The following is a 72,089-nucleotide window of genomic DNA, read 5'->3' on the forward strand; positions in this document are numbered from 1 at the left end:
GTTTAATGCAATGACTATTATATAGAAGATATTTAAGAAATATTTGTTGACTGATTAATTGATTAAATGCTTTTGATTAATTGATTAAATGCTTTGATTTTATTAAAAAAAGAATTGTTATAGTGGAAAGGATGAGGAATTTGCTATTAAGAATCTAGTTTCCAAATCCTGCCACCATTGCATTTTATTTTGTGGACATGGGCTACTCTGGCCCCCCATTATTCTTATCTGTAAAATAGTGGGTTTAGATTAGATAATTTGTATAGTCTTTCTCAAGATATTAAATTATGATTTAAGTAGATATCGTATCTCCTAAGAAAAATTCAATTGGTATGATCAAAGAATGATTTTTAAAAACTGTGTTTGTACCCTCAGTGATTAATATATTGTCTTACATGTAACAATAGATACCTAATGGATGCTTGAGAATATTGAATGTTGACACTACAATATTGAATTTGAAATAAACCTAAAAATTGAATGTGTATATTTTAATATTCATATGAAATCCTATTTTTGTTTGGGGATATGTCCATATTTGCAAGTGTTTATTAAGCTTATTTTAGAACAAAAAAGATTTAGAAATGTTATTTTGAACTTAATTGAATGAATACTTCTGGCTTAGGAGGAGACAGTTTATTTGATAATATTTAGGGGGACACTGAATAAAGAGCCAAAGCGTCAAGTAGGTATGCATTTGGTATCTATTTAACTTGATTGGAGTAATACAAGTTCACTCAGTTTAATAATATGGTGGAGCTTATTGCATTACAATTGAGGAAGACAATATACAAAAGGATACTGGGAAAAGGGAAAGGAGAAAATGACACTTCATCTCTCAGAAACTGATGGGAACCAGGAATACTAACCTAGATTCTGATGGAAAAGAAGTATGTCCTCTTTCTGAGGATAATTGACATAATAGTGGTATTTGTATAAATTATTATGGTTTATATAAAACAACCAATCATATGGTTGTTATAAAAAGCAAATTTTCAAAGGAATTTTGTAAACCATAGATTGTTATATAAGTACATAGACACATGCACACACATATTGGGATCTCATGGCATTTGAAATGTAACCTTAGAGTGAAATGGAACTCAGGTCATTCAGGTTAAATCAAAAGGTAGGCTTCTTGGTATTATTGTATACTAGGATACTTAATTGTGTACAAACTTATGATGAGAATTGCTAAGAAAAAAGACATAGTCCATCCTTATGAGTTTATCTTTTCAGGGATCCTATGGAATTTCCCTACCTATGAGCCTAACATATATACCAATGATGCAACCAATGATGTCAGCTTTGTAGGATTGCACAAAAAATAATTTCATAGGAGAATCTAGGAATCTTAGCATCATTATTTTATGATGCTTGCCATGGCTTGCCAATAGCTTGCCAAACATGTGACAATCATGCCTTAGAAACATTTAGATCCTGTTTTCTGGTCAGACTCTCAACCAAACAGTTTCATGGTTCAGCTATGAGTATCAGCCAGAAGAAATCTATGTAGGAGAGCTGACAAACAGGCAAAATTTGAGCAGTAGATATTGAAAATTGTTGCTTGGACAAATACTTCTAATAGTTAGTACAATTTCTGGGATTGGAGGTAGGTAGTGGAGAGGATGCACAGAGTTCTGGGGATAGGGAGCAATAATACAGAGTTTAACAACTACTTAAATGTTTAGAGGATGATGCTATCCTGTTTTGGAAGAAGCTTAGTTTGTGTCTCCTGAGAAACATAGGGTTTATAAGAAAGCAAACAAAAGACACATTTTGGAAGTTCTATGAGATACTGCACCAGCCATTCATGGTTAGCCCTATTAAGCAAATAAACATGCACACAGGGAGAAAGAGGATCAGGTTGATGCAAATTAAGTGCTGTAATATCCTTTTTGGATGTCTTTTCTTTGCCATGGCTTGGCAAATCTTCTTTTTTTAACTACTAGATGTCATAAAAATACTTCATTTCATTTAATTTCATTTCAATATTGACCCCAAACTGATAAAAGACAGACTTGATTCAGGACCACACATCAAATGAGCAAAGGAAACCATGAAGAGATGATGCAAGGGCAAAGTCCTTAATTTGTGAAACTGGAAATGAAATCTGACTTGATCACATTCAATTACTGGTATATAGACCTTCATGAGCACTGCTTATATCTTCTGCTGATTCAGCCCAGTGGCATTTGTGTCACAATTAGTACAAACTTGGAAAATTTACTCAATGTTTCCTTTTTTAAGTCTCAAGAAGCTATATTCCCCTGAAGTCCTATAATTAGTGTTGAGAAAATATTATTTACTTCCAACAATCCTAGATTAATGACAGTAGTGGAAACAATGATATTGTTTCAATGCTTGAAAAGGTAAGACTAGTAAAATGATATCTTGTAAGCATTTGAGAAAGCCAGAAAGATAAGAATATTATCATGCCACCTTTTTTAAAAAAAAATACAACTTTTAATTTTCAAGACATATACATAGATGGTTTTCAACATTCGCCCTTGCAAAATCTTGTGTTCCAATTTTTTTTCTCCCTTCCTTCTCCCTAGCTCCTCTTCTAGGCAACAAATAATCCAACATAGGTTAAACATGCAATTCTTTTGAACATATTTCCACATTTATCAAACTGCAAAAGAAAAATCAGATCAAAAAGAGAAAAATATGAGGAAAAAACAAAATACAAGCAAACAACAAAAAAAGTGAAAATACAATGTTGTGTTCCATACTCAGTCCTCACAGTCCTCTCTCTGGGTATAGATGGCTCTCTCCATCACAAAACCATTAGAACTGGCCTGAATCATCTTGCTGTTGAAGAGCGTCATATCGATCAGAACTGATCATTGATCATATAATTGAACTCTGGGAGGTAGGTGCTATTATTATGCTCATTTTCACATGAGGAAACTGAGGCAAAGATTATTTGACTTGTCCAAGATCACACAGATAATATAATAACAAATTGTTGTTGCAATGTTTGCTTGATTCTACCCACTTCACTAAATAAAAATTCTTGTAAGTCTTTCCAGGTCTTTCTGAAATCATTCTGCTTATTGTTTCTCATAGAACAATAATATTCTAGGAGATTCATATATCATAACTTACACAGCCATTCTCCAACCGATGGGCATCCACTCAGTTTCCAGTTTCTTTCTTTCTTTCTTTTTTTTTTTTTTTTAACTATAGCTTTTTATTTAAAAGATATATGCATGGATTTTTCAGCATTGACAATTGCAAAACCTTTTGTTCCAATTTCCTCCTCCTTCCTCCTATCCTCCCCCTAGATGGCAGGTAGATCAATACATGTTAAATATGTTAAAGTACATGTTAAATACAATATATGCATACATATCCATAGTTATTTTCATGCCACCTTTTTGATTGCCTTTGGAGGTTAAGCTTTTAGGGAAAGTGTGCTTATCCTTTGTTATAAATCTTCTTTGGCAAGTCTGGGATAACCCATAGGTCCTTTCCCAAAACAAGGTTTTTAAAAGCATAAAATAAAATATAATTCTGCAAAGAAAGCCATATTATAATATAGTTATTAAATATTAAAAAACCAAATCTGTAGAACCAAGGTAAAGAATTCCTAAACTGAATTTGCTACAGTATAAAAATCCTTGTGAAATTAATTGAATATAGGTATGTTCATCTTGTGTATTAGGAAGTTTCATGACTCTGACAAGGGAATAAGGCTCTATAGATCCCTCAGTATACTAATCCAAAGGAAAGTAACTATAGGGAAATATTTTGTTTTCCTTATTTTTGGGTGCCATGTGTCATGCCTGCAAACAGTACTCCCATTTTTTCAATTTACAGTCATAATCACAAAATAGAATTTTGTCTCATTATTAGCCCCAGCAGGAAATAGTGACATATATCCCCCATACCTAAATATTAGATATATCATATATACAAATATGTGTATAACATATGTGGAAAATGAACATATCTCTATGTGTATTTATTTGTATACACACACACGTACTAATATCGGTAACACTTGTTCCAGAACCTATTACTATGAGACTTTCTCTGCATTTGTGGTGATGAATATCTTGCCCTGTATGATGGGCTCTAGCCTTCCTCAGTTCTCTTCAAATTTCAAATAATTTTTCAAGCTTCCTTAGGTATAAAGGCTCTTTGGGTATTTCTGATTTCCAGCTTTGGATTATAGATTCACAAATATAGATATAACAATTTAATGATTTATTGCAATATATGTATATACATATACTGCATTAAGTTTTCTTCACAAATATTTTCACCACTGGATTAAGAAACATTAGCCTTTTACACTAACCAATTGTCTTATCCAGGTTTTGTATCCTCAGAATTTGAATTTGACTGGGATGTGGATAATAATGACTTAGAACCAGATTTGCTTTGAAAATTGTAAAATGGCAAATCAGTGGGAATCTTGCTCATCTCTTTTTTACTTCTTTTTTAATTTCAAGATTCAAATTTCAGATTCCCTAGTTATATTCTTCATGGCAGTCATGAAAATATACACTGATATATATATACCCTTAAATAAAGTAAGCTAAAGCATGTCTAAAAGGTTGTACACTAGAGAAAACTATTAGAGTAGAGATAAACTAGCTCTACCCATATCTAGTAAATTAGAGTAATATTTAACCCAGCTGCTTATGGACTAGATTCATCCTTGTCAGACCAGCACAACTTTTCAAGTAGATGACAGTAATGCTCTATGGATATATGACTCAGGTTTTAATGATGGAGAATTTCTTCCTCCTGTTTGCTTTTTTGGTGGTATTGTATGCGACTCCAAAGACAGCAATGTATCAAGGTTTTATGTCACGCATATTTGCTTTTCTGGGGATCTTTTGTGATCTACTGTTAAAGTCCTGCATGGTTGATATAAAAAAGAGCATATTAATAGGTAAATTTGAACAATGATTTTGTTTTCTGTAAACTGCCTTAGATTAATGTTAGGGATCCTTCTTGTCTGAATTCAATTTTTATCACTGAGAAAACTTTCTCAGATATGGGCAGACCAAATCATAAACAAAGCAGAAAGTGATTACATATTGTTAAAATGTGGTTAAGATTTATCAGCATTGTAGATACCATTAGAGAATCATTTGGTTACCAAGGAAAACTCAGATGAAGTAATTGCAAATCCTTTATTCTAAAAGTTGATTGATATTAGTATAGTTACAGAAAAGATCATAATGACAAAGTAGGGAGTATGCATTAGAATTAATTCTTCATCCTGGAGAGGAGCAACTTGCATTAGAAACTGATAAACTCTTTTTTGATTTTCTTCTTTGAAAATAGAGCTTTCATAATTAGTCAGGACCAGAGTGGTTGTGATCTCAGGAACTTAAAGTGATGCATATTGCTGAATTGTACATATATTTTCAATCCATTGGTTTTTATAAAGAACATCATTACAAAAAAAATTAAAAGAATTTTCATAGTTTTTAAAGCTGGGCAACAAAAACTGTTCTTTAATATTTTTATGAGGCAATTTAAAACATCATTTTATAAGACATATGCAAACCCTAGATGGTTTGCTAAAAAGAAACTAATGTACAAGATCAAATGATATATTAATTTCTGAAACTAAAAAAGAGTGTATTTTGGATTTACAGCAAATATTTTATAATTTAAAAAATCATTAGTGGTGATATTGTGTTCCAATTATTCCTACTGATGGAAGCACGTTTCCAATGAGAAGTTTAATAGATTTTGTTGGTGCACTGACAGGAAGCCTTACAATGTTTGTGGACGATTGGATGTTGACAGGTAACTTGTTTTTTCAAATCATCACAGTTCCCATAATCATTGCTGTATTTACATGGATTGTCTGAAATTAAAACAAACATTAAAATTTTTTCAGTTTCATTCTCCTCAATACAGGTTATGACTACCCCATCTTATAATAATGCAATGCCAAAGAAACTGAGGCAGGAGAGAGATTAGAGAGTTTTTAATATTTTATTAATGGGAGAGTAAAATTGACTGGACAGGACTCTTATCTCAAATTATAGATAAAGAGAGATAAAGATATACTGGGACCAAGGAATCCATATTGGTCCCAGAGCTGGAGGAGACTGTTATCTCAAAGAATCCAGCATCTAGCCACCAGCCTCCAGCAATGAATGGGAGAATCTCAAACCTTTAAGTACCTTTTGGAGACAAAGAAGAGGGAAAGCACGGGAAAGCCTCTGTCAGGATAGAAGAGGCCATAAACCCAAAAAAACCCAGAGACAGGATGTCAATACACAGAGATAAAGATGTCAGTGAAATATCTTGAAATATTTTTAGAGGGATATTGTAAATTCTTGAGGACAGAAAAGAGTCAGGAGGTCTACTCTCTTGTTTATCTTGGCCTAACAATTTATAACCTTAGAGTAATTGGTCCTCAGTAATGGACCAGAGGAGGGTTTTTACAACTTAGGGGATTGACACAGAACAGTTAAAAAAACTGAGACAAGGGAAACTAGTGCAGGGAAACTGAGTCACAAAGAGAACTGTGGCATAACAATACAAGATAATCACTTCACCAAGAAAAAAGTTAACAGAAAATTTGGTGTTGTAATGTATAGAATATTCCAACAATGTCTAGAAGGTCACATGCATTTTTCTTCAGTTCCATATGGAGCCTTTGAATCAAATATGTAGCAGATAAATGCCTTTATACCAGGTATTGATGCTGCTATTAAAGGTAATATATTAACCCTTGCAGAATTTGAAGAAACACAATTACCTAGAGACATATAAGATTTTGATTTTCTTTCATATAATATATGAACTAGAAATATATAATTTAACATTTTCTTATGGGCCATGATCATGAACATAAATATTAGCTAATAATCTGATTTTGAAAATATCCAGAACCTGATTGTCACTATGAATCAATTCATGTGATATAAGATTATTATTTTTCATCATAGTCTGATCAAGGTATAGATACAGTGAACTGAAATATCACTTAGAGTTGTGTGACTCATCAGTTCAAATTAATTATCTATAATTGATTTCAACATTCAGAGCTTATATTGGTCTAATTAGCCACAGGCAGACACATTGTTACTTCACTCTCACAAAGTTATAGCATTTTGGTCCTCTTCAAGAATGAAGGACAACAAATAACCCTTCCAAAATAAAAGTTAAAATTATTTTTGAATTCCTATGATAAATTAATTCCTTTATACTTACTGCACAAATTGTTGCTACAGGAATCTGGGCACTTGGAACATGGTGTTCCTATTTCATAAGGGGAATTTTGTTTAGGAAGAACATTTCCACTAGAATAAAAAAACAACAACATAAGATTGTTAAATCATTTTTTGATCATATTCTCAAATATTTTCTTTTACAATATGCTACCACAATAACATTGACTATCAATTTTTTTAGCTCTTTAATTAACTTTTCTAAAAAGTTATTTTTAAGGTGACCTGATTTTGGCAATGACTAACAGAACAGAGAAATTTAAGGAAAGAGATTGACTTTCATCCTTGCAGGGATTCTGGAAAAGAGAAAATAAAAACTGCCAAAAGAATAAGACACCAGAGACTCCATCTTTTCAATTGGATGGGTTTTGGGGGAGTCAGATAGATTTGCCCAAATGGAAACCAGCCTTACAGTGTCTCCCTCCACCTTGAGGTTGTTGGCAATTTGTTGTTTTAGATATTGAAGAGGGCGAGGATTGGTGTTATAAAGAAACTATGTGGCTTTTTCCATCTAGTAGTTAAAGTCCCTAGTTCTGAAATTAAGCAAAGGATAAATCTCTTTCCTGACTATCGAGGTATATGTATTTATGGGTTTGTATCAGATAGTTTGAGTTGACATCTAAATCAATGGAGACACCATTCAAATTGATGTAATTGTAGATTTATTTTTGTATTATAGTTATATAAGTTATCCTTCTAATTCTGTTTCTGTAAAAACAGAGCTCTTATCTGTTCTAAACTTTGTAGCTCCTCTTACCATTAAACAATGAGTATTGCACACAGTTGGTTTATAGTACTGTCATCATAAAACATTATGCCATTCTATCTAAAAACTCCCACAGGGTAGGGGATGTGGCTGCATGATGTCTAGGTTCTTTTTTTTTTTATCATAGTTCTCAGGAAGTCCAATAATTTTAAAAATGATCTCTTCTGGATCTATTTTTAAAGTCATTGTTTTCCAATGAGATATTTCATGTCTTTTATATTTTTTCTTTGTTTTAGTTTCTTGATGTCTCACAAAATCAGTACCTTCCATATGTTCAATTATAATTCTTAAGGAATTATTTTCTTCAGTGAGCTTTTGAACCTACTTTTTCATTTGACTAATTTTACTTTTGAAGGAGGAGTTTTTTTTTTTTTCTTTAGTGAATTGTTATACTTTTTTTTTTTTCCTGTTTGGCCACTTCTTTTTAAGGCATTCTTCATAATCTCTAAGTAATCTGCAGTCTCTTCTCATCTACTGACTACTTCCCTATTTTCCACAAAAATAACTTTGTGATCTTATCAATGTCCATGATTCCAATGATCATAGCTAGGCAAGATTTACTTCTGTAGCCCTAATGTCTCTTCCAATGTCTAGTCTCACATCTTCAAGTGTATATTGGTGTCCAGTGATTTCAGTTATATCTGACTCTTCCTGACATTATTTGGGTTTTCTCAGCAGAGAAGTCAGTGTTTTGCCATTTCCTTCTCCAGCTCATTTTATAGAAGAGGAACTGAAGTGAATAGGGTTAAGTGACTTGGCCAGAGTCATACAGCAAGAAAATATCTGAGCCCAGATTTTAACTCAGGAAGATGTCTTCTTGATTGCAGGTCTGGCACTCAACCCAATGTACCATTTAGCTGCCTCTAAGTGTAATATATATATATTATATATATATATATATATATATATATATATACATACACTTATATATATATATAACATATATTATGTATATGTGATCATATAATACAATATATAATTATAGTATTATATAATATATAATATTATTATGTCCAATAGACATATCAAACTGTATGTTCCCTTAGACATGTTAAAATCAACATGTCCCAAACTAAACTCATTATTTTTCCCTCCAATTTTTTCACTATTCTTAGCTTCCATATATTCTTTTTAATTAATTTAATTGAATCTTATCTTCAATTTTGAATTTTATCCTTTTCTCAGAATTGTGAGTGCAAGAAATAAAAAAAATCAATAATACATATGAAATCATACAAAATAAATTTCAGCATTAGTTAAGTTCTGGGGAAAAAAAGCAAGAAAAAGAACGAAGAAAACTATGATTCAGTATGTATACTGAGTTTATCAGTTCACTAACTGAAAGTAGTGAACTTTTCATTATATGTCCTATGGAATCATGATGGTTCATCTGTGTGTTTATCAGAGTTATGAAGTCAACCAGTCATTCAATAAATATTTATTAGTGCATTGTGACAGTCTCTACCAACAAGCTTATAATCTAAAGTGTTATGCCACAGTTCTCTTTAACTGTCCTGACTCAGTCTCCCTGCACTAGTTTCTCTTGTCTCAGTTTGTTTAACTGTTCTGGTCAGTCCCCTAAGTTGTAAACCACCCTCCCTCTGGTCCATTACTGAGGACCAATTACTCTAAGGTTATAAATTGTTAGCCCAAGCAAGATAAACAAGAGAGTAGATCTCCTGACTTTTTTCTGTCCTCAAGAATTTACAATATCCCTCTAAAATATTCCAAGATATTTCACTGACATCTTTATCTCTGTGTATTCAGATATCCTGTCTCTGGTTGTTTTTTTTTTTTTTTTTTTTTGGGGGGGGGGGTTTGGCCTCTTCCATCCTGACAGTTTTTCCTCGCTTCTCACCCCTTCCTTTGTTCAGAGAAAAGGTATTTAAGAAGTTGGGGTTCCTCTATTCATGGCTGGAGGCTGGCAGCTGGAGGATGGCGGCTGGCGGCTGGATGCTGGATGCTGGATTCTTTGAGATGACAGTCTCCTCCAGCCCATGGAACAATATGGATCCCTTAGTCCCAGTATACTTATCTCTGTCTGACTGGATAATTTGAGATGAGAGCCCTGTCCAATCAATCTTATTCTCCCATTAATAAAATATTAAAAACTCTCTAATCTCTCTCCTGTCTCAGTTTCTCCAGCATTATAAAAGGAAGAAAAAATGTACAAACAAATTTATGCAAACTAAGCAACATAAACAGGACAAATAGGAAATAATTAAGAGGAGAATTACTAAAATTAAGAAGGACTGAGGAAGATTATTTGTAGCAAGTATGATTTTTGGTGGAATTTAAAGAAAACCAGGTAGGTCAATAGTGAGACTAGCTGCTAAATAATCCTACTGTAGTAGGATTATCCTACTTAACTCATTATGCCATTCTCCACAATGCTCTGCTAAGCATTTTCATCCCTCCTCAAGACCATGTCCAAGTCTTCCTCTTCCTGTGATCTTTCAGTTGAAAATTTGATTTCATATTTTATAGGAAAAAATGAGACCATTCATAATACTTCCTCTTTTTTCCTCTTCCTCATCTCTTATCACTTAAGTGCCTTCTGCTACTGTCTCCCTTGCCCTTGTCTCACATGATATGGAGGTCTTATTTCTTACCAAGACTAACCTCTTTATTTGATGAAATGATCCCATTTCTGCTTATATTTTTCAACAGATCATGGTGGTTGTCATCTCCATTCTTTCATTTTTTGTCTCTCTATCTCTGCTGATTCATTTTCTACTACTTACAAAAATGCTTATGTCCCCCCTATCAATCATTTATGCATTCAATAAATATTTTGTACTTATTTGTTGGGAATAAGATGTTTGTATGTTTTAGGATTAAGGTATTAAAAGACAAAAGGTAAGTGGAGGCTAAATTGTAAAGGATTTTGAATGACAAACAGATAATTTTGTTTTTGCTCCTGGAAGCAATAGGGAACTGCTGGAAATTATTGAATAGACAAGTAACATTAGTGGACTTGCATTTTAGGAAAATCACTCTATTGGCTAAAAAGAAAATAGAATGGAATAAAGAGAGATTTGGGGCAGGCAGACTCACCACAGGAAATTATAGTAAACAGTGCATGAGGTAATCAAGGTCTGCACAAGAGTGGTGGCTGTGTTAGAAGAGGGGATGTGAGATTACTATTTGAGAGATGTTGCAAAGGTTAAATCTATGGGCCTTGGCAACAACTTGTGTATGAAAGTATGTGAAAAATAGTGAGGAATCCTTGATAACCCTAGTTTGCAAATCTGAGGGATTGTAAAAGGATGATTAGAGAAATTAGGAGGGGGGAATAACTGAATATTTCATTAAACCACTAAAGTGATTTTCCTAAAATACAGATGATCATTATTCCTTTCCCCAGATTTCTTTTCCCTGGAATAATTGTTACTATTGAATCTAGGAATAAATACAAAGTATTCAGTTTGGTGTTCAAAGCCCTTCATAATCTAGTATATCTAACATCTCTAATGGTCTTATACTTTACTCCCCAAAATATAATCTTTTATCCAGTGATACTGGCCTCCTAGCTACTTCATGACAAAGACACTGTCTTGGCTCTGGATATTTTTTTCCCTGGCTATCCTCCAGACCACAAGATAATTCTTCCTTGGCTCCAGTTAATGACTTCTCTGACTTTCTTTAAGTCGCACCTAAAATCATAACTGTTACAGGAAATCCCTCTAAATTCCAGTGATTATGTTTTGCCTCTTATTTGTGTGTGTCTACAGCACGGCTTAGCATAGTACCTAGTGATGAGGTCTTCAATGTTAAGTGTGGTTAGCAAATAAATGAATAAAAATTATTCCCTGAGTCTGGAAGAAAGAGGCTCTGATAATGGACACCAATTTAGTTCCTTGTTCCCACCCTCTAAAAAGCAATCCAGTTAGAAACCCAAGTTATGTTAAGAAGGCTAAAATTCCCCTATAAAACAACTTATGGCCCATGGCTTTGCTGCTACCTTCCTTTGGGTCAACCCACCAGGATACTTTGCCTTGTGGTGTCTTTCCCCTTCCTCTTCCATTTCCCACATGCCACGTGGTGTCTCCCCCTAACTCCACTATGCTTCCCAACCCCACTTCTCCTCCTTATAGTTAACTAACTCATTTAGGGTGCTAAGTCCCTTTCAAGATTTAGCCTGCCAGCTTAGGAGTGCTCCCTTTCTACAGGTAATTGTGAGTTCCACTGAGGAACTTGTCTTTCATGTGCTCTCCCACTCTATTTCCTATTTAATCACTGCTGGTGTCTTTTGCATCCCTTCATTTTGTCTGTAACTTCTTCCCTAAATAAATCTATCTTCTGCCAAAGAGAATGACCATTGTGAATTCTTCACATGACTGAATGCTAACTTTTGGTGCCTGTCATCATTTGGTCACAAAACTTGGCACCTATTTGGTGCTTAATAAATGTTTATTGATTGATTGCCTGATTGACTTCTTTGGTTATATGTATTTTCCTCTCATTTATTATAGTCTAGTAGAGTTTTCTGAACAGATTCAAGAATTTCACACACTGTTGTTAGTTATTTTTTTCTACATCCACTGTTTTTACTTACGCAGGGCAGTAATGGCAAACAAAAAAGTACTTGAAATAACTGTTAGGACACTTAGCAACTCCACATCCAACTTGATAAGAATTATACCACATCACCTAGATCATAAAAAGAAAATTACATGAGAATATTTCTAAAAGTATAAACTCTCTTATGCTAAACAATATTTCCAGTGTTTCAAGAATCCATAATTTCTCTTCCCTCCACCTCCTTTTTGGGAGTGATAAGTAAATTGGAGTGGAGGCAATGACTTCTCCTGACATAAATAACTATTTCTTTACTTCATAGATTGCTTCACTTCTGTCAGGGGATAAAAACAAAATGAAGCAAGACAAAACAAAACAAAAAATCCATCAACTAGAGATCATCCTTCTGGTGGGTCTTTCAACACAAAGTAAAAATGGTCCCTAGACAACAGATTATCATAGAGCCTGAAAAAGAAAATAACAAGCTCATATTTTTCTACAGGAGATCCCTAAAAACAATCTCACAGATGGAAAGCCTGTACAGCTAATATGCAAAAATATTCTTGTATATCCATGGCATACTATTAATCACTTGGATGAGTCCCTACTGTGAAACAGAATTCTCTTGAGGAGTTACTCTCTCAACCTGCCACTGGAGATTGAACCCACAGGATGGTAACCATTTCAAATTTAAATTATTCTCTGCTTCTACATTCTTAAAACTATAGCTTGTGAACCTCCATAGATATGATTACCTGTCATGATCAAGCGGTAGACACAATTAATGCAAAACAAAGGCATTTATTGAGAAAAGAATTGTGTCTATAAAATATTAACTCATAAATGGGAAATATACTTCCCCACAAGTATACATAGTGTGGACAGAAAGAATAGGTAAACACGTGAGAAAGCCTATATTTATGAAATGCACATGACCAAGCCAATTCACATTTCCAATACTACTTGCCCATGGTTTATCTCCTAACAGACTGATATTTTTTCTCATTCTCCATTGTAAATCCATCATCTATACCTGTAGGTATATGCCACAGTTCTGTCTAAGGTTCTCTCACTCTTTTTTTTTTTTTCTTATGCACTCTTTTTGTTGATAATATTAGATCACAAAGATTAACTACCACTTCCATGCAGATGACTATATATATATATATATATATATATATCAGGCCAGGTTTTCTTTTAAGTTTTAGTCCTATTTCAGTTCAAAGCCTCAGACAAACTGATCCCTGGAAAAAACCTTAGCTTTAAAAAATATATATAGTTTATTTTTCCCAGTTACATATAAAATTTTTTTTACAGTATTTTTAAAACTTGAAGTTACAGATTCTCTCCCTTCCATCCTCCCCATCCCAATGAAAAATTACATGTGAAATTGTGCAAAACAGTTTTATAAAAAGCCATGTTGTGAAAGAAAACATAGAACCCCTCCCCCCAAAAAAAATTCCTCAAGAAAAATAAAATTAAAAAAAATTATATTCAGTCTATAGTCACATATAATCAGTTCTTTCTCTGCATACACATAGCATTTTTCATAATAAATCCTTCAGAAAAGCCACGGATCATTATATTGCTAAGAATAACAGAATCATTCACAGCCGATTATATAACAATAACATTGTTATTACTTTGTATACAGTATATTTCATTTTGCATGAGGTAATTTTTCTAGTTTTCCACTTTTTTTTTCTGAGAGCATATCTATCTATAGTTATTTTATTGCATTTTTTTGTGATTATTATAAATAGAATTTCTCTTTCTATTTTCTTGTTAGGTGTTATTGATACTATATAGACATGCTATGATTTGTATGGTCTTATTTTACATCTTACTACTTTTCTAAAGTTATTGATTGTTTTGACTTTCCAGGGTTCTTTAATGATACTAATATATCATCTGTTAAAAATAAGTGATAGTTTTGCTTCTTCATTGGTTGTACTTATTCCTTGAATTTTTTCTAGTAAATTCTATATTTAATATTGCTATCATAATATTATATAATAATGATGGTAATGGTAATCTTTTCTTTTCCTTTGCTCTTTTTGGAAAGACTTCAAGTTTATTTCCACTACAGCTAATGCTTATTCTTGGTTTTAGATACATACTACTTATTATTTTAGTAAAGGCTTCATTTATTTTGTCAAAAGCTATATCTACATCTACTAATATAATCATATGAATTTTGTTGTTTTTATTATTAATATAGTCAATCATGCTAATAGTTTTCCTTACATTAAACTAGGTCCTGCATTTCTGTTATGAATCCAGCCTGGTCACAATAAATGAGAATGATAATAAATTAATGTAATCTTCTTAGCATTTTATTTTCAGTTTTCATTATTATATAATATTGGTCTATAATTGTCTTTCTCTCTGTTCTCCTTGATTTAGGTATCAAATAATACTGATTACATAAAAAGAATAGTATTAGAATTAAATGTTCTTTAGAGGTTTGGTTGAATTTGCATGAAAATTCATGTCTCTCCTTCACCTCCCATCTTTTACTTATTTATGATTTTTCATATTTCTTTTTCTAAGATAGACATTTATTTCCTTTTCTGTTAACTCATTCTTTAGGATTATGTTGTTTCCAATTAATTTTTAACCTATGCTCCCCAGGCATTTTATGAAACCAATGCCATGTAACATTAAAATAATCACTTTTTTTTTTAGCCAACCATCTGTTTTCTAAACCCATCAATTTTTATCTGATAATTTTGTTGACTGATCATTTATTGCAATTTGATTTCCAAAGGATGCATTTGATATTTATACTTTTCTATATTTGTTTACAAGTTTTATTATGCACAAATATATGGTATTTTTTGGTGAAAGTGTCATGCATAAATGAGCAATAAGTATACTTGTTTCATTTTTATTTCATATTCTCCAAAAAATTATAATTTTTTTGCTGAAATTCTAAACATTTTAATTCTTTTTCTTTTATTATATGGTTAAATTCATCTAGGTTTGAGAAAGATAAATTGAAGTTCCCAAGTAGTCTAATTTTACTGTCTATTTCCTCCTATACTTCATTCCATTTTTCCTTCATGAATTTCATTGCTATTCCATTTGGTACACATATTTTCAGTACTGATATTAATTAATTGTCTGTTTTTAGAAAATATAATTTAGGTGCATTTTTTACTTTAGCTTTGTTTGAAATCATGGTTACCACCCATCATTTTTTTTAAAACTTTGGCTGAAGCATAACTTTTGCTTTTGAATGTTATTTTAACCCTGTATGTGTCTTATTTAAGCCAATTGTACTTCTTATAAACAATATTCTAACCCATTCTGCTATCACTTCCTTTTTAATGGGTCAGTTCCTCTTAGATTCACAATTATGACTGCTAATCATATATTTCTCTCTATTCTATTATCATCTATTTATCCTTCTCTTTTTATCTTCTGTCCCTCCTTAAAAGTCTGATTCTATCTTACCACATCCTCCCTTAATATAGTCTGCTTTTTATCCTCCTTTTTACCTATTTCCTATGAAATTCAAATCTCTGTCTCTCTCTCCCTCCCTCTGGATCAGTTCAGATGAGAGTGAAGTTGCCATTTCCCCTCCATTATATAAAGTCTTCCTTGTGTTCCTGTGTTTTATGAAATAACTTTCCTATTTCTCTCCTTCTTTTTTTGCTCAGGGCATATCTCTTTTGTATTTTTTTCTTATTATTTTGAGATCAGCCCCCAAATAATTGACTTACATGTGCTCTCTGTCCAAGTAGATTCCTTCTATCATCTGCCCCAATGATGATAAAGTTCTTAGAGATTATATGTATTCTCTTTCTATGTTGGAATGTCAGCTATTTAATCTTGTGAAGACCCTTATGATTTCTCATTCAGATTTTTCTTTTTTATGCTTCTCTTGAATTTTGGATTTGAATGTGACCTTTGGTCTTTTCATCGAAGATGTTTGAAGACCCTCAATTTCACTAAGTGCTTTTGTCCTCCACTTCTCTGGGAAGATTATTCTAAAGTTCACTGGATGGATTAGTTTTGGTTATAGTCTTTGCTTCTTTGCTTTCTAGAACATCATATTCCAAGTTTTTCATCCTTTATCATGGTCACTACTAAATTTTGTGCAATCCTGACTATGACTCCACAACATTTCAATTATTTCTTTTTAACCTACTTAAAATATTTTGTTCTGGACCTAGGAAATCTGAGTTTTGATTATAATATTTCTAGGAGTTTTCTTTCTATAGTTTTTAAAGGAAATGATTGATGGAGTCATTCAATTTCTAGTTTGCCTTCTAGTTCTAGGATATCTGGAAAACTTTTTATAATTTCTAGAATTTTATATTTAGGCTTCTTTTAAATGATAGGTTTTGTATTATCCAACAATTTTTAAGTTATCTTTCATTAATATATTTTCATTTCCTCCCCCCCCCAAATTGATTTTATTTTATTTTTTTTCTTGATTTCTCATAAAATTGTCAACTTTCATTGGACAATTCTATTTTTTAAAGAACATTTTTTTTCCAGTGAGAATTTGTATCATTTTAACCATTTGTCTAATTCTTATTTTTACGAAATTATTTTCTTCATTACTTTTCTATATCTTTTAAAATTCATAAATTTTCTTTTTATAATTAAAAAAAATTCCCATTTCTTTTCTCACTTTTCCTTCTACTGTTCTTGTTCTATTTTAAAATCTTTTTTTTTTTTAATTTTAATCTCTTCTAGGAATTTTTGTGCAATTGTCCAAGCTGTATTTTTTGGGGGAAGGTTGGGTTATAGATATTTTCAAGTCACTTTCCTGTTCAAAGTTTGTGCTTTGAGGTCCTTGTTATCATTTCTTGTTGTTTAGTCATTTTCAGCTGTCTCTTACTCTTTGTGATTCCATTTAGATTTTCTTGGCAGAGATACTGAATTGTTTTACCATTTCCTTATTCAGCTTATTTAACAAATGAGGAACTGAGGCAAATAGGGTTAAGTGACTTTCAAAGATCACATAACTAGTCATTATTTGAGGTCAGATTTGAACTCAGAAAGATGAGTCTTCCTCACTGCAGGCCTGGAGCTTTATTAACTGCTCTACATAGCTGTTCTTTTTATGTCCCCATAGAATCTTTTTATGGTTAAATACTATTTTTGGTTATAATTGTTCTAGCCTATTTTTGACTGTGGACTTTATTTGAATATTATTTTTTATTTGGACTTGACATTAGGTTGAGTTCTATTCTTTTCAGGGTGGGGAAATATTTGGCCTGAGCTTCTGATTTTTATATCCTTTTGCTGCTTTTACAACTCACTGAGAGGTTTCCAAAGTGCTAGGGAATCTAGGGAAAGGTCTCCTTCAAACTCTTGAGCTATACTCCTTACCCATGTAGGGGCAATTCACTCACAATCATATCCATGCCCTTTCTTGTCCTGGAACTGCCAACTGGAAATAAGTAATGGACATCAGAGCTGCCAGATTGTACCTCGTTTCTGCTATAAGTGCTAGTATAAGTTTTCTCAGGGATCTTGATCTCATCAAATATTAAGTCACCTTATTGTCCTCTGGTACAGGTTTGCTCTCTGATGTAGACACTACCTCCACAACTATATTGCCATCACCATTAGTACTACTTCTGTCTTTCAGTGCACTCTTAGGCAAGCCTTACTTCAGGATTGCAGACTATTCTCTTTGTTTTCCTTCACTTCCCTCAACTGGAATAATGACTCACTGTGACTTTAAATTGACTTTCTACACAGAATTTAATTTGATGCACTTTTTTTCTTATGGAAAGGGTATATTGAGATAATTGGTAAAATACTGGTTTCATTCTGCCATCTTAATTCTATCCCTTATGCCTCATTTTTAAAGGGCCATTAGGAAAATGTTCTGGTGATTTATTGTTGGTGTTCATTGTTTGTTCATTTCTTTTTCTTTCTTTTCTTTTCTTTTTCTTTCTTTCTTTCTTTCTTTTTTTTTTTTGGTTCTGAATTTGATCAATTCTGATTCCATTAATTTTTATCTAAGAATTTCTTTATATCTTATAAAAAATCCTTTGCCTCTTGCCTTACTATTGCTCTTTTTTCATGAAACTTTAATTCTGCTTTGCTATCTTATCTCCTCTTCCATAGAACTCCTCAAAAAGCTTTTCTGTGTATACTTGAATTCTGTTAAATGTCACTAAAAAGTCACAAAGTTATACTGATTGAAGTAATAAATACAGAAAAACTGTGATTCAAGTTCAGCTAGCTCTCCATTGCTTCTAAGTGTTCCTTCAACTTTTTCATGATTGACTCTCACATTCCACAGAGTAAATACTCTAAATCTTCTTTTCTGTATTCAATATCATTCCTTGCCTTTATTCAGACCTTGACTCATATGTAAAAAAAAAAAAAAAAAAAAAAAAAAAAAAAAAAAAAAAAAGCACTAGACATTCATTACTAATCTCTCCATCCCCACCACAGACTACAATTCACACCCTAACTCAAGACACATCACTAATTTTCTCATTGTTTACTCCATCTCATATTCATATATAGATATATATACATATATAATTTCATCTTCTTCTATATCTTCAGGTATTTTGCCATTTTAGTCATTTTATCTCTTTATATCTCTTTCAACTGCATCTTGACTTTATTCACCAAAAAATGTTTAGTATTCCTTCCATCCTTAAAGAATATTCCTTTGATAAATTTATTGCTCTCAAGTCATTATTGCAAATCTCTAATTCCTTTCATAACCAAAACAAAAAAATAGAGAAAGAAAAAAAAGAGAAAGAAACCAACATCTTTGCTGTCATTTACTCATCTTCCACTCAATGTGGCATCCTTTGAAATAAGATTTCCAATAGATTAACAGACCTATACTGAAAGTGATCTTAAAACAAGTCTAGTTTAATCCACTAATTTTTACAAGTGAAGAAATTAATACCTATAGAGGTTAATTAGTTCAGCTAGAATTGAGACTCAAATTTTAAATCTCATTAACTCTAAGTTGGAAATTTTCCACTGTACCATTGTAACCTACTGGAAATAATCAATCTTCAGAATTATTTCTGTTCCTTACCTGAGTATAGTGTCCAACTGCTTCACCTGAAGTGGATCCTTTTTCAAACTTAAAATGTAAAACCTCATCATACCATGATTGGATAGCACCTGACCATGTTGTGGGAGCAGTTGACATGTAGAGATTTTCACCACACACGGACTCTAAGAAGAAAATGATCCATCCATGAGAGGATAATATTTGTAACCACAGTTTGAATAGCTTTTCAGAAATCTATGTATCTATCTGTCCTGTATCTATGAATCAATATGATGTTGAGAAATTGAAATTTTAATTGATATTCTAGAGAGACAATTTATTTTAAATTGTAGGCTTAAAAAGAATAGACAGAAATTGGATGATGAGATTGAAATCTTGAGAGAAATATTTTGCTTTTATAATGATGAGAAATATGAAAGAATTTTGGGGGAAAAGATTTTCAGAAAACTGAAAAGTAGGATTATGTTGTCAAAAAACAATACTAATAATGATAGATAGAAGTGATTTTTTCTCACAATGAAGACTTTGTAAATATGTTTTTTTTAAATACACTGCTAAAAGTATAGTTAATATCATTGATGTTTATTCAAACCTAAGTGATTGGATGCTAAATTGACTTTGTTATAATTTGTCTCCATCTCTTTGTTTCTAACAAATACACATATGAACATACATATATATGTATGCTAAATATATGATATATGCATATATTATATGAACTGCATTTGTGTTATATAATAATTTTTATGAGACAATTTATCTCATTCCCAAATAAAATATCATCATCTACAGCTTCTCAACCCTTATTACTTCTAGTGCCTTTAATCTGTTCATTATTTCCTATCTATCTTGTATATAGCTTGCTTTGTATGTATTTGTATAGATTGTAAGCTCACTGAGGGTAGGGTTGTCTTTTGCTTCTTCTTTTTTTAGTATCCCCAAAACTTACCATAGTGCCTAGCACATAGCAGACATTTAATATATATTTATTAATTGATATCTATATTGAAATTCTTGAGGATGATGGCTATGATCTGGGACAAATTAGGAACTGAGTTTGCTCCTAAATTCACTGAGAAAGTTAGCTACTCATGTTTTTCTTAATTTTTTTTTTTTTTTGGTCTCATTTATTCTGCTGTTCTTTAGCGCAATATGCTAATGGATATTCCGTTAGATATAACTGCTGAAGTTTGTACATAGGAATAAATCAATTAATTCTCAAGGGAAAAGTAGGAAAAAGCATGAGACATAATTTACGTTAACTAGTTTAATAACTAATCAAAAGAAGTGATGAATTATCATGAGAAAGGAGACTAACATGAGTGTCACATATTAATGTAACTAAATTATCTATGTTATTCTTTTACTTTTTCTATTCAGTGTAAAGCCAGTATTTGGGCATGTAAAATGTAATCATAAATAATAATGGTCTCAAACACTGAACCTTTCTTCAATGACAAGAAATCAATTCATTTATTTTTAAACCTTTATTATTTGTATTTATTATTGTATAATTTCCAAAGAGATATATTTGTTCTGTTTCCCCATATAGACTGTCAGTTGTTTAAGATTAAGGGTCTTGTCATTTACTTTGTATATTTCCTAGTAATCCAGTAAAGAATAAACTCTGAAATTTTAGAAAATAAGTACATATTTACTGAAAATACTGTGTGCAATGCATAATTCTTGGCTCTGGGAAGGTGTATTATTATTATTTTTTTTTGATGTTCATGATTTTAAAAATGACTATTTTGTCTCAAATAGAGACAGTGTGGCATAGTGGAGAGAGGCAGAGAGAAAGATTACCCCAGAGTCAGGATTCATGTTTTGCTTCTGATATATACTGACTGTATTATGAGCCCGTAATACAATTATATCCATTACTACTCCAAACAAATAGTAAAGAAAGTACAATTTGCAATTAAGTCCTGATATCAATTGTTATTCCTATAATAAAGAAATTAGTCTAATTCCTATTCCTATCTTTCTAAAATACTATTTAACCAACCCATAAATATTTCTGTCCAACACTGTACTAGGTACTATAGGAAATTTGCCTTTTAGCTGGAGAAAGACTGAAAAAATTATGGTATATAAAATATTGAAATATGAATGTAGTATAAGAAAGATGAAGAACATGTTTGTAAAGAAGCTTAGGAAGACATATATGATGCAGAGGGGAGTGAACAGCAGCAGATGGAGGATTTATACAAATAAAATAATATAGTAAAGACAAACAAATTTGAAAGAAACAAAAATTTTAACCAGTGTAATGACCAACAGCAATTTCAGAAGAATGAATAATAATTCAAAAGAATAATAATAATGACCAACAGCAATTTCAGAGAAGAGAATGAGATAATGTAAGTATCCATCCATATACATACATACAAATACACACATAAAAAATTTGTTTTGCTTAACTATACCCATTTTTAACAGTCTTTTTTTTTCTTCTCAGTAGGAGGGAGTAGAGTTTTACTATTTACATGTGTACACATATGTATCCATCTATATACAATACATATATGTATATATGTATTTATCTATATATGCATGCATATATGTGTGTATATATAATATACAATATGTAATATATAGTAAACATGTATATAATATACCTGTGTATATCACACACACACACACACACACACACACACACACACACACACATTAAATTTAAAGCTGCAAAAAACCTTGGAGAGGTCCAAATCTGCCTATTTTTAGACATGAAGACATTGAAACCAAATAAATTAACTTGATAATTGACTTAAGAACACAAGGAAGGTAACTGTTTAAACTGGGTTTAAAACTATATCCTCCGATGAAAAAGCTAGAGTAGTACAATATGTGAGGATAAATAGATATGATGTTCAGGAAGGAGGCTTGCACAGCAGTGAGGTCACAAATGTTTCAAAGTGTCACATCATAATAAATTCAGTCACCAATTCATAAATTGCCCTTTTATTATTATTATTTTTTATTTACCAATTGTTCTGTCCTTTTGGTCACTGTGTTTAAAAGAACATGTTTCTGCCCAGATCTGAGCTGTTTTTTGTGCTTCTTGGAGCCATTCCTAAAATAAAAAGATATATATATATATATATACATCTTGATTGAAAATTTAATCCAAAGTTTTATTAAAGCACTTCATTTATCAATTATCTGTATAATGAGAAAAATTGTTTTATTCAACACTTATGTAAGTACACAAAAAATTAAATTAGGTATTATATCTGTCATTGTGGAGATTATAATTTACTGAAGGGACAAGATACAAAAAAGGCATAACAATAATATATTATTTGCTCAATAATTATTCTTGTAGTGATCAAATATTCAATAACAATGACATAATTTGTGACATTTTGCTATTTACAAGAAATTTTCTTCATAGTAATCTCATGAATCAAAAGTAAATTTTATTTTTTCTTAAAAATATTTCTGAGAGCCTAATAGAATTTTTAAAATTTATATAGCTAGAAAATGTTAGAAGATTCAAATTCACTTCTCTAACAAAACACAGATAAGTTATAATTATAGAATGAAAAGACAGTGTGGCACAAAAAAACTTTTGTCTCCAACATTTATATATGTTACTATAGGGAATCACTTAATTTCTTTGATTTCTAGGCTATTTTCTAAGAGGGAAAGAAAAAAAATAGGCATTGACACTGAACTAAGGTATTAATGAGTATTATTTCATTTGAGATAACAAAATAGAGAAGTAGGGATTATTATTCTCCCCATTTTATCCTTGAAGAAATTGAGAAAAAAAGAGCTTGTGATTTATAAATGACTAGCATATAGTCTCATAGCTGGTAAGTGTACGAGACTAACTTTGAACTCAGGTCTAATTGATTCTAGTTCTAGATCTTCAACCACTCTACAATATAGTTGCATCTAACATTTTCTGTTAAATGATAGGTTCATCGCTATTAGCCTCATCATCAGTGAAATCATAAGCCCTAGAACATTTTGAGAGTAAAAAAAAAATATGTCATTGACCTATCAAAAGTTAGGCATTCACTGACTTTTTTTTTTCTTTCTTTGTAACAGGTTACACTGAGTCATGCTCATTCTCTTACTCATCACCAATGACCTGTGTTTGGAAAATACTTAGCTATTAGGACTTATGACTAAGGAGTAATATTGTTTTTTGACAGGAGAAAGTATGTGTATGAAGCACCATAAAACAAAAACACTGTATCAGTCCTGAGAAGGACTAACTTCTAGTTCCATCTCAGTCCCTTGCTCATTGTTTAATGTTAATTCCTAGTCTCTCTTAGACTTCTTTTGATGGTACTAAGACAAACAGAGTGGTCAAGAGAAGACAAATATAGCAGGGTTTAATGATTACCCTTCTCATACTTTAGCCTTTCTGTAGTCAATTCAGATTCTTGCTCTTCAGTGACATGAGCTACTCATAGCGTGCTAAGAAGAAGCCTGAGTGTGCTTGGCATAACACCCTGTGTCAACTTTATTTCAATACATTTAAAATTTTTAAATTTTATTGAGTTGAATTGAGTTGTTAGAAGACTTTGAGTTTTGTAACTAATACTTGCATGTTCTGGGGCAGATTATATAGCCTTTCAAAAAATTTTCTCCTTTTCTATTTAGTAGGTAGGGGAGAAAAGGTTAATAATTCCTGTTTTGTCTATCTCAAAGGATTGTAAGAATCACTTGAAAGCCTCTTGGAAAACTAAAAACTACCATATAAATGACACTCCTGTCATGATTCCACTTTTTCCTAGCAACTTCCTCTTTGGGCTATCCAAAGAATTTGGATTTTTATCATGTATTTGTGATATATTCTATTGCAGTTATTTGTGTTTGTGTTGTTCTCCTCCTAGAGCCTAAGCTTCAAAAGAGAAAGGATTGCATTTTCTTTCAACTTTGTATTGCTCCTAGGCTTTGTAGCACAACATATTTTTTAATATTTATGTTGGAATGACACAGAAGAACTGCCATTATATAATTATGAATTATATAATAAAATTATAAATATATAATTATTGCTGATGATATAATTAAATTTTAACTAAGACATCATCATTATATCATGATCCATATTCTATTCTCCTCACCCTGAATTGAAACTTACCATCTTTAGCATGTTGGAGGCAGGTGGGGAGGCTTGTGCTCTCAGGCCATTGTGCTTGTCCACTATTTCCTGTTGGTTTTTTTCATCTTCAGTTGATAAAGATTCAAAGTCTATAGTCTATGTATGAGGAAAAAAAATTAGAGGTATTTTACCAAGATGAATTCTCAAACCTGAATATCCTTTCCAGTCCAAATCATCAAAATATTTTAAGAAATTATTAATTTATTATGTCATTAACTCAGGATATTTCTTTTATTTTTCATTGTAGAAAACTTGTAAAATAGGAAAATACTATTTAAACCTCAAAGATGTTATTAACTCCAAGTCAGGATAGGATAAACAGATTAAAAAGAAAATCATACCATCCTAGACCTAGAAGAAATATCCTTAATTCATGTAAACAACTCCTAAGCTACAGATAATCCTAGCTGAAATAAATTCAAAAAGACAAATATCTACTATATTCTTAACATTTTTCACCACATGAGTTCTTGACTGGAATGTTTTAGATAAGAGATTCCACTATTTCTGCTTAATAGTATGCATGCTTAGCTTGTACTGCAACTTATTTTCAATATATGGTTCTATCAAGTTCAAAGGCAGAGGTTAAGTAGCAAATTACAAAATAACTACTATGAATTTATTGAAAGAAGCAATATGTGGTAATGGAAGGAGAACTTCTCTTATGGGAAAGGATTATGAGGATTCAAGCCTTGCTTCTAACATTTTTACTTGCTTCATGATCTTGGCCAATTCATCTACACTCTAAAGACTAAGGTGAGATCAGGTGTTCACCTGAATTGGTAGGTGGAGTTTACTCACAGTTGTTTCCATTTTAAATGGATTCATAGATCTGATCTCTATCTCTAAGATATTATGTTGATATAGTGATTTAAAACCATTAACATCATAAAGAGTGAATATAAATAACATGTCCTTCTGGCATTGATAGGAGATTATCCTAGGATAGAGTATGACCTTTTCTCTGTACAGTCTGTCCTAACCTAACTCCACTGATGAAATAGATGGCCAGTGACCAAATTTGTGTCTCAGGTAAGGTAAATTAATTCCATAAAAGATCATCAATAGGTCAAGAGAGATGGGAAAAAACTGAGGGTGGAGGACTTCTGAATATTGGAGAAAATCTAGGGATAATAAAAGAGATATAGGGAGATGGGATTTTATAGGGGAATTTTTTATTTACAGAGCAACAAAAATGATTCTGGGATTGGGACTGTCTTTATTTGCTTATATCACTTAATCTTATCATTGTTCCCAAGGCAATGATAATTTACTATATACAACTAAATTCCTGTTAGGACAAATAATGCATCCTGTGAAATGATTTAATTATTAAGTATATTAATTATATTATTATTGGTCTATAACTAACAATCATATTTTTATATAAATAAAACTTCAAGTAGTTATTACAATACACTCAATTATTTCAGGTCTCTTATTACTCAAACTAATCAAGACCAGCTGTATCTCAAATGAATTCACATAGAATCATTAAATATAGGATAGTGAAAATAATATAATATATTGAATACAAAATTGAAGTAATTAGAAAATGCTATTGTTATCATATAAATACTAATGTGAATCTAGAAAAAGAAGAACCTCTGTCTGCCTTGTTTTCCTCATCTACAGACTAAAAATAATGCCTTCATCTGTGTCCTAAAATTGTTATGAAAATAAAATGATACATACACAATTAATTTGTTATGGAATCATTTGATTACATGTGACCCCATTTGGGATCTTCTTGGCAAAGATACTGAAATGGTTTGCCATTTCCTTCTCCAGCTCATTTTACAGATGAGAAAATGGAGGCAAATAGGAATAAGTGACTTGCCTAGGGTCTCATAACTAGCATATAAGGCTGGATATGAACTTGTGGAGATTAGCCTTCCTGATTTCAAGCCCAGAGCTTTATCTACTGTGCAATGTAGTTACCAGTTATATGCAAAGCATTTTGAAAACCTTAAAGTGCTCTTTAAATGTTAATGATAAGCAATTACTTCAGTCCCTAGACTAATTTGGGTCCATTAGACCTAGAACTGAGCAAATGAAAGGTGAGAAAAATACTATAACAAGTGAATGAATGATGCAGTTAGCATTTACTATATGAAAAGCATTTGCTGAGTAGTGATTATAGAGATGTAAATCCACTTTTGAGTTTGTAGACATTTATACAGAAGACAAGATAAATACTATTGTCACTGACTCCAATCAATAATCTTTATCTGCAGATATTCAAACAATAGCTTTTAAGGAAGAGACTTAAGACATTAGAAAAGGTGATAAATGTAGAATTATAAAGGAACTAAGAAGATATATGGAGGGATAATGAAAGGAATCATTGGCATCTAATTTTGTGTCTATCCATAAAATCATAAGAATGCTTGCTCTATGGATTAATTAGTGTTACACTGAGAGTGGGCTTAGATATGAAAGCTTAGGCTGTATTATGTAGAAATGGTTCATTTAACCAGGCATGGACAAATGTAGAGTATGCTTGAAGGAAGTTATTGAACCATAATCATACCTTTGCATCACCACAAAATAGAAGCAGTATGGAAGCTAAGGAAAGCAGCCCAGGTAGTAAAGTCATTGCTGAAAAAAAAAAAAAAAACAGAAAACATGTAAAATTTTGCCCTTGCCATCATCCTCATCCTCATCCTCATCCTCATTCTTATCTTCATCATCAACATCACAAAAGTTAGTATTTAAGCAGATTGGCAAGCAAATTGTGGAAAAATGTTTGACCTGAATTCTTCATGAATTCTTCATGAATAGTTCTTCATGAACTAAATTAAAATCAGGTTCAGACACTTAGTAGTAGTATGATCCTGGACAATTCTCTTAACTTCAGTCACAACCATCATCATCATCATGATTATTACTACCACTTCCACAGAATTTTGTAATTATTCAGCTAAATAGCAAGCATAGTAGAGAGTATGTTTTACTTTAGAATCTATGAGGCAGCTAAGTGGTGAAGTTGATGGAGTTCTAGGCTTGGAGTGAATAAAACCTGAATTCAAATCCAGACTCAGACACTTCCTGGTAGTGTAACTCTGGACAAGTCATTTAACTTCTGTCTATTTCAGTTTGCTCATCTATAAATTGAAGATAATAATAGCACTATTTCCTAAAGTTGTAATAAGAATAAAATGGGATATTTTAAACCATTTAAAAAAACAAAAAATGTTATGTATATTATACCGTCTGGACTAGCTCTCTGGAGGATCTTGGGACTAATCTGAGTCCTTGGTCTTAGTGAAGGAGTGGTGAAGGCAGGAGACTCATGAGGATGATCAAATATAGATTCCATTTATTTGAAGTCCTCTCCACCCTTAATACCTTAGTATAATTACATCACTACAGCACATTGAGCATGTGCCAACTATAGAACCATTACATCGCCACACACTAAATATGTGTTAACTATAAGCACCATGCTGTAGATATGTAAATGCCTCTTACTGTAAATATCAAGTAGAACACAGATGGTCAAAACCTCCTTGACTTCTCAGGAAGGGTGAGAATCACCATAGGGAAATAGGGAGCCAAACTAGACACTGTCAGCAGATTCCCTCTGGGCTGAAAGGTCTTATACCTTACCCAGAGTTCCCCCACTATCTGTGGCCCTCTACAGTACATGCTCTCTATTGTTATTGTTAGAAGGCATTTTCATATCCATCTTCTCATTTCAATCGCTATGACAATTCTTTAAGGGCAATAATAGCAGGAATATGTATTCTCTTTTTATAGATAAAGAAACTAAGGTCCTAAGTAGTATGACCCAGTAAGAGAAAGGGCAGAATTCCATTCTTCTGACTAGATCACTCAGCATCTCTCTACTAAGAAGGCTTGTACACAGGGTGATGAATTTGCATATATTATAGTGAATGCAAATATATTTCTGGAGCTGGGCAGTCACATAATCAATTAGTATTTATTTAATACTTATAATATGATAGACATTGTGTGAGTTTCTAGGGAGAGAATATAAAATTACAAACAAACAAAACAAAACAAAAAATAAAAACAAAACAAAGCCCAAACCCTAACAGGGAGCTTATATTCTATTGGAATGACATGTAATTAAAGAAGATACACATATATATGAGGATTTTTAAAAAAAATTATTAAGCATTTAATGCATATTAGGCCCCATGATAATTGTTTGGGCATAAAACATCAAGCAAGAAACACAGTCTCTTAAGGAGCTAATATTTTAATAGAGAATAACAATAGAAATGGAGACCTAGAAAATCATTTGGTAGAACACTGCTTACACTATGGAGGCCTGCTTCTGGGCAAAGAAAAAAAAAAAGAATCTTTACCTCTCAAAGCCCAGATATTCTAATTTATTTATCCTAAAACACATCATATATAAAATACACACACATATATATACTCTATGTAAATATTATATGTGTATGTACATATGTATTTCAGTGAGTGGTGACCTTAATCTTTCCCTTTTTTATAATATATATATATATATATATATGTAATCTTTCCACTTTTGTTATCATTTAAATGGCAGCATGTAGGATGTAATATCCTAAATAAATGTAAGGTAGTAGAATCAGGAGGAAGAGAATAGCATTTATGGGAAATATCACTAGAGAAAAATTTTTAAGGAAACAGATTGAGGTAAATCAGGATTATATTCTAAGCAAGGTGGACAGCTGATTCAAAGGTTCAAATTGAGTTTAATTATCATAGGTATTAATAATTGAAAGCATCAAACTGCTACTACATTGAGCTAGACTCATGGCCCATCCAAGCTTGGTATTCTTTCTTTATGATATGCTCCTTCTACTTTTTAAAAAATCAGTATGGAGAATTCTAATCCCACTTTCCCTGTCACAAACACATGGACACACAGAGACAAATAGAAACGCACACACATACAAAACAACAACTATAATACACATCTAGAGAGACAGACAAAAAGATAGACAAAGAGAGGCAGGCAGAAAGAGACAGACAGATACGTACACAGACAGAGATAGAGGCAGAGAGAGGAGTTCCTACTCCAGTAGGAACTGAGATTTTTTTTCAGACATATTAGTGGTAAGGATCCTTTTTCTAAATTTATATTAGTCTGGAACAGACTACTTAGGATTGCCCAAAATTTTAGACAAGGAGAGTAGCCAAGACAGATGGTTATTTAAAAAAATTGATAATCAGACAAACAAGTTTCTTCCTTATCTGCCTGCAAAAAATAAAGTCAAAATGCACAGGATTTGGACAAATCCTAATCCTAGCCTGGTATTCACTTGGACTGAAATGTGAAAAGAGACCTCCCAATTTAAGATAATAAAATTATTTTGCTTTGTTTTTGCATTTTTCTTTGCTTTCAATTCCTGAATGGCAACACCATGTTGATTAGAAAAATGAAGGCAACCAACATGTTTATGCCTTTAAAGTCTAATCTTTAATATATAATAGATTAGTCAGGTACAAGAGATAGAAAATACTGACACTATAGAACACTAACCTGTCAATATAGAATAATAACCCACATTTTCCAAATAGTATTGATCAGTCTTTTTCTTTTTTCCCTAGAAATCTCTCTAGGAAAATTTTTTCATTGTGCATGCTAGAGGTTTCTGGACTAGAAAACTTGATCTTGACCCAATTTAGTCTTTGTCTTTTGTGTGTGCAAAGTTAACCTTTAATCTTAAATATTTAAATTTTGCTTGACCTTTGGGTATTTGCACATTTAGCCTGCAGGAAATGATGACTGCACTAGTAATTATACAAGGGTTGAAAATCTAAGATGATATCAACCCATTTTCTCACAGTACTGGTACTATCTGCATTTTTTTGCCCTTGGATCAAAGATTTTTATTCCTGGCCTCACTTCAACTGCTTGTTGACTTGGTGTCACATTAAAATACTTGTGCTTTTCTTTTTCTGAATTTGCTTCATTGACTAGGGTAAGGCCTAATCCAAAAAAAAATTTTAATATGTTTCTTGTTGTTATTCATTTTAGTTATGTGCAACTCTTCATAATCCTACTTGGATTATTTCTGGCAAAGATACTAGAATGGTTTGTCAAATTCTTTTTCAACTTATTTTATAGAAGAATTGAGGCAAACAGGATTAAATGACTAACCCATGGTTACACAGCTAACAAATGTCTAAACATAGATTTGAACTCACAAAGATGTGTCTTCCTGACTTCAGGACTATCACTCTATCCATTCTCTAGGTGCTCCATTTAATGTGTAACCACCAGTAATTGTAATTAATGTTATCAAAGATCTTTTGATAGGTGCTAAAAGTGTATTATAGAACATAAACATTACTGTACACAAAAATTAGTGAGCCCTCAGTAGCAGTTTTTACAATCTTATGTTTTAGTTACATAAGCAGGATGAATAAATGGAATTTCAAAAAATAAATAAAGGAAAATGATGATTTTTATAACTCCTACCATTTTTTTTAAATAAAAAAATATCTTTTTAATAAAATAAGAATAAATGGTAGATCTATGTCAGGTAAAAATCAGTAAACACTGTAGTTTTTAGCTAATAATATCAAGCTAGAATTTGTAAAAAAAAAAAATAATAATAACAAAACACTCATTTGCTAACAGAGAGGCTGTAGTTGATTTTCCAGCTTAATTTTGCAATCTCTGGCTAGTTATATGACCTGTTCATCGTAAGTAAATGATGGCAAAAAGTTGAGTTATCATAATTTCATCATGTTCCTCCCCTTGGAAATGCTGTCCTCTTCCTCCTTTCTGCTTATCCAATCATCCTTCAAGGCTTATCTTTGATTGTTCCTAGTCTTGGAAGTCCTCAAGTATTTAGATTAGCTATTGCTTATTTTGGCTCTTCATACTACTTGGTTTAGTCTTTACATAACCAGTCTTAAAGTCAAAAAGACTTCCTGAGTTCAAATCTGGCTTCAGACTCTCACTAGCTGTGTGATTCTAAGCAAGTCACTTAACTCTACTTGCTTCAGTTTTCTCAAGGAAAGAAACAACTACTTCAATATCTTTGCCAAGAAAACCCCAAAAGGGATAATGACATGACTGAAAAACAGACGTGACTGAAAAACAATTGAACAACGAGAAGGAAAGGAATATATTCTAGAATAAGAACCCTGATGATTTATAGTTAGACGAATTCCTGCTCATGAATTCCCACTGCTCCTGGAAGAACTTGGCTGATTAAAAACAAAACAAAACAAAAACAAAAAATAAAAAAAAAGTTTTCCTCACATACACTCCTATTGAACATACTAGGCACTCATTAAATATTAATTAATGAGGCTTTTAAAATATTTTTGATGTTTAGTTTTATTGACTCGACACTTTAGTTTGTGTAGTTCCTCTGGCATTTGGTCAATTAAGGCTGGATGGAGGCATATTAGTAGGAAGAAAATGGCTTTCCTAAATTCAGTCACCTAATAGATGAAGGGAACAAAAGTATCTACTGCATGCAAAGGAAGGTATTGTTAAGAGGATCAGGATTTAAGTTCCACCTAAGAAACTTAGTTGTATGATCTTGGACAAGTAATTTATCTTCCCTGAAATTAAAAAAAAAAAGACATATTTTGCCATTTTTTGTTTCCTTTGTGATTCTATGTACTTTTTAAGGAGTCTAGAGGCTTCACCACATTGCCAAAAAGACTTAAGGCATGCATACATACACACCCACCCACACCCCACACCCCCATATAATTTAATAACTACTGAATCCCTGAAATATATTAAAAAAAAACTTTACAATCTTTATTCTATTTTTTCAGTTGTGTCTGAGTCTATCTGGAGTTTTCTTGGCAAAGATACTGGAGTGGCTTGGCATTTCCTTCTTCATCCAGCTCATTTTACAGATAAGGAAACTGAGGAAAACAGGGTTAAGTGATTTGCACAGGACTACATATCTAGTATTTGAGGCCAAATACTCTAACTATGGTTACTCTAACATGGTTAAGTATTTCTTCTAAACTTAGAAAGTTATTTATGGTACCAATAGTTTCCTTGATATGTTAAGGGACATCTTGACTATATGTTTCAGAGGTGGGATTTAAAACCTGGGTCTTTTTGGTTCCAGGGCTTACAGTGTATCTACCATTTAGCTCTCAAAATATTGTTATTATTTTAAATAATTTTTAAAATATAAGAAGTTCCTGAATTTTAAATTATAAATAATAAAATTATAGTTAAAAGATAAAAATTTTAAAGACTATAACATCTTTGTCTCAAATTGTTAAAAGTCTTCACATATTTGAGATTGGCAACATGTTTTAGTGAGAGATCCTCAGACTTCAAATAAGAAGACTTGGGTTTGAGATTTTTTACTCAAGGTCAAAACATGTGATTCTTTGAAAGTGACACTATTCTTCTGAGCCCCAGCTTTCCCATCTTTAAGTTGAGTATATTGATACTAATGCTATCTGTCTTCTTAGGTTGATATCAAGTCTTTGATAAACCTTTAAATAATAAATACATTAATGTATTATTTCTCATGAGGCAGTATATACATCCCAAAGCCAAGAGAAACTAGATTCAGGTTTTCTGACATATACTGGTTATGTGATCTCAGGGCAAGTTATTTAATTTCTCAATGTTCTCAATAGCCCTAAGAGTATAAGTTGCAGAGATACTATAAAGCTGGATTGATAGAGGAAGTTTCTTTACTTGAGAGTTCCTGATAACAGTGTAATCTGTTCCTAACTCTGTTCTATCTATTATCTCATACTTAGAGACAGAAAGCAGATAATATATTTATCTATAAAATAATAGTAAAAATTATAAATTTTATATAATTATATAAATCATGTGCAATTTATACAATTAAATCAATGAATTACACAAAAATGATATTTATTATACATAATACATAAATTATGTAAGTATAATTATAAATAATATAATTTATAAAATTATAAAATATATACAAGTGATATATTTGACCAAATGCTTCATATAGTGATTCAATCTAGAATAACTTTCTAAAAAAAGTCCAAAAGATTAGGCTTATCTCAGGGATTTTCTGTCTAACACTTTTCCACAAAGGTGAGCTTCTTTTTTTCTCCCATACATATGGGAGTGCATAGCAAAGTAATAATCAAGAATTTTAACAAGAGACAAGTGTACAAAAATTCCCCTGAGATGTGGATACTGGAGCAAAATGAGGAGTATACAATGATACTGGGTTATTGACATGTAGCTAAAAAGGAAAGGGAAGAAGTCAATCTAGGTGACATTTGGTAGTTTCCTATTTTAACCAATTATTTTTGCTATGAAGATGCTAAATTCTTTTCCCCCCTAGGTGCTGAAGAAATGCAAATGCTGTTAGCATCTTCTAAATTTGGGTCCCTAAAATAAAGTCCTTATTTTTCCATACTAGTTAGCTCTCTGCTGGCAGCTTTCTCAGGGCAGCTAGATGGCATAGTGGATGCCGTGCTGAACCTGGAATCAGGAAAATCTGAATTTAAATGTGACCTCAGATACTTATTAACTATATGACTTTAGGGAAGTCATTTAGCTTTGTTTGCTTTACTTCCTCATGTGTAAAATTTGTTAAAGAAGGAAGTGGCAAACCACTCCAATATCTTTGCCAAAAAAAACTCAACTTAAGTCACAAATGTCAGACATGACTGAAATGAATTAACAACATTGATGAATAATGTCACTAGTGTTTTTGGTTTTTTCTTTTCTTTTCCTTTTTTTTTTTTTTTTTTGGTCTATATGTGATTATTCTATCTGATTGAGAATCATACCTAAGACATTACACAGAATGACACAATATCATAATTAGTAAGGATATTATGGATCATCTGGTCCAAACTATTCATTTTACAAATGAAAAAATGAATCCCAGGGAAGGGAATTGATAAGTTCATGGTCCCATAGGTAAATATAGGCTGAGAGCCCAAGCCTTCTGATTCTGTGTTCCCACGGAGTATAATATGCCACTGACTAAACTGTTCAGGCTCTTTGATTTAGCTATCTTGGTATTAAGGGTCAAGCATTTTATCCTTATGATATAAGTGGAAAGTGAGAAAAATAGCAATAACAAAAAGGACAATTTCCTAACCTATAGTCATCTATTATATGGTTTCAAAGTTTCAGTCCCAAGCATATTAAAAAGGTATGAGATAACCCAATGAGACATATCTCTATCTCTATACACACATATTATATGTGTGTGTGTGTGTGTATGTGTGTGTGTGTGTGTGTGTGTGTGTGTATCCCCCATTGGTTTATCACCTCATAGATGCTTATTAAGTTTTGGATGAATTTACTTGAGTTGTTTGATAAGCTTTACAGAATATATCCCCAAAATTCTTTACCAAGGATAATTGAGTTTTTATTTTCATTTTTGAAGAATGTATTTTTTTTTATTGGAAAGAGTGAGGACAGGGAAATCTAGCAAAAGTATTAAAACATAAAATTCATAATCCTATTTAAAAATCCTTCTAGCTTTTTACTTTTATTACTTTTCCTTGCTTGTAGCTTAGTCTCAACCTTCACAAATTGGCCTCTATTTCTCTTCAACTTATATTTCTCTCATGATAACTTCAGTGGAGAGGTCTTGAACAGTCTAGAAACATGATTAAAATTTTATTCTTTTATGATTATCCTTCAGGAGTTCAATCCCACAATCAGATTTTCTAAATATGACTCTTAATAATCACCCTGGGGCTAGGTCTTCTTTTCTTTGGGAGATGGTAAACCACAAGTATAAAGAGTATTCAAGCAAGGTAAGGTGAATTATTTAAATCTATGAAAATAAAATACTTCCTTGAGAGAAAAACATGATATTTGGCTTTCTAAAAATACTCAATATGATAATATGTTCTTGATGTATAAAAATTACCTCCTTCTAATAGGTAAACAAAATAAATACCTTTTGTATGTTTTTGTCCCCTCTCCTCTCCTGTCCCCTCTCCTCCTCACTTCCTTCCTCTTTGTCCTTCCCCCCATGTCTGTCTGTCTATCTGTCTTTCTCTCTCTGTATATCTCTGTCTCTGTCTCTCTCTCAATCTGAACTGAATTTGGATGGAATTTGGGATGGAATCCCAAATATCTACAAAAGTCAAATGTTTGAGAATACAATACAGCTCATTTTAATATTCTTCAAGTTCAATGTAGACATTTTATATACAATAATTCTGGTATTTTTATTAGTAGTAGAAATTAGTAGAAAATTTAGTAGAAAAAGTGGACTAAGAGTTTAAACATCAACTTCAGTGCTATTATTTAGGCTTGGTAAGTTTGATAAGCAGCTTCTCATTTTTAAAAAATCTCTATCATTGATGAGTAACCAATGAAATTACAATAAAAGAAAATATGATTACACACATATATTCTCAATCAAATCCCTTTTAAGATCACTTACTCAAAAGCTACCTTTGAATTTTCTGTCAGATATAGATCAAGAAAATTTATTGTTAGGGACTACAAACAGAGAATCTAATCACATTGGTCTTCCTAGTAAAATTTAAATTATTACTATTGAAATAATATTACATCAGAAATGAAAAGATTAAATTTTCTATTCTTATCTTAAAAAGAAAAAATGGAATCTTTCTGTTAATTATAAATTAGCAAGGACATGTTCCTTTTTTTGTGATTATGAGAGTTTATTTAATCTGTCATTTTACTAGCTTGTGTAATCAGAAAATATATGAGAATAGTGAAGTTTTCATATGGAGATTAAAAAGGTTATCACATACCAATAATTTTCAGAGCAAGATGAGCACCTGTTAAATCTTCAGGAAGACCTCAGGTGAGTGTAGTTAGGGATCTTGGCTTAACAGTATATGTACCTATATTTATATGTGTAAAGCACACCTTTTCCTGTTGTGGCATATTCTGGTTGTGCAAGGCTATGCAATTAATTTTAAGTCAACATGCCCTGGAAACAGAATTGGTCATGCCATTTCTGAAAACTATCAAATTACAGTACAAGTTGTCTGACATGGTTCCAACCATTGTTTAAGTGCTTCAAATTATACATGGTAAGTGCTTTTCTTTCTTTCTTTTTTTTTTTTAAATAAATTAATTTTCGTCATAAATAAGTCTCAACCTTTCTATGACTATTGCATCAGAACAGAATTGTAAGAACATTTCTACACTTGCATAATGAAATATATGATTTTTCTAGTATTTCAGAAGCAAATCTTGGTACATAGGAAGAGGATCTATTATTTCATCAGTGTGGAGAACTCTGAGTAACTCCAGTCTCTACCAATGTAAATTGTTTAGTACCTAAGTCCTAAGGAAGTTTTTTTGTGAGCAGATAATGATTAAGTGACTCCTCCATAGTCATATATCCAATTTATGTTAAAGTTAAGATTTGAACTCATGACTTTTGATTCTAAGGTTGGCACACTATCAGATAAATGATATTGTCCCCTTTATAAAAACAGTAAATGTTTTTGAAAAAAATATATACTTTTTAGCTTTTGTGGGAAATATCAACATTCCTTTGTTGAGAATATCATATTAGCCTTATCCTTTGCACATATAGTTCACATAGAAGTAAATAAATTTGCTTGGCCAAATCACTCACAGTCCCATTTATTTATACCTAGATGGGACTGTTTAGTCTACCTCTCATATTTTACAGATGAAGAAAATGAGTTGCAAGAAGTTAAACAATTTCCCTGAGTTATACAGCTGGTTTTTGTCTGAGGTAGTAATCAAATCCAAGTTTTGCTGATTACAAGTCTAGTTTTCTTCTATATAACATTACCTTTAATAATTTGCTGATGCTAAATTATTATATCATATAGATACTATAAAGCTACTCAGGTAACACGCATTTAAATGCCTAATATATGCCAGGAATTGTTGTAAGATACAGCACACACACACACACACACACACACACACACACACACACACAAATATACGCATGCATGCGTATGTGTATATGTATATGTATGAATACATATGTGTATATGTCTATACATATAGGTCATAGATCTATATAAATATATGAAGTTTCAACCATAAATGAGGAAGAAAAACAATGAAATAATTGATATTGTATGTTGTGGCATAATAATGATCAGATTTGGCTCTAAAGAAGAAATGGATTAATCTATATCCCTCCTTTCTTTGGAGAGATAGGGATCTGTGAGTGTAGAATACTACATACATTATGGGATTAAGTCTAGGATAAATAATGTTTGAATTGAATGAAGAAAATTAATTTAATTTAATTTAATTAACATTTGATTTCCTCAGCGTCCCTTCTCTGATGCTTCAACTGCTTTGTTTATAAACTATGGTGTTTTAACGAAATTATTTCTGAGGTCTCTATCTACTAGCTCTAGGAACCATGATGTTATGATTTGGATTTTGAAGAAATTCTTAAAAAGTGAAGAAATATAAGAGCATCATAAAAATCATAGTAGACTTCCTCTTCATTAATAAATTTCTAGATAGTTGTAATCACATTTGAATAGCTTATTGTACTCTAGGGACCAATAAGCTACTTTGACTCCTTTCATCTTCACAATTATCTTTCTAAATATGGTAACTCATAATAAAGATTTGGAAGTACATAATTCTGGAAATAGATTTATGGTAAAATCAGCAATTATAGATTTAGAGATTGAAGGGAATTTAGAAGTCTCTGAGTCCAACCTCTTAATTCAAGTCTGACACTGGCTATGTTAACATGGGTCAGTCAGTTTACTCATCTGCAATATGAGAGGATTGAATTTAGAGCTTTTTGGTTCTAAAACTATGCTTCAGTAAATTCAACCAACTTATCTAAGTCTAATATTTTATGTAGTGTTCCACACTCACACTCATCTCTTTAATAGATAATTTACGATATTTCTCTTTTAGAGCCAAAGCTGGTAATTATTATGCCACAATATTCAGCATTGATTGTTTTGTTATTTTCCTCCCTTATTAATGCATGAAGTTCCACAAAAAGCAGCAGTCCCTGCCTTTAAGGAGACTGTATTTTAATGTGGAAAGATAGCATGTAACATGAAACTAAAAGAAAATAGGCTGCAGAGAAATTGAAAACAGGATGTCAGGAGATGTCCAGGAAGAGCAATGAATAACTAGCATTAAGTTTGTATTAGATCAAAGATTCTTAACCTAGGGTCAATATATATATTTTAGGAATCTATGTCTATGAGAATTCTCAATAGTCTATGGCTGGATTTTAGGAAGTTGATCAATATTAACTAGAAAGATATATCTATTTCTTGATTTAGATACTAAATTCATAAACATCAGCGACAGTAGTTATGGATTTCCCTTTCTACAATGCTCAATACCACTCACATGGGAAATCAGGTATTTAATAATTATTTTAATTGATAGTGAGTTACTATCTCAGTTTTTGAATTCTTGGTTTGGGCTGTGGTCTCCATTAAAAAACAAGCAAGTTAACAAAATAAAACTTAAAAAAATTAGCAAGGAACAGACAGGTGGAAATGGCTAGAGCTAGAGGATAGAATATTGGACATGGAATCAGGAATACTCATCTTCATAAGTTCAAATCTAGTGTCAGATATTTATTAGAAATGTGAGCCTGAATAAGTCTCTTAACTCCATTTGCCTCAATTCCTCAACCATAGGAAATGGAAAAGGAAATGGAAAATCACTGCAGTATCTTTGCCAAGAAAAATCCCAAAATGGGATCATAAAGAATTAGACATTAGAGAACATAAACATGACACAAGAGTTAAGAAAAGTGAGGAATACAACTTATATAAATTGGGAAAACATTTCTGGAGTTAATATTTTTTGATGAAGGTGGCTGGACTTAAATATAGATGTAAATGCTTATCTCCCTTTTGTCTTATTTAGTTCTTTGGGACATGAACCCCAAACTAGGAGAACTGAGACAGATTCAGCAGAATCTACTTCTATATAATGTAGTGAAATAACACAAATGGACAGGTTATACTTGAAATCAGAAGACTTGGGTCTAAATTCTGCCTGTCACATATACCAATCTAGGAACTTGGCCAGATTCAGCTCCTTTTAGGATCTAGACATCCTCTTTTGTTGCATATTTTGATATTTATAGGTAGATAACATCTAAATTCTCCCTGTCTGTCTTTCTGTATATACATATATATGTATATATAATTATATATACATGTGTATAATAATAGATAAAACATATATAGAGTTATACATAGCTTTTCTCTGTTTCTGACTCTCAATGAATCAATCAATTAATAAATATTGTGCTTATTATGTGCTAGGCACCTTGCTAATGACTGGGGATATGAAAAGTGATTTAAGACAGTCCCTACCCTCAAGGAGCTTACAATCTAATAGGGTAATGGCAGGCAAACAAATATATCCAAATCAAACTATATAGAAAATACTTAAACATTAACCGAAAGAAGACACTAGAATTAAAAGAAATTGGGGAAGATTTCCTATAGTGTCAATTTAAGGAAACCAGAGTTCAGTAATAGGAAGAGGAGTGTTGCAGATATAGGGAACCAAATCATATTTATGTATATACATATACACATGCAGAAAGAAGAGATTTATTATTATTTCAATTGTACAAATATAGTAAAGGTTTATTTTTCCTTTTAGGTTTTTTAGTGCAATTATATCTATGTGTATATATATATATATGTATATATATATGTATATATATATGTATATGTATACATGAAGACTTGCCTTCTAGTTTTAATCACATAAATCTAATAATAATTTACTTAGTTTACCTTAGTTTTGTTTTATTGACTTAAGGCATTAAGATTTTTTCCTTGATAAGATGGCCCTGCCTAAGACACGGCTCCTAAATTCTCTAATTCTCCATTTCTTACATGTAAAATGGGGGAAAAGCACTTCCATAAAATCATCTTCTAGATTTTTATATACTGCCCTTATATCTCTCTGAAGATTAAGTCCAACATCTCCAGGTTCCTTCTGGATATCTCCATCTAATCCAGTCCAAGAGTCTATACTTTGATCATCAGGGTAGTATTGATAAAAAAAAGAGTTGGAGAGAGGGAAGCTGAGAAATAAACAAAATATTAAAACAGCAATAATACCATCTCATTAATGCTATCAACAATGTCTAGTAATGAAAAAAGTTCTCATACTAAGGTTTTGACCATGTAGATAGAATGGAAGGCAAATGGAGAGAAAATGTGAAGGAAGAAAATTTGGAAATTGATGGGTATGGGAATTTGTGTAATGGAGAAGGACCCTGTCCCACACACTGTGTGTACCCCCATTATCTTCTTATTGCTTACATAGGCAATTGATGACCTTTTTCATACTCATTAACTATTGACCTGAGCACTGTTTTCCTGATCTAGATTTTTCTTTTTGCATCCTCTCTTAATCTCTCTCTTTAAAAACAGTTCCTTGAAGCTGAAATGTCCTTCCTATGGAATTACCCACTCTGTTCATTTCCAACTGTTTTAATTCTGTTCATTTTAAAAATACAGATTAAATGCAAAATCATCTATGGGACTTTCTCTAAATTCCCCAGGCAATCAAAAATAATCTTTCCTGACCTTTTGTAGAACTTCTTTTGCACTCCATGCCTTGGTCATATTTTTAAGCAGGTAGGTGGCACTGTTGTTAGAGTGCTGGACCTGAAGTCAGTCAAGTAAATAGGAGTTTAAATTTTACCTTACTTATGAGTTTATGTGATCCTGGAAAATTCATTTCAATTCTCAGTTCCTCAGTTTCTTCATTTATAAAATTTACCTCTCTCACAAGGTTATCCTGAGAAACAAATGAGATGATATGTTTTTGAAAACCTTAAAGTTTTATATAAATGCTAGCAATTATTAGTTTACTTTCTATTATTTGGATTTTTTTTAACTCTCCTTTCCCATCCCTCCCCCCAAAAAAAACCCCACAAAGTACCACATTGTAAATTCTATAAGGCTATTTAATATTTGCTGTAATAGAATGAGATGGAATGAAATAGTAAAGGATATTGTTTGTGCCCATAAACTTTGAAAGTTGAATCTGCTGTAGAATCAGCCAAACAGATGGGAGATTAAAGGTGTATCAAGCAACTTTTGGTACAAGCATGTCAACTTTTTTCAATGAAGAACATTTTATGAACTTGCTCCTTGATCATCCTCTTCTTACCTCTAATACTGCTGTTTACTACTCTGAGATAGTCTCTTTTTACTTGTTTGAGAATGATCTGGCTTGTTTGTGGGCTAGGAATGAAAAAAAATACAAGCTGAAAAGAACCTCAGGGATTATTTAGGACAAGCCCAGAGAGATAAGTGTAGTTACTAAATGGCAAAGCTAAGATTCAAACTGTCACTTTTTGATTCCAAATCTCATTAGTAAAGACATATGGACTTATTCTTATTGGAAACAGGGCTGTGAAAACTGGCAATGGAGAATTCTAAAACATTGCACATTTAGATTTCTTCCCAGGTGGTGGAAAAATATCTAAAGAGTGCAGTTGACATACTAAAAGGAAGTTTCTTGGAGAACTACTATACTCTAGCTGTGACCTTGTTCTAGTTAACATTTTTTATTGAGAGAAAATTTTATATTTTCTTTTCTTTCTTTTTTAAATGAGTTACCCACATCAAAGTACATTTATTAAAAGCCCAAAGTTCATAATGCCAGACATTATAAGCAATTATATAAGTATGCAAGAAAGTTACAGGAGTGAAGTTTCCTATAATACCACCACCATAAAAATATGACTAGTTTAACCACCAAGGGGAACTCATGAGCAATTTTTTAGATATGGATAGCAATATTCTCTGTTGCTATGGTAGCATTTTTATAGTTATTGAATATACATGGAAGTTCTTTTGTTCTCCCGACTCTTCCTCGGGAGTATGTTTTGAACTGTTCATGGAAAGCTTGCTCCCCAAGTTTCACAGTCTTAAAAAGTAGGAAAGAAGAAGTAAATGAAGGAAAGAAGAGAAGGAATATGGGGGAGAGAAGAAAAAGAAAGAAGGAGAAAAAAGGAAGAAAGACAAGAAGAAAAAAAACAAGCCCTCATTAACTGCTTAGTATGTACTTTGTATATTGTTCTTCATTTTTGAAGAGGGCCTATGACATCATGGGTGATGTCTTTATTTATACATGTGATTAGTCTCAATCTCTCTTCTAGAATCATCTAATTCCAGTAGCAAGACAAAAGTCAGGACTGTTGGCAATGATCCAGAATGTACTGGATGACATTGGAATCTTCAATGTCTGAACTGCCTGATCAGATACCTTCATGGCAGTTGAAATAAATTATTCTGATCCACACATTCTGCTGGTAGAAGATCCATTCTGCTTGGGGTAGACATTGTTCTAACTCACCAATGGGTCTGAGGCTTATTTGTTGCCCTCAATATAGTTTAATCCATCTCCTGAGATGTACTAAAGTGTGGCCTCTGTGTGTGGCACTGTAGTAAGCACTTTACAAATGTTATCTCATTTGATCTTCACAGATGCCATACAGGTAGATATAACTATTATACCCCTTTTAAGGTAGAAGAAATTGAGGCCGATATAGGTTAGGTGATAAGCTCCAGTCTTACAGATTTGTTAATGTCTGAAGTGAGTTTTGAACTCAAACCTGCCTGAATCTAGACATTGTGCGCTGTCCTTGGTATTACTATCTCCCTTTATTCAAAGGTAGTGGATACATACAACACACCTTTTCCTAATAACATGATTTTTCTATCTGTATTCTTTTATTAATTGCTCATGATTTTTCTATCTGTATCCTTTTATTAATTGCTGTTTCTTCAATAAGAATTAATGCATATAACACCAGTCCTCTTTCTCTTTCTCTGTCTTGCTATCTTTACTCCTAGGCCAATCTTTCTGAGAAAAAATGTATATTTCTCATTTCTTCTTATTTCTATGAGCACATTAAATAACACAGCAAACAGCCTGGGAAAAATAGAGGGGAAAGGCTTGCATATTTTTAACAAATTATAACAATAGTAAAATAAAAATAAAAGTGATACTTTTCACTAAAATAGATGTTTATTGATTTGTTGATGGCTGAATAAATTACGACACTTGACTATTAAGAAAAGTGGTAACTGAAGAATTCAGGCAAGTTTAGATGGATAGGAAAGGAATCAGAAGGGTGGGAACAATTTTTAGAATTTAGTAGCTTCAGAGGACTCAGAATGAAATATGTCTCCATTTCAATAGAGAGAGAAGTGGTAAACTATAAGTTCATAAATAGATATATGTTGTCAGACATGGCAAATATGTTAATTTTTATTGGTCCTTGAACAGTCTCTAACCAATTCATTTACTGAATTTTCTCATGTAGGACCCTCCTTTATCAATTCAGATTGTCAACTGTATAACTTACAGGTTTAAAGCATTGATTATGGCCATCAGAGTTTAAATGAGTTTTCTAGGATTACATTGTATAGGTAAAAGGCATGATTTGAATCCAAGTGATCCTGACTCTTATTCAAATCACTATATAATACCCTACATTGCTTCTCTAATTTTGCCCAACATTACCCTTTTGTATAGTTACTTCTTTCTGACTCTAGGCCTGGAACTCTCTGCTACATTACTAGCTTCCTGCAGCCTAAAAAAATAAATTTAAAAATTGTTGTTTAGTTATTTCCAATGGCTTATGACCTCATTTGAAGTTCTTTGGTAACAGATCTGGAGTAGTTTGTCATTTCCTATTCCAGCTCATTTTACATATATGAAAACTGAAATAAATAAGGTTCAAGTGATTTGCCTAGGGTCACTAGCCCAACATTAGTAAGTGTCTGAGGTCAGATTTGTACTAAAGAAGATAATCTTCCTGACTCCAGACCTGGTGCTCGATTCACTGCTAGGTGCCTCTAAAAATTCTCTGTCTCTCTTTCAATAAATATGAATATATATTTATATTTATAGATAGATATAGATATAGATATAGATAGATATATTTTCATCCATCCATTCATTTATCTATCTATCTAAAGGGCTACTAAATGTGAGAAAAAATTCATATCATTTATACTCAATAATTTGGTAAGAGTTGTGAGGGTAGAGGGGGTAATACAGTGGAGGAGAAGGGCTTTCTCTTTGTCATTCATTCCTTCTCCCCTCCCCCCTTCAATGTCTCCAACTTGGCATCAAATCAGAGAATGTTTTGTGAGTAGTAAATAGGTGGTCACTTCAGAACAAAGATTTTGTTATCTAGCCCTTTTGGGATTAGTCACAAGTCCTGAAACTTGGCAGAAAAGTAGATGGTAATTGCGTAGCATTTAAAAAGTTTGCATGTTTATTCAAAGCTTATAGGACTTAATACAAATTGAATTAGTTTTAAAACTAGATTGAGATCCCTGAGAGAACAAACTTCCTGATTCTTCCTGGTTTGAATAATTTATGGGAATGTACTCTTGATCTCTTTGTTTTTGTAAAGAAGTACCACAAAATCAGGAAATCTGGAGGGGAGTGGGGGAAAAAAAGGCAGGGGGCAGGAAGTGGGTGGGGGAGGAGGGAGTGAATGGGGTTGAGAGAGACAGAGAGAGAAAAAGAATTAATCACACATAACAAAAATAGTGTGGATCAACCTCCATTTGGATTTTGGGAAAACATACCCTATACCTATCTTGGTTCTTGAATCATGCATTTCTGTCATATTAGAGTCAGAAGTTGAGTGAAATATATGTCCTTTTGGTTTTCTTTTACAAAAAGAAAGGATGAATATACTATTAATTGGAATTTCTCTATATTTACTTGATTTGTTTGTTTGTTTGTTTGTTTGTTTTGTTTTGCTATATTGAAGCTTTGTCGGTTTTTGTTCAATATTCTACTTTGGCTCCCAAATTCAAGGGAAGCTCAATTAGATGACCTCTACAACCCCTTCTGATTCTTAGTCTATGATTTTTATGATTCAATAGATGTATTTTCTATTACCTATGTATCTACCTTAATTGTTCATGTTGTTTTGGTTTATTCATTTCAGTTGTATCTAACTTTTTGGGACCACATCTGAGATTTTCTTGGTAAAAATACTGGAGTGGTTTGTCATTTCCTTCTTCAGCTTATTTAATAGATGAGGAATTGAAGCAAATAGAGCTAAGTGATTTGTACAGGGTCACATAATTAGTAGGTGTCTGAGGCCAGATTTAATATCAGGGAGATGAGTCTTCTTTACTCCAGGCTAGGCACTCCATCTAACACATCACCTTGCTGTCCCCAATTATTAATATCATCACACATTTAATATTTTGTTTGTGTATATTTTGTATTTATGACAGGCAACAAGGCTGAGGTAGATAGAAAGATGATCTAGAAACACCTACTTTCAAATCCCACTTCTGAGACATTCTATTTTTGTTAATTAAGTCACATACCATCCCAACTCTTTAGACCAAAGCTTCTTAAACTGTAGGTCTTGTCCCCATACAAAATAGAAATCATGAAAAATTTGGCAATAATAAAAAGTATCAAATATACTTCCAAAATTTAATTTTTATATAAAAATAAATAAGCACATCCATCTCATTAGTATGCAAATTTGCTTTTGTCTTTAATAAATGGTAAATGTACACCAAAGAATTGTTTTAAAATAAATTTCTTTATAATTTATCAGTAAATGTTTGATTTGAATACTTATTTTATATACCTATATACCTTAGGGTAGCATAAAAATTTCTCTGGTGAAAAGTGGCAAGAAGAAAAAGTTTAAGAACCCCTGCTCTAAGCCAGGGGAAAACAAATTATTTGTCTGCAAATGAGCAAATAATAAATATATGGGGTATGTAAGTTAAGAAACAAAATCAAGAATATCACCTAGATACATATATAACAAAAGAGAAAAAAAAAACTCGCAAATTTTTAATGGTGAAATTCAGGATGTAATAATAATAATGATAATGATGATGATGATGATGGTCATGATCAAGTAGAAAATTTTTGTAATATAATCTATTAATGAAAGTAAAATACTTTTTTTCCAGTAGGCTAAAATTTTGATTAACTAGGATTCAAAGTTTGTTTTCTCTATCATCAAAATTAATTGCAAATGCTCATCTATTAATGTGAAGGCAGCTAGGTGGTACAAATGACAGAGGGCAGGGCCTGACATTAAGAAGATTTATCTCCCTGAGTTCAAATCTTTTCTTAGACACTTACAAATTGTGTGATCTTGGGTAAATTTCTAAATCTTGCTTTCCTCAGTTTTCCTATATGTAAAAATGAGTTGGAAAAAGAAAACTACAAACTATTCTAGCATCTCTGCCAAGAAATCCCCAAATGGGCTCATGAAGAATCAGAAACAACTGAAAAACAAACAGTGCTGATTGTAATGAGAATTAATGCATTTCATTTTTGAAAATCTTTTCACATAGATACTGCCAAATAGTAGTGTCAATCTATAAACTGATCATATTAATTTAATGTGTGCATTACATGAAAGGCATTTATAGAATCAGATTTTCTACTTGATATTTTATTTTTTTTGTATGTCATTACATGGAAGTTAAATAATTTTCAATTGAAGTTTAAATGGGAATTCCTTAATTATAACATAAAGTGGATTCTGAAATTTGTCAGTTCTTTATGTGTTTGGGTCAAGTTCTGAAAAAAGTTTCTGTAACTATAGTTTGAGCTCTAAAAATATATATTCATTGCAAATTTGTGCAGGAATGGACATATTGCTTTTTCTCATTTTGACTTTGATATCACAAGACGTGTTTAAATTACCTGTGATAAAAACAATGTTAATTAACAATGAATCGATATTACCACAATGTAAGTCTTGCATTTAAGAATGTTTTGACTTATAATTTTAGTTTTAATTCTTTAAAAAATATCAGTTACAACAAAACCTAAGTTTAAAGTTAGTTAATGTTACATAATTTTGGCCGAAAGTAGATTTCATTCAGAAAATTTCAATCTTAACTTGTAGCTCAAAAAGTTCAATAGAACTTTTTCTCCCTCTTCTTTTCTTATTTTGATATGATGTGTGCTAGTAATAAAAATAAGTAAATAGAATAAAATGTCTCAGTAAGTTAATATGCATACACTTGAAATGCTGCTGAGTTAAAAACCTCATCATAGTGATTTGTAGTTTGTTGAGCAGCAGTGTGAAATGATGAGAGTACCACATGTGGTCTCTGTTGCAACTACTCCATTCTGCTTTTGTAGCATGAAAAGTAATAATAGACAACTTGTAAATGAATGAGCATGACAGTATTCCAAATAAACTTTATTTATGGACCCTGAAATTTGAATTTCATATAGTTTTTGCATATCTCAAAATATTCTTGTGTATGTGTGTGTGTGTTTAACCATTTAAATATGAAAAATATTCTTAGCTATCAGCAGGCTACTTTTCCTGAAGAGTAAGTAATTCCCCACCTCTCCTTAAGGTAAATCTCTAAGTCTATAGATTGATAGTTGTTCAAACCTATCTAACTCTTTGTGACTTTGTGGATCACAGCACACTAATACTGTGCATGTTTTTTTTTTTTTTTTTTCCCCTTGGGAATGATGCTGGAATGGCTTGCCATTTCCTTCTCTAGTGGATTAAGGCAAACAGATCTTGATCAGGGTCACACAGCTAGGAAGTGTCTGAGGTTGGTTTTGAACTCAGGTCTTCCTGATTCCAGGCTCAGTACTCTATCCATTGAATTACTCCAACCAAGTAAAGACTGGCATGATAGGAAGAAGAGAATAACTTGTTTTAAAAGCTATGAAGGTAAATGAAGCAAGCATTGTGGAGTGCTTACAGCTTGGTTAGACACTGAAGATGACAAAGCCATCGCTATTCATCTTCACTTTTGTCTTGCTACTTGATTTCAATTTTTCTGGAAGAGAGTGAGGCAGATGATTATGCTGCTTTGCCTCACTTAAATCCAATTCACGAACAAGTCAAGACATTGCCTTTGATATTATTGGTACTCTTTGAAATAAAGGAGAAATAATAAGTCAGGTGAAATCCAGGGCTTTTGATCATGAGCTCAAAAGCAGTACTTCTTTTATTCTCCCCAACTCTGGGCCAGTACAATCCCATAAATTGGTATCATCAATTCACAAGCTCTAACTAGGATTCTTGGTACTTGTGGCTCAGCTAGAAATAGATAAGAAATCATTGCTAGCTCCTCAGAGTAGTCTTCAGACTGTTAGAAATATGCTATAAAGATTTAAAAAAAGACTCAAGAATGTGTGAAATAAGTTGCTTTACTTATGGTTCTTACAAGAAATAGGCAATCCACCCAGGGGCAGATCTATGCTTATAGAAGAACCTTTTATTTCCTATTTTGAAGTGCAAGATCCTTGCCACATCATGCCAATTGGCTGGGGATGACAGACTTCTTGGTCCTCCCATTGCCATATTCCCCCTCTCTCATCATATAGCCCATGTTCAAAAATGGTGGAAAATTCCTCCTTTGAGGAGGAGAAGTTAACATTAATTAACTCATTAAGCATGCATACTTACTGCTTGTTTGGGAGTGATTTTTTTTTTTTTTTTTTTTTTTACCATTTTATCAATTCAGTGGCTCACCATCTTGTTTTGTACAACTAACTTGGTCAATTGCTGTGACCTTTCCCTATGTCTTTGTCCCTATATGGAAATATAGTTCTATAGGTTTCTGAAAGACCATAAAGTCTGGTGGAGAGTTCAGGTATACCTTTACTTGTCCCTTTAGTTCCCAGTTCAACAGTTCAAAAAGAAGGAACAGTAGCAGGCTGCATTCTCTTGGCAGTATATAAGGAACAGTAAAAGTGGAATAAGTATCTAGAAGTCCTCAGGTTCCCCCCCTTTCTGATACATATGGAGTTAGGAGTCCCAGGATTGGAATTCTGTCAGTCACAAGAAAAGAGGAAAATTCCAGCAAGCATTTTCCAAGCTACAGTTGAAAGATCAGCATTGGAAATAGTGGCTCTACCCACATAGAGTATTATACTCTATCCTGTGGAGGCTCCATCCAAAGGAAGATAAATTTTGATTGCTGAAATATTACACTACAGCTTGGGGTTATAGGCTAGATTTCTTTCTTACGGACCTTGCCTTAAAATTAAAACTACTCTGATTCTCATAGAAAAATAGCTCCCAGGAGAAATACCATTTGGTCATTAATTAGGCCCAATCAGGCACAGAGTGAATGGAAATAGCAAATGTTTCTATTTTGGCTGGAAACCTTAGGGTCTCCCATTCTCTGCTTTTCTTTTTCTTACTTGGGTTTAATCTCTGATTGGGGATTGCTTCAGTCAAACTGAGACCTGTTTAAGACCTTAGCTTAAAAAGGCCAAGGCCTTCCACTGTACCCAGGGCCATCTCCAGTCATCCTAATATAGGTCTTCCTGTTGAACCCAGATGGTTCTAGAGGAGAAAGTGAGGTTGGTGACTTTATACAGCCCTTCTTTACTCAAATCAAACTCATTCATGTGTCATTGCACTAGGAGAACAAAGGACAAACTACAGCAGCAACATAATCTGTTGCCTAAGCCTTGCTCAAAATCTCAGCCATACATAACTTGTAGGATAAAATGAAGTCCTAAGGATTATACTTACGTACAGGAGGTGGCCTTCTCTTATGCCTATATCTGCCAAGTGAATTTAATTGTATGGCATCTGTCAATTACTAAATATATGTATTTCTTTCCTTCATCTCAATATTATACATTCTTTAACAGGATTCCTATTCCTTTCTCAAGGAAGCTCCATTTTTAATATCTTACCATCTTGGTTATATTTTTCCATTTCTCTTATTCTAATTGCTTATGGTACCCAATAATTTTGAAAATCAAAATAAATTACTTCTCTACTCACCTTCAGGCTGGATGGAATATAGCTTCTGTTCCCTTCTGTCTCTTCTGGCTTTTTAACCACTTCACATGTCTTCATTGTGTTATCCCTATTCCAAAATATATTGTTTCATTTTTAATGAGGTATGAAATTTAGCCTGAATGTTAAGTAACTTCCTTCTTCTCTTCTCTTGATCCTTTAAGATTATATCTACAGATTCTTATGTTCTGTTTGTCCCTTGATGATTTCTTTTTGTTCTTTCATTCAACTTTCAATAAAATTTATTATTATAACAATAAAACTCTAGAAATCCAAGATGATTTAGTCATTGTTTAGCCTCTCCTTAAAAATTGTTATTATTTAATTTTCTTGCAAGTTGAATGACTTGTTCAGCTTTGTTTTGTCATGAATGATTCATATATTTTGTTTTTAATATTCATATTTTTTCATTGAATACTTTAAACTTTTTCAAAATTTGTTATTTTTATTACATATAACATATTTATATAACAATATATTTAATATAATAATATAAACATATACTACCACTTTGTTTTGAGGAATAATATATTCTATAACAATTATTTTATTGTGCCTTCAGAGTAATATTGTGTTATTTATTTGAATTGTTTCCTTCATAGCTAGATGTCCTTAATCTACTAAATTGAATATGTTGGGGGGGTGATGTGAAAATTGAAAGTGACTGGTTCTCTAATCAAAATAATCTTTCTCAGGAAAGGATTGATTTCTAATGCCCCTTTTATGGCTATGGGAGACTATTAATGATAAAGTCTTCAATGTTGGGTGTGGTTAGTAGAGGAATTGATAAAAATTAATCCCTGAGACATACAAGGCCATCTAGACTCTGATAGAGATCAGTTTAGCTCCCAGATTCCATCTCCTGGGGAGGTCTTTATGTTTAGTGATGTCAAACTCCTGAGGTCTATCCTTTATGGGATTCTCCAGCAGTCTCACTTTGCTATGTCCCCAGTCATGTCCCTGAAGTTAAATTTTCCCCATAAAACCTACTTATGGGCCTTTTCATGGCTGCTGCCTTCCTTTGAGTCAGCCTACCTGGGACTCTGTCTTGTGGTTTCTTTTCCCTTACCCCTTACCCATACCACCATGGTATCTCTCCTAACTAGACTATGGAATTATGCTTCCCAATCCTATTTCTCCTTATAGCTACAGGCTGTCAAGTCCCTTTCAGAATTTAGCTTGCCAATTAAGGACATCCCCCAACCTCATGGGGGGTTCCCTTTCTAGTGAGTAATTGTGAGTTCCCCTGAGGAACTTGTCTTTCACATGCTCTTCCATTCTATTTCATATTTACTGTTTCTGGTGGCTATGTATCCCTTCATTTTGTCTGTAATCTATTCCCTTAAGTAATCTACCTTTTGATGAGACCCTGAATATTGTTTTGGACCAAGAGAAACTAAAAAATTAATCCCTGAGGCAAGCAGGCAGAAGGTTCTGTTAGAGATCAGTTTAGTTCCACAGTCCCATCCTTTGAGGAGATGGTCCAATCTGAAATCCAATTTATGTCAAACTCCTGAGACCCACCCTCTGTAGAAATCCCAGTCATGTCTTTGAAGTTCCATTTTCCCTATAAAATCTACTTATGAGCCATGCCATGACTGATATCTTCTTTTGGGTCAGCCAGCCATGGCACTCTGTCTTGTGGTTTCTTTCCCCCTTCTCCTTTGCCATGCCATGTGGTATCTCCACTAACTCAACTATGCTTCCCAACCCCACTTCTCCTCCTTACTGTTGACTTATTCTTTTAGTCCCTTTCAGGATTTAACCTGCCAATTAACGACACGACTCAACCTCGTGAGGTGTTCCATAGAGGAACTTGTCTTTCATATGTTCTCCCACTCCATTTCATATTTACCACTCCTAGTATCTATTGTATCTCTTCATTTTGTTTGTAACTTATTCCCCTAAATAAATCTACCTTTTGCTAAAGAGAACGGCCATTGTGAATTCTTCACAATAAAAATTCCCTTTTATTGTCTTGCCTCAGTTCCCAAATGTTCTGTCAATCCTGCAACACCACCCCTCCTTCCTAATCATCATGATCCAGATAAGGAGAAAGATCTTCTGTCTTAGACATCATGATTCTAGCCCTTTCCTACTTATCAGAATGTTTGATGCCCCCCCCCCCCCATTCTGTCGTTGTTCTTCTTTATCCCAACTTATCAGAATGGCTTCTCCTTACCTTGTCAGAAAGGGATTGATAGTCTGTTCCTGCTCTCAGTGCTCTGACTCTGTCCCTGCCTCAGTTTACCCCCTGGTAGCTTAGAGCCATGTGCATATATACTTCATGGGAAGCACACATTAGCTGCTGGATGCTTTGGACATCAGCCCTGGGGCATCATGAACCCAGCACAATTTCTCCCTTTCAAATAAAATATTAAAACCTCTTTAATCTCTATCTTGCCTCAGTTTCTCTGGCATTACAGACTAATCCCAACTTTTGGTGTCTGCCATCATCTGATGGCTATATCACTCACATCAATTAACTTCTAGCATTTTTGCTTGTTCCTTCCTAGTACTGACATGTTTTTGTGCCCCTTGTTGCAATTTTTTTTTCCTTTCTATCAGTCAGCAGAATCAATATTTTCCATTAGATCATAGAATTTGTCAGAGTGAGTCAATGCCTTTGGTGAACCAGGCATTGACCATCTCCACCATATTCTGAATCACTTAGCCTGTGAATTTGATTATAATGGCATTTCAAGTCAGGTGTATGTATGTGTATATATATATATATATTATATATATATATATATATATATATATAATATATATATATATATATATATATATATATATATATATAGAGAGAGAGAGAAAGAGAGAGAGAGAGAGAGAGAGAGTGAGTTGTGGAGGATAACTAGTGAGTGCTACTATTAAATTCATCCAATATCATTCCATAAATCTTTCAACTTGTGTGATGTTTCTAGCTTATTTTTCAGTCTTAATCAGTGTAGATTTGATAATGTTGTTGTGTGAAAGTTGAACCCTAAAAATGTTTTGGAGTTTCTAGCTGCTATTGTGAGATGTCTCAAAAGAATTTGTAGGCTTAGATTATCTACAAATTAAGTAGAAAAGATTCTATTATGCTTCTAACAGTGATTAATTTCCAAAGGTGATTTTTAGTGATTAGTAGGATACAACTAAGTTCTTTTAGAGGAGAAAAATAACCTAGAGGTTGACATTTATAGCTTGGCCTTCTGATTGGATACCGTAACTAGAGTTATGATAATTTTGTCAATGGAAGGAATTCAACAAGAATCTACTGGAATAAAAACCCAGATAGACTAACAAAAGGTGCATTTAAGGAAATAATCCCATCAATGAAACTTCCAGATTACCTTATCAGTAATTTATATAAAAATCCATCCCCTTTCATGTTAATGATCCTCCCTATAATCTATCCATTTACCAAGGATCTGGGGACTTTATTCACCCCTACCAATATAATGTACCATCTTTAGAATTTGTGAAGTGGTAAAATCATCTAAAATTTATAATCTTTCTAATCACATGACTACCAATGAACATTTTGGGATAAAACAGTGACATAATCAAATATGTGTTTTAAGAATATTTTGATAACTGGGTATACTACAAATTGGAAAGGAAAAAAAGGGGGAAATTAGAATAGCTACTGGATGGCTATTATAATTCTGTCATGCAAAAAAGAGATAATTGAGGGCTGAGAGTAGAAACTAAAGAAAGAGGAAAGAAAAATGAGAGATATTTTACAGGTAGACTAAGGAAATGAGGAAGGAAAGAACCTAACTGTTGAGGTTGGGAAGGGGGGACCCCAAAGACCAGTGTTGTGAAGTCTCTCAAAAGAATTTGCAGACTTGACCCTATCTCCTAATCAAGGGACAAAGTTTTATTGCAATTATAATTGTAACACCTTTACAAACAGACTGAATAACAAGGGAATTCAGCAGAGAAACAGAAGCAAGAAGAAACTTTTATCCAGCTTCTACCATAGATAGGGTTAGGGTGTCATGGTTTTCGCTGATCAGATTATTACTGACAAAATTACCAGTCAGCAATGAATTGAGGAGTTATTTTATTCACTATTGTCTCAGGAGTTTGATCTGTGGGAGTTTTCTAAGGCCAGAAACTATCTGACTAAGGAGTGGTCACACATTGCGTATGGGGGTTTCCTGGGACAGAATCCAAAGCCAGAAGATTTAGGACTATTGACTTATTATTAGAACAGAATCCCCTTCACCCCCCTCACTCCTCTCCTGACCTCGCCAAGGTCAGGGGACCATAAAATCATATTATATCATAACTACAAAGAAAAGTTTGTGGTTGAGTTCAGATATTTATAGTATCACAATGGTTACTGCATATGTCTAATCCAAACCTTAGAGCAAGATTATTGTGGAGACATGAAGTTCTTCCTAGACCACTTGTCTACCTTTAGTGTCTTATTTTATGAAAGGTACATGGCAAAACCTATCACCCAGAATTGCTCATTTTCCCTTCAGAATATTGATTTCTTGTTTACTAGCTTCTCCTCCCTCCAATTTCTCCTTTTTCTCCTGCTTTCTCTTTTCTCTCTTTCATCTTTCCTTCTTTCTTTCTTTTGGTTGTTTTATTTTTCAAGACATTAAGTCTAGGAATATCTTTATCTGATCTGTATATATACTTTTGCAAACACTTTTGATAATAATATTGTGCCACAGTTCCCTTTTAGTGTCCTGACCCAGTTTCTCTAATTGTCCTATTTAGTTATTCTACCTCAGGTTATAGCCTTTCCCTTTTAATGTTTGATGAGATAAAGGTTTTATATCTTTAGACTATAATCATTCCTTCTTAACGTTTGACAGGATAAAGGTCTATCTATTTTAGACAACATTAGAATATCAGTAAACTCTCCAGTACCTCCCTCCATTATGTCATCCTAGGTGCCTTTCCTCATTAGGTTATCCCCATGCAGGTACCTCCCCCATTATGTTATTGTTCTTGTTATCCTATAAAAGAGTCTTGCTGTCCAACATTTAGGGATAGATTCTTTGAGATGAAAGTCTCATTCAACCCTGGGACCAAACATGGATCATTTGGTCCCAATAAATCTCTCCATTTAATAAACTATTAAATTATTCTCTAATCTCTGTCTTGCTCAGTTTCTCTGGCATTACAATAAGAACATTAACCCTTTCTCTAACTCTGTTACTTCAGGTTGTAGTTGAGCTTTGCTAAGCATGAGCATATCTCATACAATTGAAAAAGGGAAATATTTTTTACTCTCTTTTTACAAACAGCAATTAGCCAATTAGCATTAAGTAGAAGGTAAGACAATTAAATAAATGCAAATCTTTCTCCCTATGACTTGTATTGCTTATTTAACCTTCAAAGAAGGCTAGAGAGGGGCAGCTAAGTGGCACATCGGATAAAAGGCTAGCCAGAACACCAGAGTTCAAATATGGCCTCAGATACTTAACATTTCCTACTTGTATGACCCCTGGGGAAGTCACTTAACCCCAATTACCTCAGCCAAAGAAGGCAAGAAATGTAATAGGAAGTTAATGAATACTTTATGAACAAGGAGAGACAATGCTTCTAGTTGAATGTATAGAAAAGAAACAAGAAGGCATATTTAGTTTGTCTGAGGTTCCTCATTGCATCTAAATATGTTAGACCATCATCTTGTTTCACATCTGATCCACCTTTCAGTAAATCCTGTCAACTCAAGTAGGCTTGCCTTAAATAGCACATTATTCAATATGTCTTAAAGTTTTCCTGGAATATTTTTCCTTCCATAAGCCTCTTTTCATGCAAAAAAATTAGGAAATGCTGGATAAACCTTTTGGTCAGATTTCCCCCCAAATTCTTCTCAGGCACTATTTCCTGTGGGATTTGGCTAAGAGACAGCTGACAATCTGTTTACAGAAAAATTCCTGAGAATAATATAAGCTTGAAGATACCCATATTGGATTGTTAAGATGATGTTCTATTATAAACTGTATATTGTTAGATTTTTTTTCTTATTCAACTGGAAAGAAATCAATTAAAGTCAAGGTATATTAGCAGCTGAATTATGCTTTCCACATATTAGGAGAAAGCAGAAGGTGTCATGTGTATGGCTTTACCTCTTCTCTTCCCCTTCAGGTCCTGAATTTATTTATGAATAATGCATTTTGGTTTGAGGTAGGTGGAAAGGGGGACTAGTTCTTTACATTGGTGATTATTCTAAAAAAAGGAAAGAAAATAAACAACAACAACCAGTAATCAACATACAAAGCATTCTAGTAATCTTAATTATTGTGAATAATTGCATAGTCTTTTGAAATAAGAGACAAAAAAAATAAGATTTTTATTGGAGCCCTTTCTGAGTTAGATTATTTCTAAACTATTGCTGCTACCAAGCTTACTTGATTGTATGACAAAACATTTAGTACTAGGGTGTGGTGAGATATGAATAGGTACACTGTATTGATTTTAGAGCTTCAATTTAGATGACATAAGCTGATATGGTTGATTTCCCTGTTTAGTACAATTGTGAAAGGCTAAATTCTTTTTTTTTAATATGAGGAAAGACTAAGTTTCAGCCAAGCTCACAGTCTTTCTGTCTCCTGTCTGCTTTGGCTCACCACATTTTTTCCTTTTGTTCTGTAATAATTTTCTATAATTTACCTGACTTATCTATTATCAACACTCTTTCCCTCAATTCTGAGAAAAACTGATGCCAAAATGAATTTTTCATTTGTTAAATATTTACTATATGCACATATTTATTCTTTTTTAAAATAAAGCTTTTTATTTACAAAACATATGCATGGGTAATTTTTCAAGATTGACCCTTGCAAAGCCTTCTGTTCCAAATTATCCCCTCCTTCCTCCCATGCTATGGGCCAGAACTTGAAACAAGGTGTTAACTCATTTGAGTTGATGGAAACAATGCTTGTGTGCTTAGGATTTAGACCTTTGGGAGAATTCATACCTTAGAGCTCACACCTTTGAGAGTTTACACATTGGCTCACACATTGGAGTTCATAAGTTTGGGAGATTCACCAGTCAGAAACCTATAATCCCACTCAGAGGAGAAACTTTGGGTTCACACATTTAAGAGATCATATATAAGAAGCTCTTAGAGCTTCAGTCAGTCAGTTAGTCAGTTGAAAAAGATTGAAAGCCAGAAGTCAGACAGTTCTGGAGATTGACAAACTAGAGACTGCAGTCGGGCAGAACGAAAGATTTAGTGGAGGAGAACCAAGATTCAGAGGGAGCTGGAGGTGACAAAGGATAAGCTGTAAGAGCTCTTGGAACCAAGCAGATAGATAGGCCACTGAGAAAACTAACTGGGCTATTTTAGAAGAGACAATAAAAGATTGGATTTTAACTCCTGGCTGTATTTGAAGTGATTATTGATCTGAACTGAAACTAAGGCTGCCTCCAGAAAACCTCCCCAAGAAACCTGCTCCCAGAGAGAACTATTATATATTAGAAAAGAAGAGAACACCACATCCCCACTCCTTCTCCTAGATGGCCGGTAGTCCAGTACATGTTAAATATGCTAAAATATATGTTAAATCTAATACATTATACATATTTACACAGTTATCTTGCTGCACAGGAAAAATCAAATCAAGAAGGGAAAAAATGAGAAAGAAAACAAAATGCAAGGAAACAACATAAAGAGTGAGAGTGCTACACTGTGGTCCATACTCGGCTCCCACTGTCCTCTCTTTGGGTGTATACGGCTCTCTTAATCACTGAATAATTGCAATTGGTTTGAATCATCTAATTGTTGAGAAGACATCATATAGTCTTGTTGCCATGTATAATGATCTCTTGATTCTGCTCATTTCACTCACCATCAGTTTATGTAAGTCTCTCCAGGCCTTTCTGAAATTATCCTGTTAGTCATTTCTTACAGATCAATAATATTCCATAACATTCATATACCATAATTTATTCAGCCATTCCCCAATTGATGGGCATTCATTTGGTTTCTAGTTTCTTGCCACTACAAAGAGGGTTGCTACAAACATTTTTGCATATGTGGGTCCCTTAATCTCCTTTAAGATATCTTTGGAATATAAGCCCAGTAGAAACACTGCTGGGTCAAAGGGTATGCATAGTTTAATAACTTTTTCAGCATAGTTCTAAATTGCTCTCCAGAATGGCTGGATGTGTTCACAATTCCACCAACAAAGTATCAGTGTCCCAGTTTTCCCACATTCCCTCCAACATTCATCATTATCTTTTCCTGTCATTTTAGCCAATCTCTTAGGTATGTAGTGGTATTGTAGAGTTGTCTTAATTTGCTTAAATTGTCTGATCAATAGTGATTTGGAGCACCTTTTCATATGACTACAAATAGTTTCAATTTCTTCATCTGAAACTTGTCTGTTTCCTTTGATGATCAATTGGAGAGTAGCTTAAGCTATCATAAGTTTGAGTCAATTCTCTAAATAGTTTAGAAATGAGGCTTTTCTCAGAAGCTTTGTAAAAATGATTGCCCAGTTTATTGCTTTCCTTCTAATCTTGCTTGCATTATTTTGTTTGTATAAAAACTATTTAACTTAATATAATCAAAATTAATTATTTTGTGATCAATAATGATCTCTAGTTCTTTGGTCATGAATTCCTTCACAGATCTGAGAGGTAAACTATCCTATGTTGTTTTAATTTGTTTATAATTTCATTCTTTATGTCTAGATCATGAACCCATTTTGACCTTATCTTGATATATGGTGTTAGGTATGGGTCCTAGTTTCTACCATACTAGTTTCCAATTTTCCCAGCAGTTTTTGTCAAATAGTGAATTCTTATCCCCAAAGCTGGGGTGTTTGCATTTGTCAAATACTAGATTACTATAGTCATTGATTATTTTGTTCTGTGAACCTAAACTATTCCACTGATCAACTGCTTTTCTTAGCCAGTACCAAATGGTTTTGGTGACTGCTGCTTTACAACATAGTTTTAGATCTAGTATAGCTAGGCCACTTGAAGCTAAAATTTTAAACTTTGATTATAATTATTCATAAGGATTGGTAGTGGAAAGAGTCAACAAATAGCTTACCATGGCATATTAAAAAAAATAGGATGGCCCAATGTATTTTCTTTGTATTCCAGAACCAAATTCAATTTAATTCAAAAAACATTTATGCACCATTTATGTGCAGGGAACTCTGACAAGTATCTACAAACAAACATCTTTTAGATAAAATATGATTCCTACCTTTATGGTGTTTAGTTTTAGTAGAGAAAATAATTTCTATCTAGAAATAAATAGAATACGTCTTGTTACTTGAAGAAATGCTTTAAAAATGTAGAGAGTACCATAATTTATTACTGTCTGAACTTCCCACTTTTTCACCTGAAAAACAGTGATAATAAAATGTACCTTACCTTTCATATAGTACTATTATGATGGAAACACTTTTAAACTTTAAAATATGACAAAAAGATGAGATATTATTATGATGATTATTGTTCCTAATGATCATACCAATAATTAATAATTCCAATGGTCAGGATATGGGAAGGTATATGATGCTAATAATGTATATTTGGAGCATCAGAGCAATCTGGCAGTAAGGTAGTGGAAGTAATACAATTTAGGCATTGAGAATAGTGTAAATAAAGATGTACTAGTTAGTGTACAACTTGGGATAGAAAATACTATCCACCTCCAGAGAGGGAACCAGCATGTTTGAATGTAGATAAAAGCTTACTATTTTTACCTTTTTAAGAATTTGCTTTCTTTTTTGTGTTTTTCCCCTTTTGTTTTGATCTTTCTTTTGGTTGCACATGTTTAACCTTTTTCAGATTGCTTGCTGTCAGGGGCAGGGGCAGGGGAAGGTAAAAAAAGGAGGGAGAAAAAAATTGGAACACAATCTTATAGAAATGAATGTTGAAAACTATGTACAAATGTAATTAGAAAAATAAAATATTCTTGAGAAAATTAAAAAAAAATTTCAGTTTTATGTACAATTATACTTTGAAAAATTTTACTGTTATGGAAATGCTTATTTTATTCTTTAAATTAAAATAAAGTAAAATAAAATAAAAAAAGAAGAAAGTCAAATTGGTTCACTAACTAGATATTAGGTGACATATGAAAGAATATTGACTAATTAATGTGTGTAAACTACATGCTGTGTAGGAAGATAAATTATATTGAGTTTTGGAAAATTTATGGAAGACAAAAGCTAAGACAGGACTCTGAAATAAAACCCATTGGTTACTTTGTCTATTAAAAAAATGTAAAACCATTCATAAGGAAAAAAAAAAAGAGATGAACTAATAATCCTATCATAGGGAGGCTAATTTGACCACATAAATAGCATTGAGTTTTAGAGGATGAGACCAATTGCTGGAAGATTATACATTAATTCCAAGAAAATGAAATATTTAAAGAAAAAGGTGGAATTGGTTGCTTAACATTATATAATAAGATATATTCATATCCATAAATTTGAAGATCTTTGGAAGGATGTAATGTAGACCATTTTAGTGAAGATTAATGAATGCAGTAAAAGGAGCATAATTTTCCTCTGAGCATAGTATAGACTACCTAGTCAGAACAAGGAAATTGTTGAGTAGTTCAAGAAACAAATCATAATCTTGGTATGGAGGAATTATACAATACTGATTGGAGAGATCATTTATCTCCACATCTTTTTAGTTCTCCTTGCCAAAAGCAGAGTTAATATTTTCTTAGCTTCCCTTAGTGGTTATTCTTCAGGAAAAGGAAAAAAAAACATAACTATTATCCTCTACTGGAATCAGACCAACAAAGAGGGACTACTGAACTAGAAATTATGGGAACTTTTTGGGCAAATGATTATCCAAACTTAGAATTTAAGAAGAAATCTTGGGAGGACTGGAAACTAATAATTTTAAATAAACATGAGATTTTTGGAGAAGCAATGTAATTCAACTCCACAAGATTTGATATAGATAGATCATTCTGAATAAAATTCCCAACAGGAAGGTGACCTAGGAAAATAAGAAGTTCTCAAACATTTAATTTTTAAGACACAATAAAATATATTTTCAAAGAAAAGGTAAAGGGAGAGTCTGGAGAGTCTAATGTGTCTGTAGATGGAATTAATGGGAATATATTTATAGAGGGAATTAATTGGGAATACATGTATTCCCATTTAATTCCAAACACACATATGTGTTATATTTTATTTTTGAAAGTTATATTTTTAAAAGATGTGTATATGAAAGCATAAAGGGGAGTGCTTAAATACAAGATTTTTTTTTGTTGCAATTGTATATGTGGAAGGTATGGGAAGCTTGCTTTTGGAAAGATATGATCACTTGTAATGATATTGCCCTCTTTCTTGATTTGGAGCAAACACAAACATTCTGAAATGGATTCCAGTCTGCTCATCAGGTGAAAACAAGTTGCACTGATGACTGACTTCATAGACAGTTCATGCCTTCAAAATGCATGAAGTATGAAAAAGTAAGACCTTGCTTTTGGTCTGACACTTTAGTAGTTGGGTGTTTTTAATGAGAGATAAAATGCTGTTAGATCTGAATTCAATTCTGATCTCAGACACTTACCAGCTATGCAATTGTGGGCAAGTCATTTAACCCTGTTTGCCTCAGTTTCCTCACCTGTCAAATGAGCTAGAGAAAACATGGCAAACCACTCCAATATCTTTGTCAAAAAAATTCAAAATTATGTCACAAAGAATTGAACATGATTGAACAATAACAAGATAAGTGATGTTATTAGATAAATGTCAGATATTGTCAGCAAACAGAAGGAGTAGGATGCACTAGAATTTGACTTTGAATCAATGATATTCAAAAATAAATTTTCCAATTCTTCAAAGTCTAATCCTTTTTAATCCTTAGAAGTTGAAAGATTGGATATAGTTGAGTTCATTCTGGGGCAGTGAATTCAGAGTAGTTACTACAAAAGTGAAGGGCATTAATGGACAAAAGCATTCCTTGAAGAAGAATTATCAATTAAAATGACAAGGCTAGCAAGGAAAATTAAGATAAGTCTTTTTGTTTTTTAAGCCACAGTCTGGGAGGGGGAGAGGAAGAAACAAGGGCTAGGACTATTGAGTCAAAGAAAACTTTTAATAGAAAGTAGAAGGCAGAATAATTTAACTTTATTTTTGTTTTCTTTGCCAAAGAGAATGATATCTGAATTATAAAGGACTGGTTGGAAATCATTAATTAGCATTTGAAACCTGACTCTGTAAAGTCAGCAACAAGAAGGTGAACACATTCTTTATTGACACATAAGAAATAAGAGGTCTTGGGTGGTTATGAAACTTTACAGTGTTAATTCTTATTATCCAATCCATTTGAAACTTGTAATTTTTCCTAGGGCATCAAAACCACCAGACTTGCTGTCTTCTTACAAGAGATAAAAACTCCCCTAATTTCACAAGAACTGCTAAAGAAAGATGACATCTTTTCGGGATGGTAACTTGTGGGATTAAAAATAACACAAACCAATGACCTAGAAGTATCCCAGGGGCTACTGGTATGAGAGATAATAACTTTTCTCTTAATTATATATTAAATTAATTCAAAGGGAAAGCTAAATTCCTGAACTCAATTCAAGGGTATAGTAATGTGATATTAGGCAGATGCAGACTCAGTTATAAAATCAATATAGCATAAAATTAGATACATTGCAGAATCAATTTAACAGAAATCAATAAATATATATACTCAAGGCAATATTAATTTTGATCTTTATAATATGTTGTATTTTATATCTAGTCATTTCCATATATCAAAGTTTATATAGCTTTAGAATAAGGACATATATCTTATTAAATAAGGACTACTTTGACTTTTATTTTATTTTATTTTATTTTATTTTTTAATAACTTTTTATTGATAGAACGCATGCCAGGGTAATTTTTTACAGCATTATCCCTTGCATTAACTTCTGTTCCGATTTTTCCCCTCCCTCCCTCCACCCCTTCCCTCAGATGGCAAGCAGTCCTTTACATGTTGAATGGGTTACAGTATATCCTAGATACAATATATGCGTGCAGAACCGAACAGTTGTCTTGTTGCACAGGGAGAATTGAATTCAGAAGGTATAAATAACCCGGGAAGAAAAACAAAAATGCAAGCAGTTTATTCATTTCCCAGTGTTCTTTCTCTGGGTGTAGCTGCTTCTTTCCATATTTGATCAATTAAAGCTCTCTTTATCGAAGAGATCCACTTCCATCAGAATACGTCTTCAAACAGTATTGTTGTTGAGGTATATAATGATCTCCTGGTTCTGCTCATTTCACTCAGCATCAGTTCATGTAAGTCTCGCCAGTCCTCTCTGTATTCATCCTGCTGGTCATTCCTTACAGAACAATAATATTCCATAACATTCATATACCACAATTTACTCAACCATTCTCCAATTGATGGACATCCTTTCATTTTCCAGCTTCTAGCCACTACAAACAGGGCTGCCACAAACATTTTGGCACATACAGGTCCCTTTCCTTTCTTTAGTATCTCTTTGGGGTATAAGCCCAGTAGAAACACTGCTGGATCAAAGGGTATGCACAGTTTGATAACTTTTTGAGCATAGTTCCAAATTGCTCTCCAGAATGGCTGGATGTGTTCACAATTCCAATAATGTATCAGTGTCCTTGTTTTCCCACATCCCCTCCAACATTCCCCATTATCTTTCCCTGTCATTCTAGCCAATCTGACAGGTGTGTAGTGGTATCTCAGAGTTGTCTTAATTTGCATTTCTCTGATTAATAATGATTTGGAGCATATTTTCATATGTCTATAAATAGTTTCAATTTCTTCGTCTGAGAATTGTCTGTTCATATTCTTTGACCATTTATCAATTGGAGAATGGTTTGATTTCTTATAGATTAGAGTCAATTCTCTATATATTTTGGAAATGAGGCCTTTATCAGAACCTTTGATTGTAAAAATGTTTTCCCAGTTTATTGTTTCCCTTCTAATCTTGTCTGCATTTGTTTTGTTTGTACAAAAACTTTTCGATTTGATATAATCAAAATTTTGTATATTGTGGTCAATAGTGATCTCTAGTTCTTCTTTGGTCATAAATTCCTCCCTCTTCCACAGGTCTGCGAAGTAAACTATCCTATGCTCTTCCAATTTATTTATAATCTCATTCTTTAAGCCTAGGTCATGAACCCATTTTGACCTTATCTTGGTGTATGGTGTTAAGTGTGGGTCAATGCCTAGTTTCTGCCATACTGATTTCCAATTTTCCCAGCAATTTTTGTCAAATAATGCATTCTTATCCCAGAAACTGGTGTCTTTGGGTTTGTCAAACACTGTATTATTAAAGTTATTGGCTGTTTTGTCCTTTGAACCTAACCTATTCCATTGATCAACTAGTTAGCCAATACCAGATGGTTTTAGTAACTACTGCTTTATAATATAATGACTTTTATTTTAAAGATAAATTGAGGCTTAAAAATTTTTATATAGGGTTACATATTTACATACATATGGCCACACAGTCAATACACATTTGAAATATTTGAAGTCAAGTTTTGCTGATTTCAAACATCTTTGATTTCAAGTGTAGACAAATACTTAACTGCTGAAATATTTTGATAGTAGCTATGTTGGTCAGATAATCACTTAGCATGCATTACCATTAGGGAAGGTCAATTCAATCATGGTTTAACATAATGAATTAAATTTAGTCCTATATGATATATGTGGAGAAGTTGGCAATAACCCAAGCCTTATTGATATTCAACTATAAAAGTCCTCCATGATCACTTTCTGGGGAAGAAGAAATACCCAGATCATATGCAAATGAGATTATACTTGTCCAAGCTAGAATATATCAAATAAAGCATGGGAACTTTGTTTAGTACAACTTCTCTGGAAAGTTTAAGCTGCAGTGGGTGTACATGGATTCATTGTCTCTGAAAAGGAATAACATAAGTAATATCTTTCTTGTAACAGACCATTTTATTTAGAATAGGTATTCCTATCAAAAGGCTACTTTGGATTTTACAATGGACAAAATACTATGAAAGTATCAAAAAGGAACGAAATCGCAAATATGAGGAAATAGCAGGGTGACATAAATAAAAAGCAAAGGGGCTTTTCTCCTTCTAATTTATCTCCATTATATTCCATTTCTTTTCCTATTCTTTCCATTGACTATTCTGCTTCTTTAATTCTATTCCTCCAGTGTGAAATCAGAGAAGATATTAATTCCAAAGTTTGTCTTTTTTTTTTTTTTGTCAGTGCACTTTAATTATACCATTAGCCAGATCAGGGAACTTTCCCCTGTATGGATTAACTTATCCATAAAAACATAGACATTTATGATAAAATAAGCATTTATCAAGTACCAGTTGTGTGCAGAACTCTGCAAAAAACTACTGTGAAAGAATACAAGACGCTCTGAATGACTTTGCAGAGAACTGAAAATCACCTTTGAAAGACAACATATAAGTAAATCTGTGTATAACATGGAAGTATAGAGATGATATTCACAATGTAAAGTATTAGTCTCCTGGATTCTAATCACTTCCTCATTTCAGTTCATCTCCACACATTTGCCAAACTAATATTTCTAAAGCTTATGTTTGATCATGCCATTCCCTTACTCAAAACCTATAGTGAATCCCTGTTATCTCTTGGACAAAACAGAGTCTACTTTCTTTAACATCTTAATTAGGCTTCAGCCATTTTTTGACTTTAAATGATTTTCCTCCATTCACTGTAATTTTCCAGCCAAACTGACATATATGATGATCAAGCAATCAATATCAATCAATAAACATTTATCAAGCACATACTGTAAGTTAGGCCCTATGCTAAATCCTTGGTTCCCTGCTATTTCTTCATGTCTGTGATTTCTTTTCTTTTAGTATAGTTTAGTATAATTTCTAACCCTCTCAAAGTTCAACTCAAATTCTATCTTCTTTAAGTTGTCCTTCCTGATTCCTCTAGTTGTCTTTCCCCTTGTGAAACTTTGCATTTATTTCAATCAATCAATGTCAATTAAGGAACACTTATTAGCCATTTACTATGTGCTACAAAGTATAGTAATTATTGCCCTGTAGATATGCTATTTTACTTTAAAAGAATATTAGTTCTTTAAAGCCAGGTATTGATTCCTGTATGGTTTTAATTCCCTAATACCTTTCAAGTGCCTAGCAAAAGAAGGTGTTTTAAAAAAAATGCTTGTTGAATAAGTTGAATTAGATATAACCTGCAGAGAATAAAAGAGCAAGTAGGTGATGGGAAAAAGCATTGACAGGAGAGCAAATAATTTTGAAAAAAGTAAAATGCAGAATTTCAGAGCGAAAAAAGCAGAGTAAAGGAAGAGGTTCTTCTGAACTCTTTCCCAAAACCCTCCAAATACATTTAAATTATGACTCTAAACAAGTTGTAGAGCAGCATAACCACAAAAGATGGAGTGAAACAAATTTTCAGCCCTAGACAACTTAGAAGGTCAATAGGAAAGGTCTTCACCAAAGTGAACATAGGCACAATGATTCTAGAAAACAAGAAACTTGTGCAACTAAATCAGTGGCATCAGTGGCATCAGTGGCAGTTTCCAGATCTCTCATTCCACAGATGCTAAAGATAACTTGGAAATATAGCAGGAAAGTAAGCACAGGTTGTGCCAACATAACCTTCACCCCCACAAATCAAAAGCAGACCCTGACAGTCACTGAATCACCAGTGGGAGCAGCAGCTTCTGGTGCTCTCAGCCCATCAATAGTAAGGGGGTTCAACAATTGATCAGAAGAAATTAAAGGGATCTGTTGCTTTACCCACATTCAGAGCTGGCTCACAGCCTTAGCACACCAGAGCTTGCAGTCACAATGGATCAGGGATCCTTGTGGACTCTCACAGACCAGAGCATAGGCTAAGAGAGTAGTAAACACACTTCTTAAAATAATATCACCTTGCAAGAATTGAAAACTTACAGATCCCTAGAATTATTTCTACAAACAGGTCAGTGTACCTTCCACCTAGGAGGCAGAGCCCTACTTTACTTAAGAATTGAAAGTCAAATAAAAGGCTGGTAAAATGAGCAAACAACAGGAAAAAAATTCTGATCATAGAAAATTACTATGGTGATAAGGAAGATCAAAAATACACTCAGAAGATAACAAGACAAAGCTACATCTAAAGCATCCAAGAAAAATATCAATTGGTTTCAGGCTGTTTTGTGATTTTAGGGAAAAGTTCGGATCCACTCCTATAAATGATGCTCTCAGACCCAAAGTGAAAGTAAAATTTAATTATACAATACACAGAATAAAATGCTTACAATAACAACTAATACAGCAAATAATACATAAACGATAAAGAATAATGAGGATTATGATTAGGATAGAGGACGGAGAGAAAGAGAGAATACATCACTGATCAGGGGAGCTCTGACTCTAATTTACTTGCAGTGGCTGGGAAACCCCGATAATTCAGCCTTTGAGTCCTAAATGGGAAAATCCTAGGCAGATCATCATCTCTGTAGGTGAGGTTTCAAATAGAGAATGCTTCACCTGACTTTTATAGGAATCAGGACAAAGAAGGCTTTGAGCCAAATAAAGACATCATACAAGACAGGGAAGTACTAACAAGGGCTCCAGGTGGTTATAGTCAAGTGTTGGATTGACAAGGGGGCCAGTCCTTATTGACAGTAACTGTTACAAGGAGTGGCAAGTTCCTGGAATCATGTATTTGGAGCTAAAAAAAAGTGGTACGTTCCCAGCTTAAAGGTCAAGTTCTCATGGGAGAAGGAGTTAAATACCTGTTCTTACGGGTTAGGGAATGGTCAAGTTTCCACAGGAGAAGGAGGGAAAACATATGCTCTTATGGGTTAGGGAATGGTCAAGTTCTCACAGGAGAAGGAGCTAAAACATATGTTCTTATGGGTGAGAGAACAGTCAAGTTCTCACAGAAGTCACATCATACCTTGATTAGGTTCACATGGTTCACATGGGAATTAGGTTCACACGAGGAAAGTCACGTTCTTAAAATGATTTGAAATGAACTTACTAATAACATGGAGATTTCTTATTCACAGGATAAAGAAGAGCTTTATGGAAGAGGATTTTGAAAATTAGGCAAGAAAAATAGAGGACACTTTGGGAAGAGAAATGAGAGTGATGTGTGCAAATCATGAAAAACAACTCAACATCTTAACAGGAGACACAAAACATACTTAAAAAACATAGTTGTAAAGAAGTACAAAAAGCCAATGAGGAGAAGAATGTCATAAAGGAGAATTGACTAAATGGAAAGAGAAGCACAAAAATTCACTGAAGAAAACTAATTTAAAATTAAAATTGGACAAATGAGCAAGAAGGTACAAAAGCTCATTAAATAAAATAATTCCTTAAATAATTAGAATTTAACAAATGGAAGCTAATGAGTTTATGAGAAATAAAACAAAGCAATAAAAGAAAACCAAAAGAATGAAAATTATAGAAGACAATTTGAAAGTTCTCACTGGAGAAATCAACTGACCTGGAAAATAGATTCAGGCCATGTAATGGGCTGAAACTGAGCAGATGCACAGCCAAGCACTTAAGGCTAATTACTTATTGGACAATACTCTATTAGCATATGCTTGGAAAATGGCACGCCCCACTATTTGGTGCTGACTTTATCTGTTGGTGTATAGAGAAATTGGTAAGAGAGCATTAAGAGTGTGGAGTGAAGACAAGCGAGAGTCACTTTTGGCTGCATAGAGAGAAAGAAGAGAAGTGTGGAGATTCCTGTATCCATTCCTCTCACTTCGACAAAGAATAAAGACCAAGGGCTTTTGCTTATCCTGAGTCCGGCTGATTTTAAAGTATCCAGAGTGCTAATTCTAAAGTACCCAGGGTGCTACCTTGGTCTTCACAAGGACAGAACTTTTAAAATTACTGAACTATCTGAAAGCCATTATTTAAAAAAAAGACATAATCTTTCAAGAAATTGTCAAAAAAATTGCCATGATATTCTAGACCCAGAAGGTAAAATATAAATTGAAAGAATTCACTGATCACCTCCTGAAAGAGTTCCCAAAAAGAAAACTACTAGGTATATTATAGCAAAATTCCAGGGCTTCTAGGTCAAGGAGAAAATATTGGAAGTAACTAGAAAGAAACAATTCAAGTATTGTGGAGCAACAGTCAGGATAACACAAGATTTAGCAGCTTCTACATTAAAGGAATGGAGGGCATGGAATATGATATTCTAGAGGGCAAAGGACCTAGGATTACAAACAAGAATCACCTATCCAGCAAAAATGACCATCTCCTTCAGGGGAAAAAAGTGATGAAAAGACCAGAGCTGAACAGAAATTTTTATTTTCAAATAGAAGATAATAGAAAAGCATTAAAAAGGTAAACAGGAAAGGTAAATCATAAGTGACTTGATGAGATTGGAATTTCTACATGGGAGGATGATACTTGTAACTCAGAAGAACTTTCTCATCATTAAGGCAGATAGAGTATATATATATATATGCAGATGTCACTGATATTAATTGAATGTGAAGAGATGATATTTAAAAAGGCGAAATTAAGGGGTGAGAGAGAAATGTGCTGGGAGAGAGGAAAGACAAGAGGTAGAATAAGCTTTTGCAGTAGAGGAGAAGAGGAAAGGAGCAGTGAGTGCATCTTATTCTCCTCAGAAATGAGTCAAAGAAGGAATAACACTCAATTGGGTATATAAATCTATCTTATTGAAAACATTAAAATCATTTCTAGTCATATAGAAAAATGCTCTAAATCACTATTTATCAGAGAAATACAAATTAAAATAACTCTGTGATAGCACTACACATCTCTCAGATTGGCAAGGTAACAAGAAAAAATAATGATGAATGTTGGAGGGGATCTGGAAAAACTGGGACACTAACATTGTTAGTGGAGTTATGAACTGATTCATAATTCTGGAGAGCAATATGAAACTAAACTCAAGGAGTTATCAAACTGTACATATCCTTTGATCCATTAGTTTCTCTACTGGACATGTATCCCAAAGAGATCATAAAACAGGGAAAAGGACCCACACGTGCAAAAATGTTTGTTGCAGCCTTTTTGTAGTGACAAGGAACTGGAAACTGAGTGGCTGCCCACTAGTTGGAGAATGGCTAAAGAAGTTTTGGTATATGAATATTATGGAATATTATTTTTCTATAAAAACAATCAGCAGGATGATTTCAGAAAGGCCTGGACAGATTTACATGAACTGATGCTGTAAAATGAGTAGAACCAAGACAACATTGTATATAGCAACAACAAGACTATATGATGACCAATTCTGATAGACATGGTTCTTTTCTTTTAAAATTTTTTTTCTCTCTTTTTAATTAATGCTTTTTATTTCCAAAACCTATGTATGGATGATTTTTTGACATTGACACTTGTAAAACTTTGTGTTTAAAATTTCTCCTCCTCTTCCCACCCCCTGTCCTAGATGACAGGCAATCCAATATATGTTGAATATGTGCAATTCTCCTATACATAGTTCTACAATTATTGTGCTACACAAGAAAAACCAGATCAAAAAAGAAAAAAAAAATGAGAGAGAAAACAAAAAGCAAGCAAACAAAAAAAAAGTGAAAATACTGTGTTGTGATCCACATTCAATCCTCACAGTCCTTGCTCTGGGTGCAAATGGTTCTATAATAAGACCATTAGAAATGACCTGAATCATCTTTCACCTTGCTTTTGAAAAGAACCACTTCAGCTCATTTTAACAATGAGATGATTGAGGCCAGTTTCATTCATCTTGTAATGAAGAAAGCCATCTACATCCAGAGAGAGGTCTGTGGGAACTGAGTGTGGATCACAACATAGTATTTTCACTTTTTTTTTTTGTTTGTTTGCTTACTTTTTGTTTTCTCTCACACTTTTTTCCTTTTTTGATCTTTTTCTTGTATAAGGTGATAATTGTGGAAATATTTATAGAAGAATTGTATATGTTTAACATATATTGGATTATTTATCATCTAAGGGAGGGGGTGGGGGAAAGGGAGGGAGAAAAAAATTTGGAATGCAAAGTTTTGCAAGAATGAATGTTGAGAGCTCTTTATGTATATATTTCTAAAATAAAAAAAATTTAAAAAATTAAAAAGAAAAATAAATCTATTTTACCCTATAGAAAAATATGAAGGGAAGAGGATAGGGGATGGATATGATAGAAGGAAGGACAGTGGGCAAACCACTTTTAAGGAGAGACATAGTAAAAAGAGAGAGAGGGTAGAATAAATTGAGGAAATACAATTAGTAAGAGTAATTGTGAAAAATAATTGAAGCAAGTTTCTCTGATAAATATTTTATTTTTCAAACTTATAGAGAACTGAATCAAATTTATGTAAAAAAAAAACAAAGCTATTTTCTAATTGATAAATGATCAAAATAAATGAACACCATTTAGATAAAGTAGTTAGTGCCCCAAAGGCTATAAAACTGTGCATACCCTTTGACCCAGCAGTATCTCTATGAGGTTTATATCCCAAAGAGATCATAAAAGAGGGAAAGGGACCCATATTTGCAATATGTTTGTGGCAGCTCTTTTTGTAGTGTCAGGAAACTGAAAATTGAGTGGATGCCCATCACTGGGGAATGGCCAAATAAGATATGGAAAATGAATGTAGTGGAATATTATTGTTCCATATGAAATGATGAACAGGCTGATTTCAGAAAACCTTGAAAAGACTTAAATGAACTGATTCTGAGTGAAGTGAGTAGAACCAAGAGAACACTATACATACTAACAACAATATTATGTGATAATCAAGCATGATAGACTTGGTTATTTT

General features: G+C 32.9%; 1 protein-coding gene across 5 annotated transcripts; it reads right to left on the reverse strand.

Moving 5' to 3' along the window:
* Positions 1-5,139: 5,139 nt before the first annotated feature.
* LOC127561834 (cysteine-rich secretory protein 2-like) lies at positions 5,140-50,446 on the reverse strand. Of its 5 annotated transcripts, none has more exons than XM_051997124.1 (9): positions 50,354-50,436; positions 41,257-41,352; positions 27,175-27,242; positions 24,621-24,737; positions 22,505-22,592; positions 19,538-19,680; positions 12,539-12,633; positions 7,198-7,286; positions 5,140-5,839 (listed from the first exon to the last, which is right to left on the reverse strand). In XM_051997124.1, the coding sequence occupies exons 3-9, from the start codon at positions 27,238-27,240 to the stop codon at positions 5,712-5,714; spliced, it is 726 nt and encodes a 241-aa protein (XP_051853084.1). In that variant the 5' UTR covers positions 27,241-27,242; positions 41,257-41,352; positions 50,354-50,436; the 3' UTR covers positions 5,140-5,711. The 5 variants fall into 5 exon arrangements, with proteins under 5 accessions (XP_051853084.1, XP_051853082.1, XP_051853086.1 ...); XM_051997122.1 differs by lacking the exons at positions 41,257-41,352; positions 50,354-50,436 and adding exons at positions 40,440-40,574; positions 41,139-41,181; XM_051997126.1 differs by lacking the exon at positions 41,257-41,352 and having other exon boundaries at positions 50,354-50,446.
* Between the last annotated feature and the right edge of the window lie 21,643 nt (positions 50,447-72,089).

This window comes from Antechinus flavipes, chromosome 4 (assembly GCF_016432865.1).
Source record: "Antechinus flavipes isolate AdamAnt ecotype Samford, QLD, Australia chromosome 4, AdamAnt_v2, whole genome shotgun sequence".
NCBI classification, from domain to species: Eukaryota; Metazoa; Chordata; class Mammalia; order Dasyuromorphia; family Dasyuridae; genus Antechinus; species Antechinus flavipes.

Bases quoted from the DNA above. Each gene is read 5' to 3' on its own strand.
- LOC127561834 (XM_051997122.1), bottom strand. From the start codon at position 41,166: ATGGAGTGCAAAAGAAGTTCTACAAAAG. The intron at 27,243-40,439 runs GTAAGAAATGGA...TTTTTTTTTCAG, and splicing joins GCTTTTCCCCCATTTTACAT to CAATGACTTTACTACCTGGG. The intron at 12,634-19,537 runs GTAAGGAACAGA...TTTATGATCTAG, and splicing joins CAGTTGGACACTATACTCAG to GTGATGTGGTATAATTCTTA.